Source organism: Calypte anna, chromosome 5 (assembly GCF_003957555.1).
Source record: "Calypte anna isolate BGI_N300 chromosome 5, bCalAnn1_v1.p, whole genome shotgun sequence".
Taxonomy (NCBI): Eukaryota; Metazoa; Chordata; class Aves; order Apodiformes; family Trochilidae; genus Calypte; species Calypte anna.
In genome coordinates, this window is record NC_044250.1 from 12,190,809 (window position 1) to 12,262,897 (window position 72,089).

The following is a 72,089-nucleotide window of genomic DNA, read 5'->3' on the forward strand; positions in this document are numbered from 1 at the left end:
CTTTCAAGCTTAGTCAACATACGGCACGTTTCAGCATGACAATTCAAAAAGTTTAACACTGTATTTGGATATATTAGCAATGATTTTTTAAAAATAGCAAACTGAAGACTGGATTTTTTTTCAGATTTTTTTCCCTGCTTTTGTAACAAATGAAGCTACTATCCTTATTTACAGTATAAATAAGCCTTTTTTGGTGAAGATAATGTCCTGTCACATATGTTTAAGACAAGGCATACCTCAGCTCTTAAATGTCAATGCAAACAAGAGCATAAAAGCAATATCAAAGGAAAGTAATAGATCTTTTTTTTCCAGCTAGAACAGCCAGGTTACCACGTGTGTCATCAGATCTGAAATATATCTGAATGCAGTCAGAAAGTTCACTTGGTTTTAGCCTTGAGGAATATCATGAATACTTATTCTTCTGCTGCTCTAGAAAGCTGTTTTCCGTACAAGCTCATGACATGATGAACAAATTGATACTGTTCACAGGTCTGGATCATTCCTCCCCTGAAAAAGGAAAGAAATAAAGAGGAGGGAAAGAGCAGCCTTATTATATGCAAATAACATATGAGGAAATGAGATAGATAACATAAAGCTGGTGTTGCACAGAGAAAGTCAAGTGAAGTGCCTATTGATTGCAACCAACTTGCAGTCTGACCTCGAGCTCCATTTTGAAAGTCTCTCCTTACCAAGGATCAGAAGGGAGTCAGAAAACCTTCATTTTTCTTGGCAGAGGCCCTCATCCAGTAAGGCAACACTGTCACATTTACATTCATAGTACCACAGCACCAGTTTAAACACTCTGAAAAGCAACCCTCACCCCAAAAGCTCCAGGTGGGAACCAGGTGAATAAGGAGGGGTAGCACTTTATCCAAGACTTCACAGCTGCACTAGGGACTGATTTTAGGATTATTAAAGGCTATGCCAGGTCATGCCACCCAGAACAACTGATGCAGTACATAAGTTTTCTTTTCCTCCATGCCAGCCCACCCTCTACTTTAACAAAAGACAACTCAGATTTGTAACACCTAGACCAGTAAGACTCCCAACATAGAAATCTGGTTTGGTTCAGCTTTTATTTAAGCTTTTACTGTTCTCTTTAACACTGAAAGGAAGTGCAAGCAGGAGCAGAAACAGATTGCTTTTCCATGTATCTTTAGGCTGTGTATTTCTGAAGTAGAATATTAACATGAGTACCAGTATGGGACACAGCAATGAACAAAACCAAGGAGAAAGTTTTTGAGTTTAAGGAGGTTTTACTAACATTTAAAATTCTGCTAAGTGTACCTGAACAACAGTAATATGATCTCTTGATAATCCATTTTGAAAACAATTAAACTCTATGGCTCAAATTCACAGAAAGGGTATGCAGAACTGTGCCAGCACTGGGAATGCAGTGCCCAAAGGAAGCTGGAGAGGAGAAGTGGGTGTGAACCCATGGGTGGCCAGCAGTAACTAGGTTCTGTCACTCCAAGAAGAGCATGTGTCTGGTGCATTCCCTCAGAAATCTCCACCAAAGGAAATTAAATTTGGTTGCTTCCTGTCAGCCAAATAGGCAGCAGACTGCTAGTACTCTCCCTGGTGACTGCCTACATCTATAGGGTCCAGTTTAACAACTGTGGGTCACACAGTAACCATACCAGTAAGGAGTAGATGAGTGGGCAAGACAACTTCCTCCTTCAGCCTCTTGCAGTTATTTTGTTAAGCAGCTGTTTGAAATAACACTTATATATGTTATATACAATAAGCAGGGATGGGTAAGGATCCATGCTTCAACCTCTCATCAACAAGAAAAAGTGGGAAACAAACTGCATTTCTGAAGAAACTTTTTCCTACCTGAGAATCTCCTCCCCTTCTGCTCTACTTAATATAGGTGCACAGTTGATCTGTTTCTGAGTCCTCCTGTGCTGCACACAGCACTGCAATATATTTATGTCAGTTCATGACACACAAGGAACATTACTCATATCTGGCAATTACTGCCCATGCAGTTCCATTAATAGTGAGACTGCACCCTGAAGTTGTAGCAACAGAAGCATCAGGGTGGCCATAAAGTTTCAGACCACAGGAAACAATTTTCTGTTTTATCTGGTTCCCTCCTACGTGGTGGCTTCCTCCCTTTCCCTGGGAGGAAGCACCATGACCTGTAATTGCTCTCCAGACTTTGGCACAAAATAGATAAATTATGTTTTCACCCATATTTGCCACAGAAACCCTTCAAATCTGAGTTGCATTGTGGGGAAGGACAGAAATGTCTCTCAGCACTGTGGGAAGGGTGTAGGAATGATGACTTCCTCTCCTTAGTCATACTGGTTTATTTTAGGATCAACTCTTGGTCACTGGGGCAAAGCTCCATGCGCAGGAATTTTTCCAAAGGATCAGTAAAGGGAGTGAAGGGAAAGAAAGCTCTGACCCTTCACCCCCACAGCAACCTTAAAGATGGTTCTCAGGCTTATGTCAACCCCTCTAGTGGCTGTGAATCAGTGAAGGACATTTATGTTCCTTCTCTGACCTGCATTCTACCCTCCTACCTAAGTCCCTGGTGACTCCTTCTCAATCACCTTGTTTTCTCTAGCCAGTAACCACCAGACAGGGCAAGGTTAAAAAGCCTCTTCCTTCCTATAGCTGCTAGGACACTCTCATCCTCTTATGCTGCTTTTGTGGGGGTTTAGTGACAATAACCACAGAGAGAATGATTTCCAAGAGACTACGAGCTCCATTTTTCATTCTTCCATTTTTCACTCCTTGAAGAACCCATGTTCTTCTGCAGCAAGAATGGAAATGTCACTGCTTTCTATCTTGAGTATTCTCTCCCATAGCATCTAAACAGCCCTTTCCTATTCCATCCCACCCCTCAGAGGTACACAGCAGCTTCAGAAGTCCCTGCAGGATTCCTTTTCCTCCACGGTACCCTGGAAGTCTCTGCAAATGACTGCAAGTTCCCCTCTCCCTGCAAAGTTAGTATTTTTAATTGGCCTGTACCAAGCACATTCCTGAGAAGGTGTCTTCAACCTTCATTTGCATGGTTATTTTCCTGCATAACACTAGTTACTAAGACAAGATACTTCAGATCCAGCCAGGTATTTCGCTGGTCCGTGGATAATCAGCACTTACTACTCATATTATGGTTTTCTTTTTCTCAAGAAGCCTTCCCTTGTCTAGCTTGAAATACACTGAAATAGCCAAACCTCAGCAGGTCCCTGTCTATCAGAGCCTCAGCAGGGCAGCAAGGATTTAATTTTCTGCCTCCCACTGAGCATAATTTCTCTTCTGAAATAAAGTTCAGCGTGGGGTTGAGGTTCTTTTTTTTCCTCAGAAAAATCTTTGGTATGTTTTTCGTGACATCCCTTCCCCCGACTACATTTATCATTATCATTAGAGAGAGCACTGAGACATGTTTTGATGGCACTTGAAACCAGTGGGAGAGGAAAAATAACATCTCTGGTGCAAAATTCAAATCTGTTTACTTCATAATCAAACTCAAGGTGGTGTGGTAAGAAATGCTTAACTGGAAACTATTGAATTTATGGAGAATTTCACAGCTCCTGTCATCTGTCTGCAAACACTCCAGACTGTGCATACTCTCCCTCTCCCCACAAAGTCCCAAGCAGCCAGGCCCTTCCAACAGTGTGCAAGGCCAGTTTTCTGCCTCCTGGCACCAAAGTGCTGACCTGGAGCTCTGGAGACCTGGAGCAGACCTTTGAACCTCTGCTTCTGTATTAACATGGGGCCAACTCTTCAGCTGGTGGAAGCATATTTCTTGCTGCATTGCTCTGTGCACAGCTATGAAAATTCTGATGCCAGCTGCAAACCTAACTCAGTTCTAGAGCTGTTCACTAAGGTTTACTGCTCATAAAATAGGCAAAGATTACAAGTTAGACCTGCTTAGAACAGGGTAATTCCTTCCAGAAAATGTCTCTGTCTTCATTTGCCTTTGTTCCTGCCTTGTTTCCTTTGCTTTTCCTTAAGTAAAGGGAAAGGTGTGTGTCATCCTCCCCCATCCCTTTTTTTTTTCTGGAAAGGAAAGAGGATTTCTTACCTGTCTAATCGTAACTGGCAGGCTGTTCGTAGTATGTCAACTATACCCTCACTCTTCAGCTGTTTACAACAGACACTTGTTGCAATAAAGCAGCCAGTCCTCCCAATGCCTGCACTGAGGGGTGGAAAAGCAGAGAGAGGCAGTGGAGATGTTAAAATGGCTTTGGAACTTTCTGGTTAAATAAGCCCCATTAAACCAGCAATCAAACCTCACTACTCATTTCCTTGCTCCAACCTTTGCCAGGGAGGTGCATGTGAATATCCAGTCATACCCAGGGATAAATGCTGACTTCAATGAGACAACACAATCAGGTGTGAGCCATTCACAGCAAAAGGGTGGGCATTGCACTTAAAGAGATGAAAATGGACAGTTTGGGTCCTATTTGATTCTATATCTAACTGAACCATTGAAAATAAGCAGTGAAACAGGATTTCCTTAATTAGATTTGCTTTGAAGGCAACTTTTGCTTTGAGATTCTTAATCCTAAGAGCTTCTTTGAAAGCTATTTTCATTCACAGGTACAGTAAAAAAAAGCAAACCAACCCCTTGCTTAAATAATTAGAGCTAACAGCACTATGGTGTGGTGTCATTTGCTGATAAAATCTGCAATCTAGTAATTCTCTGAATTAGTGTAGGATACAAGAAGTTTGCTATTAAGCATTTGTCTTTCCTGAATACCTTTGTATTGAGTCCTTGCTTAATGATCAGAAATTATTTTATTCTCAAAGGCACAGTGCTATCAAAGCTGTGAATTCTTCTTATCACCTAATAAAAACCTAGCAGCAAGAGCTGACAGCCCTTCTTAAGCATTAAATAATTAAAGTGAGCATCCTCAGGAACAACTATTTGAAACAACTGCAAGAAATCCTGCTCCCATTGAAATTGCACTGAAGTCATAATACAAAAATACTGGCAAGTGAAGTACAAGCAACAGTGGAGTTTGCAGTTAGCTGCTGCTTGCAAAACCATAATATATTTCTTTGACTATTTAGACAGGTTACATTACAGTTACATTAGAATTGTTTTCTATTATAGAATAATCAAGGTGATTCAGTGGAAGTTTGGGGGATGATACAACTCACTAAGAACTCAACTTGGTTTTCAAATAATTGTGATGAGGGCAGCAACCCTACTCACTATGAATAATGTGAAAGGGACCACGTGTCTTAAATATTTCAAATAAAATTACCCAATTTTCCCCAAAATTGTCATATTATGGGGATGACACTACACAAGAGGACCAAACAAGTATGCAAAGTAAGAGTGACATGGTGACTAGAATCTTCACCTACAGTAATTATCATACTACTTCAAAGAGCTCTTAAAGAGTTATAGATTTCCAAGGGCACAGGGGACTATCTTACAAGCCATACTGTTCATCTCTGAACTTTCCTCAATTTGTCAAAGATCTGTTTTAAAACACCGGCAGAAAAACTGGACATGTGGCACCATATGAACATTTTACTAGTGATTATTCTATATTAGCTTACAGGTGGAGCTTTGATGACATTGGGCTATCAACTACTTACACCAGGAATCTCTCTAAAAACATGTCCATTGTATGATAATATCCCATTTACTGTGGCTTTTGGATAGCAACCATTTGCCTAGATGCAAAACTTAGCAAAATTCCTTACAAAAATATCAAAGATTAATTTGGCAAAAACTATTTTATTGAAATTATGAAAGACTATCTTAGCAAGATTACTGCATTGCTAATTAAGTTTTCCACTATTTACCAGGAACAACTGGTTTGAGACCTGACTTGTAATTTTCAAGTAAGCACATTTAATTTTTCTAAACACTAGCAAAACAGGACTTGCTGTTAAACCTTCAGAACTCTCAGTTGTTTCAGGAACTAAACTTTAATGCTTTACAGCCCATAGAGCAATTTTTAAAAACACATGGGTGAAAATCATCCAGTATAACTGATGTAATAACCATTAGTATTTGCTGCTTAACACATTCCCTAGTTAGCAGTGCAAAAGAATGTACTTCATGATGTCTGCAAGTGTTATGTGCATCATCCTACTTCTTTCTGAAGACAGAAGTATCTGTCTTCACCTATTTTTTTCTGTGCTGTGATTGATAATTATAATTTTCTCATCAGGCTTTAAACCACTGTAAAGATTTTGTGTCTTCCGTAGAAGTAGTTTTCATCTCTGTTAGTGGCTGTTCACAGATATTTCAGTTTTAATATTGCTGGCATACATTTCCTGGCTGTTGATTAATACTTGCTGCAATCAGCTCTGCTGCTGTTTAATCTGTTTTATGTATTAGACTTAAATTAATTAATTAATCTTGTCTTTGGTCTAATAAGGATTTTTTAAGACAAAAAAAAAGGAAAAAAAAGAAAAAAGAAATCTATAAAACAGGGGGGGTTGAAGCTTAAAGTTGAATGTTCTCATTTTTCTGCATGCATGTGTCTTCCTGCTTGGTTTCACTCACTATGTTCATCTTCAGTAACCTGGTCCTTTTAGGATCATTAAAGGTACATATTACTGGTAAGGCAAGTAAAAGAAGACTGTTCTTCCTTGTAAATGAGCCACCACAGGCTTCTGTGTTCAGCTCAGTTTTTACCTGAATGCAACACTTTGTAATAGAAAATTACTGTCATTAAATTTTAGAAGTTCCAAGCACATTTCAGGAGCAGTTGTGCACAATCTCCCTCATGTCCAACTGATGGCCAGTATGACAGCATCTGCACTACATCATACATGAAGGAGCTCTTAGGAGTCAGGTAAAACATTTATTTACCTGCAGTGAACAATCACTGGGGCATTTTTCTTTTCTGCACTTTGCATTGCCTCTTCCACTTCCAGTACTAGCTGTAGCAGTGGCGGGGCTTGATCTGGTGTCTTCTGGTCTGGCCAAGATGTGTACCAGTAATGTTTCAGGTTTCTGATTTCTTCACCTTTCTGCAATCCAGTTAAAGACAAACACCACCAAATTTTAAAAGAACCTCTGGTTGAAAATGGATATTGAAATCTGGCCTTCCCTTTAAGAATGAGTAAATCAATGCTAAATGGAACAGGAGATCCAAATGACAAGGCACACAACACAGAAATCTGGATTTCAAATATCATGTCTGCACTTCAGTAAACTGCCTTAAAAAAAAAATAAAAATCCACCCCAAGTATGCTGCTCTTTTAGTGCCAAGAGCTGTGTGCTAAACACTCCAGGCTGTCTGTTCCCTCTTCACAGATTCATTCAGCAAAGCCAGAGCTGTGTTTGTGACATAATTGCTCTCATAATGTATTTGACAGACAGAGAGCCAGGAGCCACATCTCTGCCTCTGATAGCTGGATGAGGGAGAAAGTGGGAGCTGATTTTTCTCTATCTTCTGACAGAAAGATTCATATCAGTTTCCTGTCAATTCTACTCTTCTCTTAGATATGGTGAGAAATTCAGAGACACTACAGAAGGTGAGAATTGTATCTAGCTGCAGTCCAGGACGTTTTGAGAATTCCAATTCTCAAACACAAATTCCAATTCTCTCTATGCCTCAGCATGGCTATGAATATAGCAAATGTGTTGGTACCTTTTCTGGCTGCCAAACAGCACTGCATGCTTCTGGTTTTGTGTGCTCAAACTGACATCCTTCTGCCTGATTTCTAATGGTGCCAAAGAGTAACATGGAGCTCAGGGAACCTTCCAGCCATTACACAAGCCAGCTGGCACAGGGGTAAGACTGTCTTCAAAAGGTCCAGGAAGAGAACTCTTAGATTCCACAGCCTTCCCTGACTGAATTTAAGAGGGGAGGAAACATAGAACAAATTTGTCTTTTTCTAAAAAACCAGGCACAAAAAACTGGAAATAGTTTCTGTCATCTACACTCCCAACTCCCTATAACTGTCAGTCACTGGATCTCTGTGCTTGTGCCACTTTCTATCCTTTTCTTTGGTTGACAAAGCTTTTGCTTAGCTTCACAGTGAACTAGATTGGGGAAGTGATCAAATTAAATCTTTTTTCTTTCTCATGCTGGATTAGTTTTCAGATGGATCACTCAGTTTCCCCCCTTGGTTTACCATACAGTCACATAAATGCTTGTGTGGGCTTGTGGGAGATGGCATGAGGGTAGGAACCAGACAACTGGACAAATGGCTGGGATTCATTTAGTTCCTGTTCCAGCTTACACTGAGCTCACAGTGCTCACTGAAGCTCAGCCAGAGGAACCTTAGGGCATGTTTAGCTCAGTTTAGGAAAGGAGAGTCTTACTATCATAGCACAAGGACTGGCTTTAGGTTATTTATCCTAGTGAGGAGATATTCTGGTTAAGAAAGTGTAACCAGTGTTCATGAATAGCACTTGAGCTCACTAAAGTAAATCCAATCAAATTTGAACACTGCTGTGAAACATGAAAATACACAGTTCCTTTTGAATGCTTGACTATGTGCAGAAGTCAGGAACACTGGATTCTTAAGTGGGTTGTGAAAAAATACAATAATTGTCAATAATGCTGAGGAAAAAAAAAGGTGAAAGCCATCTGAAAGAAAACATGAATCACTACATAAAACCACTCATTTGAAAAAAATAGAAAAGAGCCAAAATTCTAATGATGAACTCCAGAAGTCTTTAGTTTTGTCAATTCTGTTGCCAGTTTTACACTTCTGCTTAGAGAACCCTGCCTTCTGTGGTTCTGTACACTCCTGCTTTGACTTTAATAAAAAGTTATTCTCCATTGGTACTTCTGTGGGATTGAGAATACTTTGGGAACACTGAGGAGGAAGGAAGATTTAATTAATGGTTTCAAGTCTATCATCATGCATGCTGCAGATGAGGCTGAGCTTATGAATCAGTGGATAGACACTGGCAGCTTTTTTTGAGAAATGGAAAGAAACCTGAACATTTTCTAAATTCCTGAAGCTTGCCAAAGCTTGCTCATTATTCTGAGAGAAGTATCACAGTCCACCCTGTAACACATGCAGTACTCATGTGCTGGTGGTAGTATCATGTGTTTCTGACCACCCCTATTTAAGGGAAAACAGGAGTCAATTTATGGCATCTCTAGTTTTACCAAGTCATTTAACATTTGCATGGTCCAGAGATGCTACTTCACTGCTGCTATTAAATGACAAATGGTAACCTAACAAATGGAGTCTTTATTTCATCTCTAAAATTCAGCAGCTCATCTCCTAGCATTTGGGGTGCAGGGAAAGAGATTCTGCCCCACTAGTACTGAAAAAAACACTGTTCAGCTGAAAAACAAACCGGGATGAGCTTAAAGAAAATACTCAGAATTATTGAGTCACTTGAGTAGGGAAGGAACTACACATCCTTGGAGATGTGTATCTCCAATAAAGACTTTCACATAATTTGTGATAAGAAAACACATCACAGAATCATAGAATGGTTTGGGTTGGAAGGGATCTTAAAGATGATCCAGTTCCAAACCCCCTGCATGGCAGGGACACCTCCCCCAGCCCAGGTTGCTCAAGGTCCCATCCAACCTGGCCCTGAACACCTCCAGAGAAGGGGCAGCCACAGCATCCCTGGGCACCCTGTGCCCGTGTCTCACCACCCTCACAGGAAAGAATTTCCTACTTTAGAGCCTCCTCTTCTCCAGGCTGAATAGCCCCAACTTCCTCAGCCTGGATTCACAGGGAAGTGCTCCAGCCTTCTGATCATTTCTTGTCTTTCTTGCCTATAACTGGGAAAAATGTGTGGGATCTTCTTATAACCTTGCTGTACTCTGCTGCCCTAGCTATTCTTTCTGTTAGTGCCTGAATGTGCTGGATATGCCAGCTCTGACTAATAATCTGGCTTTCACTTTGCTGGTTCCTGGAGTTTTTTTTTCTCCTGTGGGATTCACAATTATATAGATAAAAATATGTCACCATAACAAGGAAGTTACCTGTCCTGTCAGATTTCAGCATTCCAACAGAATTAATCTGTGTATAATTCTTACAAGTGAATTGTACTCTTTGGGATAAGTTGTATTTAAGACCCCTGCAAGCCTGCAACATACTTGTAAATATTCTTTACTTCCCACTTGCCAGGGAGAGTGATATTCTCCTTGCTGCCATTGCCAAAAGCATGAGTGACAGACTTGAGATTTCATATGCTGGCTTTCTGCCTATTAGCATATGGCTGAAGCATCTCAAAACTGGGTAGACAAAAGGAGAGTTTTTTCAGATTGAAAAGGAATTGCTGTGTTATACTGAGGTCAGGGGTAGGTCTGGTAGATGAAAGATATGTGAAATTTATGTGAATAGATTGTGATACGTATTAAAAGGGGTTCAGCCATGGGGAACAGAAGTGGTGCTACCATACCACTGACAAGTGACAAGCAGATCAGTAGTCCCACTGCTGAGAGGAACTAAAAACAGGTATGCAAACCTAAAACACTTTTTGCTCTGTTCTCAACTCTCTCACTTCTTCTTAGTAGCACAAGTGATCTCAGGTATAAAAAGCTGGTGAGTATCCAGCAGTCTGACAGCATCCTAATAATGATCATAAAAAGACAAGAAGCATAACCTAAACATTTCCTGGGGATCTCCCCAAACTACAAAATATGTAAGATGCCATGCAGGTATAAGTTCCCTCTTGGTAACCCTTCACTAAAGCAAAGGGCCTAAAGAATGAACATGCTTTTGAATTCTACAGAATATAACCACAGACTTTAGCAGGTTGCTCCACCAGTTCTGTCTGCAGTAAGACTTGCAAAGGCTGGTAAAAAGCTATCCATGAGCTAACACAGCACTCTACATGACCAGTGAACACAGAGGACAGAGACACAGAATGAGTCACTGGTTTCTTCCACCAAGTGAACTCCATACAACTACAACTGGCATGGTAGCTTTCAGACTGTACATATGCAGTCTACATCTCTGTTTATTTTACTGTAATCTTTGTATGTTGGTGAACTGGGAAAAGCTATAGTGACTTCAGTAATGAGAAGTGGTATTTGTACATCAGTCCAGTGTGGAGATTTCTACACAGCTCTTGATGACCATCTCCATTTAAGGGTTTAGGCAGCTAAACTGCTGTAACTAGGTTGGAATGATTTACCTTGAGGGTGATGAGCCTTAAACGGTAATCGTCTGCTTGTATGACTTGGTTAACTCTGATTTCTATCCCTTCGTAGATGACCTGTTCCTCTGGCCAATATTCTGTGCATTTCTGTGTGCAATATAAAATAAATCTAGTTAAGCAGATATCAAGAGAGGCTCATTTTTGCTCCTCTGAAATTAGATACAGCACATGCATAGATGAATATGAATAAATTTTGTTTCTATAATAAGTACAAGTTCCCACTTTCTAAACAGGGTCTAAATCTCAGGTGATTTATGCTGCATTCATGATAGCTTGATTGCATGATTAGAATGCACAGATAAAGTAATGAATAACTAATGCCTTTAAACACACATACCCATTATTTATCTTCATGCAATTGATGTGCATTTTGAAGGTTCATTAGGAAAGCCAGTGGCAAATTGCTTGTGTTTTTAGATTAATCCTTTTCTTAAGATAATAATGATTAGTATAATACACACCAGCTACCAATATTTCTGTGATGTGCATACACTGCTACAGCAACACAAAATACATATTTCTATTTTACATGAAGGGTCAATGCGATCTGAATATCAGATGATCATTTGCATATATATTTGTAGAAAAGAACATGACTGGCAATGTTTCAGGCATTAGATTATGTACCAAAATCCACTCTAAAGGGACACTGAGAATCTTTCAAAGCTAAGGAACAAAAAGGAAGCAAAGAGCTGTGAGACTACTACATCTGATTTTTAAAAAAATCTGAGATGCAGTCAGCACAACCTGACAATTAGAGAAGCAGAAACTATAGTCCACTTGCAAATCTACATTGTGGTACTGGTACACTAGAGATGAGCTGGTGAAAATGTGTACACACTCCTATCCTAGAAGGAGGACTGAGAAAGACAGGTATATTTTGTTTGTGATTTCTCTTTAAACTAACAAATATGAAAAGGAAGAGACAGGCACTTCAAGATGGTGCATGAAATAGTTCATAGACAAGGAATGACATGAACAAGGCAGGATCTGGGAAAGCCTCTTTTGTGATAAAGGTAAAAGTAATGTTATCAGAGCAGAGCAAGAAGCTGCTATTGGGTAAACCCAGTTAAAGATTTTAATAAGCTGTTTATTTTCCATACCTATATACAAGCTTGAAGGAACCAAGCTAAATCATTTTGCTATCTCTGACCAAAACCAATTCAACTTCAAGAGGAAGACTAACTACAGGAGTAACTTGCAAAGTTACTGAATCAAAATTCCTGTGTGGGAGAATCAGTGTTGTTCCTTCAGCACAGCTCATGAGTTAATAACCCACTGGGAGCGTGGCCCACTGCGTCTCCGGGAAATTATTTACGCAGATTGCATTTTTGCTTCCTCTACTCTTAAACTGCAGATTCTATTGTAAAAATTGTCAAGAGTGGTAGCAGCTATCAATAGCACAGACACTGCTCTGCTTAAAGGAGTGGAGTAAGATTGCCCACTCATTTTCGTGGGCTGTCTGTCAGTTCAGATTAGATGTGACAGAAGGCTGAGATACAGAGCTTTTAATATTCACATTAGCAAAATCACTGCACTGAGGAAGAGCACAAAGCCTTAGTTACATCTCTGCTGAACAAAGGTTTTGGATTTGAATCTATGTGCTTCTGAGTCCTGTTATTCATACATTAATACATGTGTTATGGAAGAAAAGGAATTAATATAGAATACATTTACATGAAAGGACTTACCCTGTATTTATGGTTGAGATTCCCGACACTTTAATTTTTGACACAAAAGGTATCAGAAAAGACTCAGCAGCTCTTTTAAGACATGGAGGCTGTAGCAAGCTCCCGCTATGCAGTGCACATGCACTGCAGTGCACTGCTACCCAAGAGTGATATGATGGGTGAAATACTTGGTCAGTGTGGGTAGGATAAAATGAAGATTTAAAGGCTATTTTCACATACAGTCTTGCAATGAGAACTATAGTGGATGAACTTATCACCAGAGATGTCATTCAGGACCAATGAATCTGCATCTTCCTCTTTAAACTTAGGTGTCCTTAGATGATTCTGGTACACTATGTCATGACATTTTAACATCTTACTTCAGTGCTGCCTCTCAGATAGAGGCAAATGTGAGTTTAAAATGTTAGTGCAAACAAAACATTAAATCACCAACTTACTGTATTGCATCAGGAATGCCTTGACAGTGTGACTGTAAAATCTGATCATTCTTAACTTGCAAAACATGATAATTCTGTCTGGTTTGTTCATCTCTTTTTTCACTAAAGTTTAAGGTTAAATTTATTTACTTCACAATTGGGGAAAGCTAAAGATTTGTACACATGGTTAATTATGGGCATTAAGCTTCCAGCTAGCATTTAAGCCATTAAAATTCTGTATGAAGGAGCTATGCCCATATTCTTGGGCTTCTAATTGTCTAAAGCTTCTTCTCCAATGGAAACTCTCTCACCTAAATTACTACTAGGGGACAAGCTTTGGCAAATACTGCTCCTGCATCTTAAGAACACCATTTGGTTCTTTCAGTTACACCTTTCTGCTACTGATGAGGGGGTTGAAGATCCCAACATGTGCCCAGACCACCTTCTCACACCTTAATCTGCTAATAAAGCTACCTGCCTATGAACTGAAGCCCAGGCACATGATTCTTGCAACTCTGCTATGGGGCAAATATTTGAGCAGGTAATTGATGAACAGTTGGAGGGCAGCAGTGCTTTAAACTGTAACCAAAAATCACTTTAGATGGAATAACAGAAGCACCACAATAGTTTAATTTCTGGAAGTTGGTGGTGAATAGAAAATTTCAGCATCTTAATTTCAGTATTAAAACAATTACCTCATTCATCTCTTCTATATTGGTAATCATGACAATGATGGGAGAACGCTCCTGCCACACCATTCTCCAGAAATCACTGACAGTGTTAACTATCGGTCCCTGAGTAGCAATATACACCTTTTCCTCTCCTCCATAGCCCTGCCAACAAAACAACAAGAGATCAGTTTAGCAGGGACGTCTGCCACAACCTTGAAGGTTCAGTCTTTAAAACAGAGAGCTTCCACTGGTTGAAATGGTGACTCCAAGGCATCTGCTCTCTCTCTTCTCCTGCACATGTAAACATGGAACACAATATGGACTCAAGTAATTCCACCAATGAGTGTCTGAGAGTCTTGAGGTTGGATTCTGGCTATGTCAAGAGCCTTATTCAGGCTTATTATCGAGTGCCTTGGTCAGGGCAGCTGACAACCATTCTGCATCAAGAAGTGCAGAAATGGGTTTGTCTGGTCTCAACTTGTACAGTTGCACTTTAAGCTTTGGTTTTCAGTTAATGCAAGGAGGAGAGAAGAGAAATTATTTCAGCTAGGATGCCTTTAAATGCCAGTGGATGTTGTAATTCTGTTTACATTAGCAGTGGCTGATAGGTGCTAGGCAGACACATTGGACTGCTGAGGCTCCTACCCTGATGTAGTTAGCATTGATGTAAGAGCTGAGGGGGTCGTCCTGATCAGCTGAGGTAAGGCACACTCTGCTGTGAGGATCTGAAATGTGTAAAGAGAAAAGTAATAGTTTATCAGTTTTTCAGAGGAGAGAAAGAGGCACTAGATTATTTTGTACAGCAACACTTTAGATGCATTCATAGCCATCACAAATGATGTGAGTGGTCTTGGAGAGCTCCCATGTTAAAAAATTACCATAAAAAAAGGGGAATGCATGGTTGAGGTAATAAGGTTTCTTCTGATAGTTTTACCCACTCTCTGAGGCCTGCTTAATTGTTCCTGTTGCAGGGCCAGTATCCCAGAGTGACTCTGGAAAAGCAGTTTTCTACTCCAGGAAATTATTTCTCAATCTGTTAAGTCAACAGACTCATTCTGACTTGTAAGATGTTAGAAGATGTGTGAAATTGCAGCAAAAAGCTTTTCTTCTGAACCATAAAAACAACACATTTCTTGCACACAGGCAAGCCAGATGACAAGAACTCTTTCCTTGTTTGTCTTGCAGTGAAGTAAGTTCCAAAATGTGATATTAACAGATGTAATGGTTAAAGAGAAATTAAGGAACATTAATAGTCTCTTACACTTTGCCTAAGGCTCTCCAGTACTTGAGTCTCCCTCACTGGGGCTGTTTATGAAGCATCATTCTTGTTTTAATAAGACAACAAATGACAACATTATTCCACAAGTTCAGTCCAATTCCCACTGAAGTCAATGGGAGCTGTTGCACTGACACTGATGTGAGCTGACACAGCCCCACGTTCATCCACTCTCAGCAGTTTAACATCATTGACAAGAAACATCCTCCTGACAGAGGCCTCAGCAGCCATCAACAGTGTATGCTACCAGAAGAATATTAAAAACAAACCACAGGTGACTACTTCATAAAAAATTCAGTCTGCTTAGACACCAGAACAAAATAAAAAATATGTAAAAATAGTGTGATATTGGGTAAAGCACAAAGGATTATAAAGAGAGTAATTTCTACAGTACTACAAACACAGACTCAGCATGAAAACACAGTCCTCAGACAGAACAGATTCATGTTATCTATTATGTGATAATCACAATCCACAAACCAAAGATATTAACAAAGATGTTGTTTTATAGGAAAAAACTACTGAAACCAGCGAGTTCCTCTATAATACAATTCCCTCTTGCTCAGATTTGCTTATGTCTCTGGTGCTGGGGAGATGGTGAGACAAGATAAAATCTGATTTTTAATCAGTAATTCTGATACTCTGTAACACTTCACACCATTAAGAAGGTGACACTGGTTGCCAGGTGTTTATTTAAATGTCACTGGACTGGGTAGTTGGACCCCTCACATGAAATTCTTTTCCCTGGGTATTATGCTGTCATCCATGCAGTCTGCTGAAGTTTGAGTAATGATTTTTCCCTACTAATAATAGCAATAATACTATGTTTTCCATCTCATGGTAGGTCTTCAGGGAGAAATGAAATGTCTGAAGAAGTCTATCAACAGGTGTCACAGGCTTTGAAGCACAGATTGCTCATAGTATTCTTCAACTGTTTTTGGACTTGAGTTAATTTTCACTGAAGCCATTTATATTGCTGTATCCACAGGTATTAAAACATTATTCAGATTATGCTTTTACTTTAAAACATGATATTAGGCCTGTGATTTTTCTGTTAATGTAGTATTTACATTTGCTAGGGCAGTTTCAACCTTATTCCCTGCAAGAAGCATTAATGCATTGTTGGTACAAAAACATGCACTGTTTTTTCTAAGAGCAGCCAAAGCTGAACTGCATCTCTTAGAAGTATATAAACAAAGTCCTCCTAAAAAAACAAACAAAAAATCAGAACAAAGCTTTAATATACCAGTAAGAATTCTGAATTTTCAATAGAGAAGCATTTATGCAAAACCAAATCCTACTCTTGAAAGCATTTCTGCCAGGAAAACAAAAAACAAAAAACCCAAACAGTACAGGGGCCAGGCTAAAGAAAACACCATGCCTTTAAAAAAGAAGTAGCAGCTCATATATCTAAGAAGCCAAATTACATGTCAGCTTTTTTTCCCAGACTCTTTGATGGCCATTTTGTTGTTAGTACTACATTTGACATTTTAGAAGAACTTGCTAAACTTAATTGAAAAGTTTTGTATAATTAAAATGGTGTAAAAGCAATACAGGAATTTTAAAAAGTCTGCCTAGACATTACTTTTGAGAAAAGGATTCAATGAGAATTCAGTCACATATTGCAGTAAGTTCTTGACAGCTCTAGAATTCTGTAATAAGAACATCCTTTTCTATATATTCAAAAAGAGCCTCCACACATCTTTGAGTTATCACTTTCCAGGAAATCCCATAGGACTCATCCCCTGAAAAGGACTGTCTGCAAATAAACCAATTCATAGTTACAAAATATTCAAATAAAAACTCCCAAGCTTGGCATTTTCCTAAAACTCCCCTTCTGCCATCAAAAAGCCACCTTCTAAGCCCTTTTATTATCGACAGCAACTTGGAGATTCTGCAATAAGATTTTTCTATAAAAGTAACATAAAGGAGATTAATTATGTCTCTCACTTAGTACAGTCAAATCTAGGGTTGCAAATAACTGATCATTATGTTAAGTGATTGCCTACCTTTTAATGATAACTGCCTAGATTGCTCCTGGCAATAGAGAGAAAACAGGAATTTTACTTATTAAATTCAGATTTTGGTTTTGACTCTGGTTTGGTAATCAAGCATTTGCTGCTCCCTATGATAATCAGTTTTCTGAGTTTGCTGTAGTGCAGCTTGTTCAGCAGTTCCTGTCATTACTGCTTTCTGTATCTTGAACTGGGAGGAATGTTTGGAGGTAGATACTCGAGGCAGAACAAGCTACATTTGGTCAGTTCACAAACAAAAGCCAGGGTGGTCACTGGATGGACTCTCCCTCATCCTGCTTTGTGCATGGATAATTTACTGAGTTCCTTGACTTTGAAGCATAAAGGGGATGTTCAGCTCTCCTTGATAGCCTCTTGTCTGCCAACACCCAGCCCTTTAAACTAGAGGTAGTTGGATGAAAGTGAACAGTCAGTCCTCTTCTTCCCTCAACAGCATCAGGCCATCCTTTGGTCACAGCCAGGGACAAAGTTGCACAGAGGTTTCTGGTTTTGTAATTCATTCAGAAAAAAAATATCCAGATCATAATGAACTGGGTATAAGCTTGTTAAATCTTGGAAGCATGGCAGGGTATAATCTAGCTTTTATATGGAGAGGTCCAAATGAGAACAAAGGCTGCTAGCAGATAACCACACAGCTGAGATGAAGTTTGCAGAAAATAATTAACCCATTGAATGATTATTCTGAAAAGTATATGGTAATGGGTCAATTGGCATCTGTTTAAAACCCTGGTACAGGGTGTTGAAAATGGCACCAATTCTAATGTTTCAGATTAAACATTCAATATGAGGTATTTAAAACATAACAAACCAGAAATTCAGTTCTCAATGTACATGCTAGATACCCAATCCCAAATCCCAAATATAGGTCACTTTAAAGTTGAGCAGTTTGGGAATCTGAAATCCCTATCTACTTTTGTAGTCTCCCCTTTCCAGCAAAACCTATCAGTTCACCTCCATCATTAGCACAGATACTGTGAAACCTGGCTGAATGTTTTTACACTGCTGGTCCAAGGTGGAGTACAAAGTCATCAGATGAGTTCCACAGGTGCTGGAGGTGTAACTCTAGATTAAAAAGTCTCACCTGAAACCATGTCCGATCCAGGTTCATTGACTAAAATAATAGGCATAGTTGAGGACATTTTTTACTTCCCTGCACTGAACTTTTTGGGCTTTGCAAATAAAGCTACTGTGGTGAGTTGTGGCATCTTAACTTCAAACCTAAGTGCTGCTGATTTCAGTGAATCTTAGGTTCTTCATGCTCTGCACCTCTTCTGAAATTTGGTTTATGCTTTGAAGCCATGTTACTGCTTCATAAGTCTGGCCTTTGGACAATACCCTATAGTGACAGCACATTTCATGAGTTCTGGGAAGGAAAGTGCAAAGCCCTTCAGCACACAGGATTAATGATGCTGCCTCAGTGACTTAAAAAGCAGAAACTTACTTGGGAGAATTGTTTTGTAGCGATTCTTACGCACTAAGCCTGGAATATCATATTCCTTTGGATCAACGAAGTTCATTGGAATTTCCTGTTAAAAACAAACAAACAAACCCAAACACAAAACAAAGTAGTATTATTAGACTTACAAGAGGAATAAAAAAGCCAAGCCCATTATGTCCTGCCTGTGAGGGAGACAAAGTGATGAAGTTAACTGAGACGTAAGGTAGAGCACTTCTGGTAATTTACCACCAAAATGTGATTGATGTTTCCTTTTGCTGTCACTGGCTTTTCTTTTCTGAAATCCTTAATATAAAAATGCTTAGAGTGACTAATTCACTGAGTAACACGCACGACAGCATTATGTTAGCTCTTAATATTATTAGAATTGAATTGCAAGTGTAGGCACAGAACTAAGGAAAAGGTGGTACATAAGACACTCTGCTCCAAAAGCAATGGACCTCAGACTCACCCCCTTCTTCCTCTCTGACAGTGGAAGGAAATAATTTGCCAGTGACTCTCAGCAGCACCAAATGATGACACACATTGAGAGGCTGGCATACTGACCCCACTCAGGTGGTGGCATCACTCGTTTTGCTCACCACATTTTAAAACTCCATTGGCAAGGAAAGCAAACAGGTGCTCAGACACTACCTGCTCTCTGCACTGTTGACCTAAAGCACACACAAAGAGGTTTCTTCTTCTGCTCATGTCCTGAAAGAGGCCAATGCCAGGCAAGGACAAGCAGAGACCTTTCCCCAACTGGAGTGAGCAGACATGGGATGAGATGGGATGTGTTAACCAGGCTTGGCAGAGAAAGGGCTCGTGGGAGCTTGGGAGCAGAGCTGGTCATCCCAGTTGCTGCTCACTGGATTGGAGAGGCCAGTACTGGATATACTGGTAACTAGAATCAGGGCTGAGTAAGATAAGCCTCACTCTGAGAGGAAATAAAAGATAAGAAGAGCTATGGACTATGTTAAATTCTGGAGCTTTAGAAGACTATTTGCATTCTGTCTTTTAAATGCCACTGACCATACTGTTGGGCTTAGCCAGATGCAAATAGTGGTAAAAACATTTTGTTAAAGTAGTTTCCTATCAATCTGGAAAATCGAATGAGAATGAAACCTTCAAGTTTTCCACAGTTGTTATTTGGTACTGAATGATCTAAACCTCTTCCTGATCTAAGTTCCATGTTCTGGTGTTGGGACTTGGTCATTCACTGCTCAAGCAAATTCAAGGTGAAATCAACAGGACTTCTGCCTGAGTAAAAACTCTCAATCTTTTAAGAATTTCAGGACTTAGCCATGCAAGTGATGTTCCCTCTGACTTTCTCTCCAAAATGAAACACAGCTGCTTGCCTCATTGTGGATCTGGACTTTGAAAGCCAAGTAGGTGAGACAGACTGAAAATCTGTGCTGCAGAGCTTTGCTGATAACAACTATTTCTTTTAAAAAAATAACTAATAATAAGTTTACAGTTCTTATTTACAGCAATAACAATTCCATTGCACAGCATATTTACCTATGCTTTTTGAGTTTTCATTAAAGAATGAAAATAACTTGGGATAGCTTGGTTGTCGAATGATTTTCTAAACACCAGGAAAACTAATTCAAAATCCCTCAGAGATATGAAGCATATTTTTCCTACTTCTAACATTATTTTCTTTGCTTGAAAGCTACAGTGCACCTCAGAGACTGATGAAACCATACATAGACTTGTTCAGCAGTCAATCCAGACACTCACTAAGTGAACATTTCCACTGTAGAACAGCAGTAGATGTTTTTCTTTAAAAGAACAAGGGCTTGCCTACACAAAGGCTGGTTTTCTTCAACTTATACAGCACTGAGTGAATTAAGGACCACAAATATCTGACAGTCTATTTTAATACAGAGGTCTAGACTATCTCATCTCCTCTGCTTGTAACATGAAAAAAAAAAAAACAAACACTGAAATTGCAGGAGAGAGGACAGCAAGCAACACTTGAAGTGTTAAACCCCACCCTTCCAGGCCCTTAGAGGTCATAAATAGGATAGGCTGAAAGGGCTGTTAAGTTGCAAAATATCATCATCTTTCTGCTCTCCTGAGATTCCATGCTTAAGAGAATATTTGACTTGGCAGCATTAACTTCAGGAGGTCTTCATCATGTGCTCAAAATTTTTCAGCACTCAAAGACTGTGCATGCTGGTTTCTTCCTGTTTTGTGCAGGAATTTCCAGGCTTTCTTAGTAGATGTAATACTCACAGCCACTGCAGCATTTTGCATATTTTTTGCCAGTTATAATAAGCATGACAATGTCTACCACACAAACACTCAAGCAATTAGGGAAAAGACTTGTGCAATGCAAAGATCTAAAACCCCAGTGCACTCTACACTGAAAAGTATCTGGCTATTAGCCTAAACTACTTTAAAATTAAATTTTCAGCTGCTTGCTTACTCTGTACACATATATTTTTTCCTAAAATTAGGTGAAGAATTGTTGCTCCCAAAGCAGTGAGCCAAGGAAACACCTCAGAAACTTAAATGCAACTGAGAGAACAGCCTACAAGTACTAAATAATTTTGTGCAAAAAAAAAATTAATCAGTAAGACATACTTTTATGGCTCCTGCTAAATGACAGCCATCCTGTGCTTCAGTTAGCTGGAGAACATTCAGGCTTGGAAAGTAGCTCCATGCCAAGCATTCAACAGCAAAGTGCATACACTTGGACTACTTTCATCCCTAGAGCAACCACAGGCACATTTCAAGAAGTTGTGCCTATAGCAAACTTGTCTTTTCTTCTGTACTCTAGTGAAAAAGTGATTTTTTTGTTAAAAGTAGCATGTAGACAGAAATAAAAAGCCTTGTGAAAACTGCATTTTTGTTGTCACCAGGCCAATTCTCTAGTTCCAATATCACCAAAAGGTTTCAGACACTGTCATTTTAAGGGTTGACAAATAGGGAAATTGCATTAAATGCTTCACTGATGAAAGTGGTGTTTGTGTGTTCTAATTTTACACTTGCAGAAAATAACAGCAAGGTTCATAGAGGAGAGGCAACATTCCATTTTTTGATGCTCCTAGAAGAAAGAAGTCAGATACTCACAAAGAACTCTGCTTGGAGTATGAAAGGATCCAGAGCTTTCTTGTGCAGTTCCTCTTCAGTAAGGATGTTTGATGCTGTCTGGAGGTATTCTTGGGCTGATTGTTCCCGTGGTGACATGATATAACCAAAACCTTGCTCAGAACAGCCTGGGGTACACATATCCAGTGTGAGTGAAACATTTGAACCTCTCCTGCAAAACAGGAATTTTGCTTACAACACAACAGACTGACCCATTATTGTCAGCAATGGACCAGTGTCTTCAGACACAGCAACTTCAGAAAAGCATCCAGCTGGGATTTTTTTTTTGTTACTAACTGTGTTTAGTTACTAATATTTTTGTTACTAACTGTGAAAGAGAAGTGATGCTTCTCATGTAGACAAGACCAGGGGATTATTTTGTACAGTGGAATATGAAGGACAACATGCCCAAAGGATTGTCTGTTACAAGGTATACATATACGTATATACCTTGCCACCTGCATAGAACCAACTTGCCTGTCAAAGGTGCTGAGCTGGCAACTGCAGGAAAGTTTTCATACTTGTGTAAATCATTTTGTATTTTGGAATGCCTAAATACAGACTGACATGTTAAACACCAGAGGTGAAAATCTTGATCTGTATTCTTTGCCAGGCCATATCTTACTGAATAACCATTTCATAGTAGCAGACATCAGGGGGGTAAGATCATGAGAAAAACATTATTAAAGACATGAGAAGCTAATTATTACACTGAATATTTTTTTTTGTCTGAAAAACTCTTTCCTGAAAAACAGTAACATCCTGAGAAGGGTAAAAAAAAAGTCAAAAAATTTTAAGTTACCTTAAAAACAGAGATGCTATTGAGTATAGAATTTTTTGTGGCTTTACTGTAAGGCAGCCACACAACAGAATGAAAAACTCTAAAATCTTGCACTGTTTATTGAATGCATTTTAAAGCATTTCTGAGCTTCTGTCAACCTCACGTATTACAGAAACAAAGTAAAATGTAAATGTCTTCAGTGAATCTATATTTAAGTATCTTTGACATAACAATAAAATTACACAATATGATGATTACCAGGGGTATAATGTTCTATGCATCCCCACAGTGAACCTATTTTTGGTGACTCTCAACTGGCAAAATCTAATTAGGAGGTGTTTGAAGGAGTTGTTGAAAAAACATGCAAACATGCAGGCATGACCAGCTCCCAGAGAAGACAGAAGTCATTACTTGGATGACAGCCTTTTTCTGGATTCAGGAGCTTGTCCAAAAGAATGTGCAGCCAGCATCCTGCTATGATTCACAGTCATGAGGAAGTGATTTTGGATGAAACATGACCACTAGCTGTAGACACTGAATCCTTAATGATAACTTTCAAAAGCTTTTATCCTATCCCTCCTGTGTGTTATTAAATAGCTACTACATTCCTCTCCAGAAACAGCTGCATTTGATAACAAGTGCTTTCAGTTCTTTTAAGGTAGAAGAGGGTACATACATAAAGATACCAACAATTCTCCTGCATGAGGAAATGAGATTGTTCAGCCTTAAGAGAAACATTCAGTGCTGTTTGAAACCAGCTAGTGACTACTCTTCTAGTGGTGTAGGAAGTTAAGAATAAAAAGGGAAGAAAGATGGAACAATAGAATGGATGCAAAAGAGGATTGTCTAGAAAATTCAGCACAACACCAAAAAAAAAAAAAAAAAGATGACAACTTTTGCTGTAAACAAAACCTGTAGGAGCACAGCTCAAACCTGAAATGATGTCTGGCTTCTTAAGCACACGTGTATGTGGAAAACAAGTTCATTTTACATTTTAAGTGTACACATACTACCTACTGTGAGAACTTCAAGCAATCTCTTTCTTTTTCCCACCTCTAATTCTTTCAGTTTTTAAACTGTAATTCATTACATGAAACAATTGATATTCCCAATTCTCTTGAAACAGTGGGTATCTTTCCTGCAGGCTAGTGGTCTTCTGAGAAGAAATATCAGCATCTTCAAAATAAGAGAGATGGAATGAAATCAGGGACAGTGAAAAGCACAAATGCCTGCTGTATTTAAGGCCAGATCTTGTCCATAATGAAAAGCAAACGCAAAACTCACAGCAGGTTCAGGGACAAGCCCCAGAGGTTACTGCAATCTCATATTCAAAGTAGAACGTAACAATAAAAAGTAGGACATTTTAGAATAAATGTAACCAAGAATAAAGTGAGAAAAACATTCTGAGCTTACAGAGTCCAAATTAAAAGCCTCTTCTATAACATTTCCTTTTGCTGCATCATCTAGAGCTTTGAAAACTCAGCATCACACTTCTAAAAACCTAAGTTCTGCCCTTTAAAATGTAGATATGAGAATTAACTATGGTTGGCATCCTAATTAATCTTGAAAACCTAGAAATAAAGGTGATACTTCACTATGTTGGGGTGTTCGGTAACCTCATTCTTATTCATAACATCAGCACCTATGCAGAATTTCTTCACGGGATTTCTATCATCAAGAGCTTTGTTCTATTTCACTAAAGCAACTGAAAAAACACAAAACAGAAAGAGATTGTTTTATCTTAAAACTGCCCTTTCCCAGTGGCGAATCTCTCTGAGAAACTCTTTTGCCCTGATAGTCTAACAAGTGAACACCAGATCTCCCAGAAGTTGGTTAACTTCAAGTAATTAATTTACTTTTGGACTAAATCACCTATATAAGAACTAGTATAGATTACCAATTATCCTACTGTTTGCTTTTGAAGAAAAGAATAATTTTCCAGCATAAGTGACAGAAAAAAATTAACGAGATCCAATTCCTGTAAAACTTTCACTGCCCTATAGTGGATTTCATTCTATGCAGTTACATCTTAGGGAATGGTAATAGACTGAGATCAAACAGAAATGGATATTGGAAAGGAGAAGTTATGCTTTTGAACAAGACTTGTGGGCAGCTGTCTAGGAAGGGCACGCTTGTTTTGCTAACATGTTTATACAAGACAGAAATTAAAGCAGATGCTTGGTTTTAAAAGCACATTTCCAAGTGACATTTGTGGAGGCAATAAAACTTCCTCCTAGGCACAGAGCTCTTCAGTCCACAAAACCTGGGCTGGATTTTTCCCTGTTGGTCTCATCCACCCTACCTTTCTTGCAAGCCCACGGATTTCACCGTTAGAGTAGCTGGATCTGTCTCTGCTTTAATGTCCATTACGCAGTCAAAGACCGGGGTCTCTGGCACGGGATCCAGATCTAGGAAATCATCTTCATTTTTATCCTCTGTCCACTCTGAGTAAGTGAACGAAGGCTGCCGGCTCACAGACTGCCGTCTGTCCTCTGGGAGTGGAAACGGGAGCTCTGGGCGGGCTCTGAGGAGATGCCAAAACTGAAGGAAAACAAACATTTAAAAAAGCTTTCTGCTTGGTGCCAGAGGATGGGTCTTTAGGGCAGAATCCCAGCTATACTATAAAGTATTAGAACTGGAGAGCACTGAAGGGGACAGGAATGTTCCAGGCAGGAGCAGCTTTGTGGTGCATGTTACAAGGACTCACATCCACCCATTCAAACCTGCTTTCAGCCACAGAGGTTTCCACAGGGCTGGCCAGGCTTAACTCGGGGACACCATGGAAACAGGATGTGCTTGTGACCATCATATGCAACCAATGTGATATCACTGCCCTTTTGTTCAGTTTCTTACCCTTCCTAGTCTTGTTTACAAAATAAAAATCTGTCGTATTGTTCTCCAAATCATACCTCTCCTGACTTACAGGTTTTCCATCTAAGATTTAGAAATAAGGTTAAGAAAACTAAATATAATTTTCCTGAACTGCACATCTCTTATAATCTGGAATTGTACCCTGAATTCATGTCAAAACTGGCCACTTTTTAAAGATGCCTTTATTCTCAGGTACCTGGTTTTGAGGCTCAGAATGCCACTATCAATTTTTGACTAGTGGCAAAGACTAGTTTGTATTCTAATTGTCTTATTTAAATATTGTTTTATTTAAATGGCATATGCATTAATTAATAGATCTTGTGAAGATCTAGGACATAAATATAAATTAAAGTGTATAATACAAATTATAAAAGGTTTTAAATGGCATGAATCTAAAAAATTACTGTTTTGGTTTGGCTTGCATAGCTGCTATGGCAGATTACATGATTTGGAGATTCTATCAGTAGACTGTTTAATCCTCCCTACAGGTCTCAGTTAAAAATTTTAAGTTTACTTCTGAATTCCAGGATCTGGAACCTCATCCCCACTTCATCTCTGTAGCACTGAAGCAGAAGCAGCATCAGTGAGGCTGAATGTTATACAAGCTACATTGTGCTGTCGTGCACACATCTGAGACTAAGAACACCGGGTCGTATATTCCAAAGTAAAGCCTCTTCTACACTTTTCTTACATGGCTTCTACATGGGCAGTTGAATTTAGAAAACATACCATGAAAAAGTCCAATTTCTCTTCCTAGGCTATTAAAGCACATTAGCTTGTACAGGATTTTAAACAAGAATTTTCTTGTGCCTGTACTGTCATTTCTCTGAGCCTAAAGAATGAAATGAAGTGAATCAAGTTTTAATTTCTATCCGTAGTCAGCTGTAGTCAATCTTAGACTCTCACAAAGTAGCAGTATTCATCTAACAGTTATTTCAAACCTTTTTTATGTTTCTGTTCATCAGAGTACACAGTAATTACAAAAACAAACACATGATTCCTAGACTTCAATTTTACACAAATTTAGGACCAAGTCTGAACTGAGTCTGTCCTACATGGGTGGCCTGCTGGATGACAAACAAGAAGCTTGAAGAGGTGAATCTATTTTCATTCCCAAAATGACTTCCAGAGCTTGGCAGTGCAATGTTCTAGCCATGGTTCTTTCACACACTGCAATTCTGTTCACTGTGAACTGCTCAGCTATTAAAGTATCTGCTCAATTTTGTACTGTTGTTGCTAAAATCTACACTTGTGCCAGGGGCTGAGTTCAAGGTCTAGGTATCAATTATACATTACAGATTCTAGAGCTGATGTGGTGACACAAGACTGACTTTACTTCTGATTCAAGACACTGTAAATACAAAGAAACAAAAAGTTCACCCTAAAAACAAAGCAGCTTTTCTTTAGGTTGAAAGAAGTGTGTGGCAAATAAAGAGCTGGCCAAGACACTGAAAGAAACTAAGCTATACTTGAGTGATAGGGTTAAACTAAATAATGGAAAAATAAGTCAGCTCTGAAAACCTGTTCAGGAGGATTAGACAGCTCAGTTCTGGTTCCTTGCAGCTCCCTGGGTCTTTAACACACCATTACATGAGACAGAGAACAGTATGACTAATACAAATCTCAGGCACTCTATCCAGCCTTTTATACCGTTCAGTTTCTCTCTGTTGACTGCTAACCTCCCAACACATTCTGGTACCAGGGTATTCTCAGAGGAGTGACTAAAATGTCAGTCAAAAAATCTCTGATACAGGAATGAGCTGGACTTTAGCAAGTGCACAGACCAGACAGGGTCTCTGTTCTCTGGGTATGACTTTGAGAATCCACTTGACCACCATTCCTCAGCCTTGTTATGTGGTCCAACAGTTACTACTCTGCATTAAATCCATAAAGTACCTGTATGAGCAGGCACTTTATCTCCCTTCCCCAGGGAACTACTAAAGCATTATTCAAGTTACCACCATTACCAAATGAAAAAAAAGCATAAGCTGTTTTTCATGTTATGCCATTTAGCATATACAGTGTGGCACTGATGTACCAGTTCCACATACATAAAGAGAGAGAAGGGTGCATTTAGACAAGAAAGATTTCATTATAATGCCACTCAGTAAAAAAAGTCAGTGTAATCCCCAGCTCATCAAGAAACTGAATAGGGTAAATGCAGGCACGATTCCCCTACATATAGCAAGAAGATGGTTACATAGAACTAGCCCCAGAGATGTTGCATTACATTCAATTTGAGCATAACATTAACAACATCTTATGAAAACTCACTGAAAAAAGGCATGAATTTGGTTTCCACAGTATCACAACTTACCAGAGATCCTACAAATAACAGTCCTAGGGAAGCTAAAGACAGCAGGATGTATGATACCACAATGCTCCCGATTTTAGTCAGGTCCTGTGAAACAACAGAATTGAGAATGATTCATAAAGTATTTGGGGTGACAATGTAGAGCCATATGTGCATATTCTTGGCAAACTGTGTATTTATTCCTGGATTCCCATGCAGACTTAGTAATAACATACTCCTTCTGTGGAAAAACCATTACCAACAACAGGGTGCTAGGCTTTGGAAGCTTATAAGCTTTTGGACACTTATTTAAGTCAAAATCCTATACATCAGGGATTTCCTGTAAGGAGCCATTAGTTAATGATTGACCCACTGCAAATAAGATACAGACAATGCTCTATTGAAGAGTTCTGATTATGCATAATAAATTCAGCTGAGAAAGAGCAATAGAAAAAGTTCTTCTTTCAAATAAACAAAAGACATGACATATCACCCCTAAACATTGTTAAGAGAATACAGAAAAGAGTCTCCACAGTGCTTCAGCCACAAGAGGCATGGAGGCAGATTTCCAGTTTGCACTGAATAGTCTCTGCTACAAGGCTTATGCACGATGAATCTAAGCATTCTGGTAGCAAATATATTTCAACTGGTTCTTGAAATCTGCTCACCACTTAATTAAGGTTCTGTCCACACCAGAGAAAACTGCACTGGATATAATTACTCCAGTAATTTATCAGATGAATCATCCTGGTATATGTGTCATTATGTCATGGTGAGAAACTAAGTAATTTTCCCAGAGTAGCTTTGTAGATATAATTGCATCTGTACACCTGACATGCTTTTACTGCACGTAGATATGCCCTTAACACTCAACAAAGATAGAATTTAGCGACTGATTGTCTCGTAATTTGCACCTTTTATATGGGCTGATCCATTCTTACAGAATTTAAGCTTTGATCCATCCTAAAAAGTTACATTCCAGATCTTCCTTTACTATGGACTACACATTAGGGGGCTGATTTCTTACTGCTCCATTTAATTTTGCAGTCGTTTCCACATTATGAAAAATAGGTTGTGCAGATCTAACATCATAGCCAAAAATTCAGCCCTGTATCTTGAAGATAAAATATGGATCTGTTTTCAGAAAACTCTTTTCACCATTTCAGAATGCATACACATTGCAGCAGTCACTATGATATATGAAGTGTATGTGCATTGTCAGAAGAGGTATCAGAAGCACCACCCAAGACATTGACTACATAACCACAGAGAAGTACAAGGACTTACCTCCCCTTGATCTGATAAAAATTGTTTAAATGGGGTAAGCAAGTAGGACAGCAGGTCAAAGGCATTCTGAGCTGCTGGGATGGTCCCATAAGTGCTGAACCACAGCATCATGCAGAGAAGCTGTGCAATCAATCAGAAAATGCATAATGAGCATCTCTCATTATACAAACATTCATTTTCATTTCAAGACTGCATAATTAACTAATTTAGTTCTCCTTGATTTCATGATGAACATCATGTTTGCTTTAAGAAGTCAGGTATTTTCTAAGCTGTAGCTTAACAAGAATAAAAAGACAGAAGTCTAAATGCTCAGCTGCCATTACCTAGATGCCTATCACTGAGTTAAGCAAGCTGACTGCTCCACACCAGCAGAAGGACTGCCTGGGGTAACCTGTACAGCAAGCCAGCGACAGATTCCTCTGAATTCTGAACTTTCAGCATTATTACTTTTAGATCAAAACTGGTGATTCAATGAACTTTGCCTATCTCATACTATCCAAAGTTCTCACAAATAACCACGTTCACATAAGTATCCCTCTATAAACAGATCAACACAAAATACACAGGTTAAAACATTTCATTCCACCTGCTTAAGGTGGCTGCATGCACCACAGATGACAAATGTACAAAAGCAATGATGTTATCTTGAACACCCTCACAGAGAGGTATTCTGTCATCCCCAACAATGAAGAGTATACTGCAACTTTAAAGGATACACTCTCAATCCACTGTTTATCAAGATGGAGATTTACCCCACAGGTATCAGCTACAGAGGATAGATTTGTTGGGAGATGGGTGACATTTGGCAAAGGAGGCATTTGCAAAGGGGCAGGGAGGGGGATGTTAATCTGGGACATCAAAAGGCAGAGGCTGTTTGCACAGCTTGGCTGTGAAAGGTGGCTGCAGAAATGAGGAGACTGCAGCCATGTCCATTGCTACACCTACACTGAATGAAGAGGAAACCTCCCAAGCCAACAAAGCTTAAAAGATGGGTCTCAGCATTTCAAAGTGATGACAAGCTCTCTTACCAGTATCTGTGAGAGGACAAACAGATACATGCTCTCTCCAGGCATTAACCCATTCCACCGGGCAGTCCAACCAAGCAGTGCCGTTTTCTGGGAGGTTTTCAGAGACTGCTCCTCCCTGTTCAGCTCTCCCTGGTGTCCTCCAGCTTCATCCATTGAGTCCATAACAGCCCGATCAGAAAGACCTTCACGTGAAAAGAACATGTGCAGGGACTGAGCAGCATGTAACCCTGCAGCCACTGCAGAGGCTGCAAGGGCTATTGTTTTCCTAGAGACAATGGTTACCTTTCAGCTCTGCATCAGTAAGCGCAGCTCAGGATTGTGAGCATTACACTCTTAGTGCAGCTGTGTTCACCTGCCTTCATCAGAAAAAAGTGAGTGTGGGTGGATAAATTATTTTCCCTTTCTTTCCGGAGGTGCAGCTTCTGGGCTTTGTTGTTTATAAATTCTCGTTTACATCACTGCACCTTTTCGGTTTTACTTTTTAAAAGGAACCATCTGTTCTGTTTCACACATCCATGGCAAAGAACCCATTTTGTCCTTCCCTGCCTCAATTTCTCTATTTCCCCTTATTGGTCTGCTTTGTCTGATTTCATTATGAATTTCTGAGGCAAAGACTGTTTCATGTTTTGCGTCTTAATAGTGCTCAAGGGCTCTGGGTTTTATCCGAGTGTCCTAAGGCACTAATAAAATAGTCTTTATTCTAATAACCTACTTCTTGGGTGAATTTGTATTCAAGAGCTACTTAATAATGTTGCAATGCTATTCCATTCAGTGAAAATATGCACTGCCCTGGCTAGTCCCTCAGTAACAGTATTTTGAACACTGTGTAGGTATAAATTAATTTACAAGCTAAAAGAGCTGAACACATTTGATCTAAGTACTACTGATTTACACCTTTCTACATGAGGAAAGCCCCAAGCCTGCCCTAGTTACAACACTGTAGCCTTAAGCCTAAGCCAGCCACCGGTGCCCCAGGGAAAGGCCACAGTGTTGGGTTTTCCAGTTTGTTGTGGTCAGGTTTCTACAAAATGTTACTATCATCAGACATTTCTTTAAATGCCCACAGTAAAGCTGTAGTTAGGCAAATGAAAATAGGATCTGTTTATCAGCTGAGGGCCTGGCAATTGGTACAGTAAAGATTCACCTCATTCAGTTTCTAAAACACAAAATGTTTATTCCCAGTCTTTGTTCTGCATCACTGAAACAGACCTTAGGCCATCCATGCCTGCACACAAGAACAAGGTATTTGGAAAAAGCTGACAGCTTTCTCTTCAAAGTTCTTCTTTCCCACAGCTGCCCAGTTACAAGAGAAATATCACTGTGCAACGACTGGGGTGACCCAGAGACAGAAGAAGGAGCACATGCAGGGTACTACCAAGTACATCCCCAGGAGCTCAGGTTAATGGTTTCCCACTTTCAAAACATCTCAAGTTAATTTATGTTGGGTAGTGGCCTCAGCAGGGTATGCTGAATATAGCTGGTTATATGTAGCTACTTTAATTGTCTTTACGTAGGCATTTTACAGAAAGCATAGAGAATGTGCATCTAGATAGGCACACACCCACGGGTGTCATGTAATAGGTGTATACTGAAATTAACTATTTGCCAGGATGGACTTGGTACAGAAATCTGCAGAAACACTATCACAATCTCGTATTTAATACAGGTTGATCAAAAATGGGGAAAAAATGGAACTAAAAAGGTAAAATCAGAAGTGTAAACAATCCCAGCCTATATTTCTCAGTGGTAAGACTTCCCTCCTTTCCATCTGTATGTCTTTATTGCTAGAAGACAACCACTTGAAAACAGCACTCTCCAAAGAAAAGCAGACAGAAAAAGGCAGAAAAGGCAGAAAAGCTGGAATAGAGCTTCAGAGATCATGGGAGCCCTACTTCTCTGTCCTTCAGGCCACAGCTGGCCCAGATGCAGTCAGTCCTTCATGTCCCTGGACACCATGTGGTATATCCTGATCTCTTGTGCCATGCTGCATGGAGTTGGGCTCCAGGAGGACAGCACATTAAGCAGCCACAGGTAAAGTTGGCTACTTTGAAGGCTGAACTTTGTTTTCATTTTCTACAATGTGCTAAAACTTTAACTTTTGAAAATTTCAAACTTCCAAACTGCTTCATGTCTCAGTGGATTTGGAATAAGTACCCAGGGGAAAACCCTTATGAACAATTGCCAAGGTTTTCATGTTATTATTTTGGGATGTTTATGCTCTGTGTGTTGGAATAGGAATTTGATGCTGAGCTGGGAGAGAAACTTGATATCAGAAATTATTTTTGTTATCCATGTGAAAAGACATGCACCTGTGACTTAGATACAAACAAATACCTGGATTACTGATAGTTTATTATGGCTTGTTCCTATCATGTCTAACATTCAATTTTTACTATGCATTTTTGAAAACCTACTTTCCCTTTACCTGTATTAAAAAGAGCACTTCTGTCCTAAGAATAGCTAATGAACCTATATATACTGCTTTCCCAAACCCTAGTGGCTTTCTTTCTTGGATACTCCGTCCCAGAACTCAAGATAAAATACACACAAAGCAGAACTAAAACATCTTTGGGAAGACAATCAGACAACAAGTCGGAGAATCCAGATTTTAAGCTTAGCTTTCAACTGTTTTTTTATAAGATAATCTCTCATATTTCAGAAAACATTTTTTTAACGGATCAAAAGCTCACTTATGCAGCAGGTAAACAGAAATTCTTTGGTTTTTGGGTTTTTTTGTTTTTTGTAGCAGCCTGAGATTTTACAAGGTCACTTCTGTCTAGGTTGGAAATAGAGCCCTGACTCTAATATGAAGATGTGAAGGCCACTTAACCACATGCCTTCTGGAACAAAAGACATCAAAGTTAGGGGACAACTCTGTGTTGGTAACCATGGGAATCTGTGCCTCTTCACAGCCCAGAAGCCCAATTCCTGATATTCCAGTGTTGTCTAGCAACAGCTGTACAACTGCAGAAGCCACATTCTCCTTATGACTGCCCTATATGAAGGACAAAGAGTACTTCTACTTTCAATTATTTTCACTGTATAAGGTAGTGATTGGTCTTTGGACCCAGGAGCCCACATTTCCAGCTCTGTGGAACTGATACAGTTGCCATCAGGTATTCTTATAAATACAGTAAAAGACAACAAGACAAAAACTAGAATAATGAAGAACTGCTGAATTCATACCTATAAATGTTTGGATTAAACACAAAGTGCCCTTGGTCAGCTAAAGTTGACTCAAAAACTTGCTACTCTGTATCACGAGAGATTAGATTTTAACAAACATAATGATGCCCACCAAGGGTTCTGTATTGATTTAACTATGTCAGCTTTAAACAACACTTCCATTACCATTCACACTTCATCTTGCAATCCTATATTTCAGTGCACAGAATAGATAATAAATGAGTGAGACATCAGTAAAATTTTGTTGTGTCAAGGTCACTGTGAAGGTCTTTAGATAGCTGAGAAAAGATGATTACATCCAGTAAGAACAAATTAAGTGTCTCCTCTGCTAGTGATTTGACTAACAGTGAAATCTCACATCCATGTGTTAGCCTCCTGAATTTCTCCACCATGGAGGTTGGGGTTCAAGTTTCATGAGTACTTCTGCTTTGACACAGGACTATGCTTGCTAGAAAAAAAAACAAACATTGGTGGAAGAATTAAAAGGCCTCTGATATCTGTAGCAGCCACTTGGCTTATTGAAGCAATTTGAAATTTCAAAGCAGCTCCATAAATTTAACCTCATCTTTGCTGTTCAGGGAAAGGAACTTTCTAGATCAAGCTGGAGACCCATTCATCCTGTCTGCTTTCATTGAGCACAGCCACCAGTACAAACTGCCAAAAATAAAAGGCACAACACTTTGCTATAGAGTAATCTACACAGGGAAATGTCTTTTTCCACTCAAAAGCTAACAGCTGCCTTCTGTAACTCAGACAATGCCCATTTTAAAAGCCCTGCGCCTCCACCATAAAAGACAGAAGAATGAAACAATACCTCAGAAAACCATGAGTAGTATACTTAACAGAAACACTAAAAGGCACTTTACTAATGATAAGTAAGTCAACAATGCTTTGCAGTAACCAGCAGGCCAGGAACCAATCAAATGCTGCTGTGGGTGAGGTATCAACAGCTCTGTAACACAACTGATTCATCCTTAAAGCCTTCAGAGGAAAAACAAAAAACACCCCCTCAGGACCACATTTCCTGTCTCTATTTCCCATGAAGTTGGCATTCTAAAAGGAACTTGTGTCCTCTCTTGAGCATGGGTGCTAATACTCAAGGAACTGACGCAGCTCTGCTGGAAGATTGAATTTAACAATGTATTTTAAGATTAAAAAAGAAATTCAGCTTCTCAGTGGATAATGCTTTCAGTTTGCACTAGGTACATCTACCCTGGACAGTAAGAATTAGCAGGGCCAAGATACACAGTAGTGTAGGAAACAACTGACATTCCTACCATTTAGTGATTCTATTTGGGAAAGCTGGATGCTTTTGCTAAAATGACCACACTGAAAGTAGCCAAGAATATTGGTATCTAATTGACTCAGATTCCTGGGATGATACTTCCATCAAGAAGAATTCCCCTGCTCAAGAGCTTCCACACTGTTTCAGGATCTCTGAAGATTCAAGAGACCACCAGCCCATGTTTGGTGGGTTTTTTTTTGGTGGGGAGCAGTGGGGTAGTATTTGAATGTTTTTGCATGTTAGCTACATCATGCAAAAGGGAAAAAGATCATCTGAAAGACCAAACTGGAACACAAGCCTGGAAAATTCAGTGCACTCTACAACTTTAAAATTGAGCTTTTAGTAAGTATGACCACCAATATTAAGTGTCTATGGGATGTTGCTTAGTCTGTAGAGAAAAATCTGCTTTACCACTCTCTCCTGAAAGAAACCAGAAAGATAATAAAATACTACAACTTTATACATCACTACAAAACCACTAAGAAAGGCACTGCAACAGCCACTCTAATTGGCTGAGAAATTATTTCTCTGATTGAGAAAAAAGGTTAATGCACCTTTGTGTGAGAGAGGACAACCCACAAACATCAATTTACCTTTGCTCTTGCTCATCCATGAGTGGCAGCCAGCAAAATCATTCTGCAAAAGGCAAATATTCTCTGTGGAGGTCTTGAAATAACAATGCTGAGAGGCAAACAGGCCATTTACTAGCCAGGAAAAGCATTTGAGACCTGCACTTTTCAAGCTCAGCTGGTAGAACTGGCTGCAGTTTAAGCCAAACTCTGATTTGCTAAATGGAAAGATGCAACAAGAGAAAAAACAAGCAAGGAGGAAAGTCATGGAGAAAAATCTGTGAGCAAGCCAAGCAGAGAACTGAGGTCTACGAATTCCTACGCCAATGCTTCTCCCCTTTAACCTGCAATATTTTTAATAAGCTTGGAGAACAAACTTTCCTCTCTACTTGAAATAAGTTCTGCTGAAAAGAATATGCAGACCTTTTTTCCTACTGGTGGGCTGCACAGCTCCATACTTAAATGGCCTATTCTCATCTCTGAGGGAACAGGAACCTGATGCCAGAGTGTGTGAGGAGAATAGTTGCCTTTCCACTCAGCTCCCTGCTGAACTGCTGAGTCACACATTTTCTCTGCATTCATTTTCACACTGCTCCCACTCAGTGCACCTGCCACTTCATCTGGGATGGGTGGGAGGAAAGAAAAAGAGGTGAAGTCAGAAAAAAATGTTCATGTTCACCCAGGACCTTAATTATTATACTGCAGGGTCACATATAAAAGCAAACCTACAAGCTGTTGGAGACGGATGGAGAAGGGAGGTAGCAGGGTGCAAGACAAACTGCCTCCCCGTTTCTTCAAGAGGAGCCTGACTAGCAAACAAGTTGCAAAAAGTCATCTGATTCCCAGTCAGTCACTGGTGGTGTGTGCTTGCTGATTTGTTGTGCAAATTTCAGGCTTCAGACCCGGCCTTGAGGTTTCCCCTCTTTTCTGTGATTTAAAGAGCTTTCCAACTGCTGTGATTCCTTTCAGCAGTCCAACAGGTGCTGTGTAGTAATTGACTGGCTGCCACAGGGAAGTGCCAATACTAACTGGAGAGATTCCAATTTCTAAGGGCATCTTCAGATGAGTTGCTGCAGTGGGAATGTCCCCCAGCCCCAACTTCCATCATTCAGGAAGATGAAGAGAAAAGCTCTGCCATTTTCTTTCAGCTTCCATAAAACCCAAGCACAACACAAGTCAGCATCTCCTATTACCCATTAAATTTTTATGGGATCATAGACGGGTTTGGGTTGGAAGGGACTTTAAAAACATTTAATTCCAGTCTGCCTGCCATGGGCTGGGACACCTTCCACTAGATCAGGTTGCCCAAGGCCCCATCCATCCTGGCCTTGGATACCTCCAGGAAGGGGACAGCCTCAACTTCCCTGGGCAACCTGTGCCAGCATTTCACCACCTTGGAAAGTTTTCAAGGATCTGTTGATATTTTTGAAGGTGCCTTGAGCTTTTGTACACAGACTGCAATTTGATTTGCTGTGGAGTTGGTCGTCCCAAATTCTTCCCAAAGTGCAAACTCCCTTTAAAACTGAAAATGGAAACCCACAAAGCAGCTCTGTAATACTACAGCTAAAGAGCTGTAGCTTTGCTCATGAATCAGCCTTGCACAAACAAAACAGTCAGGAAAAACTGTCAACAGTACAATGATGCAGACTGAGGTGTACAGGGTTGAATTCTCATTCTGAACTCTCCCCTCCCAAACCCAAATTATAATTGTGTACCTTTAGCCCTTAACTGCAGGATATACTTAAACGTGCCTGAATACATAATTGAAAAATAGGAGCAATAATTTAAGACCAGTCAAACAGCCTCTGCAATACAAGAGTGAATCTGACAATTAAAAGAAAATACAACAACCCCCACTTGGGTTCCACACACTTTTCAAAGTATTTACTTCTCATTCTACTATCATCTGAATTGGTGTCAACATACTTGTATTGCATAAAAAAAAGCATATTCTCATAAATGAATAGCTTCTGCAGCTGTAATGCTAATACCATTGTATGTGTCTAATTTCTCTTAAATGACTTACTAGCCTGGTGTCACATAGCTATTAAAACTGCTTTCTGCTCTGGTGAATGAGAGGGTTTGCATCTTGAAGCACATGGGCAATATACTTGCTTCCTAACAGGTTCAAATGCAAACATTTTGATGTCATTCATTAGAGGATACCCTGCTGTCCCAAGTGACTAAAATCTTATGACCTGGAGCCTTCAGCAAAAACATTTAGGAAAGCCACTATCACATACAACATTTATTTCAGACATTCTCTTTCCTGAGCAAAGTAAATTATATCAAGACCAGTCTTAAAAGCCAGCTTCAGCCACAAACCTGATATATGCCCCAAGGGTGCTATCTCAAGTATAAGCATTTCACTTTCTTTCATGCATTTAAAAAGGGTATGTTTGCACTGCTTGGCTTCCTCAGAAAGCAACAATATCATTCAGATACTATAATTTAAGCTCCAGAATATGCACTTTTATAGATAAGGAAGTGGACATCTAGAAACAGGACATCCATGCTCAATTTTATCCCTGTATTAGGGTGCTGTTTCTACCCAGGGCTACTCCATTCTGGCTCAAGTACAAAGGCTGAACTATTAATATTAAATATTGCTTCTGGTTCAAAGCTCTGCTACATCTCTAACCTCAGTACCTTTGCATTAGAAGTATGCTTAGACAATTTAATTAATCCTTTTTCCCTAGCTAAACACACAGCAGTACCAAAACTGAAAAATGCACATAGAAGGTAACAGTCCACTTTGTTTACTTGTGTCTCATCTGTCTGGGTTCCTATACTGAGCTCATCAACATGGATACACAGCCTTAAGTAGTGAACTAAAAAAATACAACAGCTTGCCTTCTCATCCTCTTCCCAGTGAGGAAACATGCACAGAGCAATGTTTCGTCTAGACAGATAAGCAGACACACACAAGTTGCTACAGATCTATGTCAGAGAAGGTGAGACCAAAAAAGCACATGCTGATGGTGAGCTTCACAATTATGCTGGGAGGATTTTGCACCACTTGCCTGCAGTCATGAGTTCCACTCTACAAAACAATCTAAAGCAACAAATCCCTCATGGACACGTGGATCCCAAGGCTCCACTTGATCCAAGGTGACTGTATTTCATGTCACACAGCCTCCTGCTGAGTTACCATGGCATGAGCTGTCATTCATCAGCACGACTGCAAGGTGGTAAGCAAAGTTCTATGGAGACAACAGTTTGGACCCCCATCAGCACAGCATTTCTGCTCCTAACTGCAGGGCCAGCTTAGTGTCAGGTAGCCTGTGGATTGTTGTTCTGTGCTGCAGCAAACACTGCAGAAATACTTTCATACCTTAGACTGAGACCATCCTGGACAGGACATGAATGATTTGATGTTACATGGAAGCAGGCAGCAGGTATGCTACATTTGTGGGAGGTATAGCCACCAAGGAGGTACACTTAAAACTTCCTATTGCTACAGGTATAGAAAGTCTCATAGTATGTCCTGTTCTGAAGATTAAAAGACAGCAAGTTGTTTTATCACCTCATCTACAGAACACGACGTGGGACTATTCAAAAAGACTGTTTTCTCAGGCCCTGATTAAAGCATTTCTTCCTTTTCAGAAGCTCCTGCTTTTTTTAGTTTTACATTTTGGGTCATCACAAAGTCACCAAACATATTCTGGCTCCTAGTTGCCCAGCTGTTCTGTCTCCATATTAAAACACTGCTGTATATGAATTTTGAAATATGTGTTGTCAATCACTTTCTATAGCATGTTCCTTATGAAGTGTGGATGTCAATGTATGTGTCAAGGGGAAGTAAGATTTCATCCACACATCTTCACTCTTCCTGTGCTTCATCTGCATAAAGAGGAGATGCCAAATGCCTCACACCAAGTCTTTTCCCACACTTAACTTCAACATGGAAACCCTAAGCCTGCATTGAGTAATCTTGTAAATTTCATTCTTAGCTTCTACGGACCAGTGCAATGGATTCAAACCCACCCCATCTCTCTCTTCCTCCACAGGGGCAAAATTCTGCTAGATTTTTTTTCCCCTACACACCTCAATGCCCAGTGACAAACATGTGCAAATACTCTTTCTTGGTCCTTTTGTCTCAGCATAGCATTAATTATGCTGGGAAGAGCATAAGCAGAATGGGCAAGGAAAGGCTAAGTTTTATGCATGGTCCAGGTTGAAACACTATGATCTATTTCAGATATGCTGAACTGAGACACCAAAGACAAAGATGAAACAAGGGAATATCAAGTCCTACTTTTAGGGGATGATGATAATACTGCAGTCCATCCTGTCACCTCTACAGATCTTGTAATGGTCTTACCAACTGAAAAGGCATAGCATCACTGAATCCAGATGTGAATCCAATAGGAATAGCACTTCATCAGCATGCAGAAAAACCTCCAGAACAAAAGAAGTTTCATTTAAGAGCTGTTGCACAAGTGTATTACCCAATGGAAAATAGCACAGGCTCTTCAATGTCCCAGCAAAGACCATTTCAGAACCTGCCAGTACCAGTGAGCACACAGACTGCTAAAAGGGGCCATTTTGAGAACCCTTGCACCAACATGACAGAAAGAAAAATTACCTATTCTTAAAAAAGCTTTCTGTATTTATCTTAGTCTCCCACAGAAGGCACACAAAATGGAAGGCATTTAGTGTCTTTCAAGAGTGCCATCTCTCTTCCTGAAAGCCTGCAAAATTGGTCAGATGAAACTTTTACCTATTTGAGCAGGAATGTTGAATGTTGCAAGGAAGCCAAGACCCAGCTTTGCAGCCTAACCATCTCCTCCTATTTCTGGGCTTAGAATTAAGAGACCTTTTTAATATGCATACAAGGAAGACAAAAGCATTCAGACTGCTAAGGACTTTGCAAAGCAGCAACTTTGGACATTCATTTGAAGGTCAGTCTCCAATATACAGTATTTATCTCTCTATTGTCAAACAACTGCTGGACCAGAAAGGAGTTTTAATAGAATGTTAGTTAATTAAATCTGGAACATTAATGGTTTTTCATAACACTGTGGCATTGTATCTATGAAAAGCAATGAAAAAATGTGTCTATTTAAAAATGGTAATAGCTGTAGTCTTTGAACATATGCTTAATGAATAAATCTGTTAGGAAAAAAAGCCTGTGTGTGTTGGAGGGGGGTTGTATGTTTGTTCTCACTTAAAGTGTGCCATGATGGCAATCATCAACAGCAAATGGCCTCTATTGTGAGGTCTAAATAAAATTCCACTTGGCCATATACTTTCAGGTGAAACTGCTTTTTCCATTTAAATAACATTCCTTTAGCTAAAGAGCTGAGTTAAGAATAAAGCAATGCCAGATTCATGTTATTAAAGTCACCCATTAAGCATTCATTCTCCTTGGTTGGTATAAAGAACCCCAATATTCTAATACCCAGGCAGCTTGCTACCACAGCATGGGGTGCAGCACACAAGAAGCCAAATAGACTGCAGCAAAGAGGCATTCAGATCCCTCCAGGAGAACAGTCCAACCAGTGCCAGCACATGTCCTAGTGGTGGCAGCAATTCCAGAGACTAAATTACATGGGATACAGTGCAACAAAAACCTGAACAGAATAGACTCTGTAAAGCTTAGGTAACAACCAGAAAGCTATGATGGCAAAGTGCATGAGAAGAAACTTCATCTACTGGCTTTCTGTTTCCAGGAGCAGGTGGATGCATGTAATAAGCTAGTAGATTTGTGAAGTTAAAATGCCAACTCTTTGAGATAGGAAGTAAGTATGGAAAACATCCACAGTCAAGCCACATCTGACTGGATATTTTTAAAGGAAGCTTGACAGATGCGGCTAAAATGTACCCCAAAAAAGTGTCAACATTTAATCATCTCCTCTTCTGTCCTCCCAAAAGCTCTTCTGAGTGCCAGAATCTTCTTTCTTTCTAAATCCAAGAGCCTAAACTCTGAATGCTCCTAAGAAAGGTTGGCCCAGACAAATTCCCTCTTCTTTCTTTCCATAACATGCCTAGATACAGCTTTTGTCAGCTTTTGGTTGTTGAGGGTTTTTTTCTCTTCAACATAGCCAGATCTCAATTTGAAGGCACGTTTTGTGGTGAAAGAGCCATGGGGAATTCACAGGCTGCATTCAGCCAGATTTCTGCAGGTAAGAAATCTAACAACCAGGTCAGAGCATACTGTGATCACCTCTGCATAGACAACTCTTCTCAGCCAGCAGTATTTAGAGACTGCTCCTCATTGCTTTTGGACAACTGAGTGTGACTCAACACCTCCTATCCATCAGCTTTCCTAATTTCTCAGTCCTTGCAGTTCCTCTTTCCTTTAGGAACTTTTCCCTGAGAATGTGCAGAGCAGTTCCAGATTAACAAAGATCCAGAGTAGGTGGAAACAGATAAGATGCTAAAAAATAAAGCAAGTTTCAGCATCCCAAGGCTTCTTTTCTAAGTGAGAACTGTGATAAAATGAGGAAAACATGACATCAATAAAACCTCCAAGACTTAGGCATCTTTCCATGGTGACAGAGATGTCACCAGCAGGCATAAGAAAAGCATGAAATCTTGATTTTCAAACTGGTAAAGCAGAGGTCAAGAAGAATGCTGCATATACATGTTAGAAAGTTTCTGTTCTTAGAAATTATTGTCATTTTTACTGGACTAATTTTCAGCTTATTTCAGCATGTAGTTCTGTGATTAGTTTAACTGTTAATTAGTCCACTGACTGATGGTACAAAGAGTGACCATGAGACAAGCATAAAATCTAGCAAGTACAGATCAAAACAGAGCACTGCTTTGAGTCCCACAACCCCAAAACAGGGCTTGTGGTATTTTTGACCTCTAAAATGCCTGTTCTGTGCCATTCAGTCAGGTCGTACAAAAACACTCATTAGGTAACACGAAAGATGAAAGTTAAGCTAGACAACAAGCAGAGAAAGGAGAAGATAAAATAAAGATGACGAAAGTGACAGAAGAAGGTGAGAGCGTAAGAATAATGGAGATGAGATTATTTGATGAGAGAAAAGATGAAAGAAGGAAAATAAATACAAGGCCACAGAAGAGAAGCCCACAGGAGGAGAAGGAGGAGTGTGAAAACCTGGCAGAAGGACTCAGTGGAGACTAAAAACAGCAACTGGCAGTAGCTCAAATCAAACAAAGGCAGCATATGCAAGAAGTGGCAGTAGACTGAAAACTTCCTTCCTCTTGGGGATTAAGTAACCACATAGTTAAAGCAGAGTCTTACTTCTCTCTTCACTGGCACACCTTACTTTAAGCTTTGAAGCAGGAAAAAATCCAATTGTATCCAGGAATGGTGACTCAACCACTTCCCTGGGCAGCCTGTTGCAGTGCTTGACAAACATTGCATAAAGAAGTGTCTTGTACTAAGGTCTAAGGACTGAAACCAAAACAAATAAACAACACGGACAAATTAATATATGAACCCAAAGTCAGGTGCATTCCACTAAATTTGGCAATTTTCTTCATTGACAGAACAGTATAGCATTATCAAACAGCATGGTTGTTACCACAAGACAGCTTCATCTTACCAATTTGGGAGAAACTCCCAACCCATTCTGTCACTACAACAGGAAATGCAGTGTTTATCTGGGAAAGAAAGAGGCAGGGTGGAATTTATGCAGAGGAAAAAAAGATGTAGATCCTTGTGGTTAGAATACCTTGCTGTGGAAACCCAGATCACAAGGCAGAGTTTTACACCCAAACCATTGTGCTGTATCACCCTGCCTGTATCTTTAACTTGGGCTGCTAAGTTCAAGATGACAACACACATACCACAACACATCACTACAAACTGCTGCTTGCAGAAACCTGCATGCTCAGGTCTAGTTGATGGGGCTCACAAGGCCTTTTAAATGTCAAGATAAAACTTTGTAGCAGTTCATAATTTGCAAATGCACACTCCACCAATATCAAACTGTCAGCATTGCCAGAGACCAGCCAGCTTCACAGTTTTCTAGTTACAGTGACATGATGAATGGCAATCTCAGTGACTCAGAAATTCCCTTAGTGACACAGAGACCCAGGGACATATCAGCTAATGGATTCTGTTGTGCAGAATTCCAGTAAGCTGACCAAAGGATTCCAGATTCCACTGAAACTTTAGCAGAAGACAATCAGGTTCTTTCAGCGCCTCAAAATCCCAGTCTGAATAGCATAGAATTATTCTTAGTATTAAATGTTTTTCCTTTAAGATCTCAACAAAGACAAAATTTTACTGTGTTTACCCAGGTTACCCACATAGCATATAACACATAATAAATACATATTGGCCATATATTTAATATATTGGTAAAGGCTAAACTTTCCAACCGTGGTCATATTTCTTTTTATTCTCCTTGCTGTTGCAATTGACATTTTCACCACTTTTCTGGACTGTGCCTTGAATGTCACCTCCTCAAGATTTGTAATGGAACAGGAAGAAAAACAACCTGACAAGAAAATGGGTGGGATTTTTCACATACAAGCATATGTTTAGCCAAACTCTGCCCATGTTACTATACAAACATCTCATAAGCACAAACCTCTTTCTGAATCAAACATTTGTTAGAAATGCTGAATACTGTTTATACATACTACAGTGAAAACATGGAATGTCCACATAAAGAAAGCTCAGTGTTAAATAAGCAATCTCTCCATTTGTATTTATCAAATCATTATGAAAATCTCTTCTTCCTTCCACTGTGTTCCCAAAGCAGCATTCTTTCCACTGAGAGAGTATTGCTATATTTTATTTCTCTAACAGAAGCAATATAAACAGCACAGATCCAGACTTAAGCTTCCTTATTCACTTCTTCACTTTTCCTTTTGCAAGAAATCTCCCTGAAGTCATCAGGATTACTTGTGCAACACAACCAAATGAAATAGGAATTACAGTCTGTCACACAAGAAAAACATGTACTCTCTCATGTATTGCAGATAGTCAATGCCTTTCTTAGAGTTCCTTGAAGGCAAGATGCTGTATATAATCCTGAGACAATCTGCACTAAAATAACAACAACCATTGAACTAAAACTGACACATGGTAACTTACAAAATAGGTACTTGTCAGAAAGAAGAGATTGATTTTTCATTTAACTCTTTATTGAAATGAGTCCATATATAGCTCCATAGCTAAATGCAAACCTTTACATACAGTGCACCTTGGCACTGCAAACTCCTTCATTTTCATCATCTCTCTGATTCTTAGGTGCTGTCAGAGGTGGACTGAGATTTTTATCAGTTCCATTTTCTGCCGTGTTATCTCTACTTTCTGTAGAAGAAACTTGCTTTAGCAAAGCTTTGACTGAAAGACTTCAACTTCAAAATGTCAACCCAAGTATATACTCCTTCAAAAATAGCATGCTAATTTTGCCCATCCCCACAGACTCATGTGACCCCTTTTATCTGTATTCTCTTTTCCATCTGCAACACAGCAGCTCATAGCTATGTCACACAGCTACAGAAAAAACTTTTCAAGCCTCCAGGAACACCATCCAGTTTTATTTCAATCTGCACTTCATCTGCTATGCTGGATGTGAGCATGTGCAAAACCTAACATGAAATAAATAGCCTCCTACTTACTTAAAATTACCTTTTTTCAGTCTAGTCCATCATTTTATCATTTGACCATCTGTTTTCATTTGCTGCTACAAATACATCCTAACCATTTCCCCAGGCAATTTTCAGAATTTGAGTGTGAACACTGATTTAACACTTGCCCTCTGACCTACCCTAATCAAGCAATGCATTAAGAACTTTCTCATCAGCTCACACGCCCTGCAAAGAAGACAACAATATTGTATTTGTGTTTTACTGATTGCTCAACTTAAGCACTAAAACACTGGAAACCTTTGGTGACATTCTACATAGCATCTTCTGCAATACTGAAGTTTATGGCAGCTGAACAGAATGGTATCATTTTCTCAGCCAAATTTGAAACAAGAACCAATCTACAGGCCACCACAGACTGAGGCCTTTTCAGGGTACCTTTTCATCAAGAACACATGCCAGAGGCAGATACACAAACAGATTTCCTTCCATGGTACTTTCCCAATGTTTCCATGCTGACACTATGATGCTAACATGAAGGCAAGTGCTTGACCTTCAGCTCACATTCACCTGGAAAGCTTTGCCACAAGCTTTTTTCCTTGGAACTATTCCACTTTGATGACACATAAGTGACTGTCGATCTTTTCTTTCTCCCCTCCCACAGCAGGTTTTCCCAGGCTAGGCTTTTCTGCAAGGCAGAACTACCCACTCCTTATTCTACAATAAAAACAAAACTGTTCAAAAAAATTCCCTTTGTATTGCTCAAATATAAAAAGCAAGCCAGTATCACTGCTGAATTGAAGATCTTTTTGATAAACAGCCTGCAGGCTATGTGCATGCATACATGATGCTTTGACCAAGCAGAACTCAATGGAGATGAGGAGAAGCATATAAAGGGCAATGCAGAAGTCTAAGTGAAAACACACAGGGAAGAAACAAAGGTTCATATAAAACAAGAGGGAAAAAAAAATAAATAGGGGACAAAAAAAAACCCTGATCATTACTCTACCTACTCACACATTTCCTCCCAAACTAACCGTATTGGTAGACAGGAAGCAGGAAATTAAGTGTGAATATACTCAATATCCAAAAGAATAAAATACTGGATTTACAGCACACAGGTATGATTCTTTTGCTTTGCAAGACATTTACAACCTGCAATGAATTTTTTTTCCCTTTTTGTTGTTCCTTTTTCCTTTTATTCTCCACAAAGATAAGATCTGACATGCACTCAGTCCTTCCAGTCACATCATAGCTCAGTTTCAATGTCTGTTACAGCACAGATGGTCCTCTGGGGTTATCATTTATGTCCTTTATGCACTAGAATCCTAAAAAAATAAGTGAAAAATTTAAGATTTAACAGTATCAGGTAACAGGGAATCCTTCAAGGCTTTTACACATATTTTTTCTTGAAAATAAATTCTAAAAGACTCTAATGAGATAATCATCCATAAAGGAAGTATCAAGCCACTGATTTGTGGGGTTAAGCATAGAAAGGAGATAAACCATATTCCTGTGTTATTGATCCACTTGCTTTTGCTTATTGCTTGCATACATATTGCCCCATCAAGAAGTTTGAAGAACAAGAGTATAAAGACCTAAAGCCTGAAAATACCCTCTCCTAGGCAAAGGTCCTGTTGAAAGCACAGAGAATTCATTTCACTAGAAACAGATCTTTCTAGTTTTGAACAAACTTATAAACCAAAGACCACCTAGTATGCACACTTCTTCATTTTATTTTCTGATGTGTTTTCTTAAGTTCAAACACCAAAAAGATTTCTAGCAGACAAGTTCCAAAGAGACTCAACCTTCTTTTACAAAGCAGGTGTCATTTAAAACACCTGAGCACCATAGGAAGACTGTGTGGACACTTTTGAGTCCACCACCATCATCCCCAATGCTCCTCTGAAGATTCTGCCTATGACATAACAACCGTCTCTGTGCAACAGCTCCCAGGAAAAAGGCTTCACAATGCACTCCAGCAGCATGTCCATGTATTGCAGAACCAAAAATGAAGTGGATTTCCTAAGTGGCTGCCTCTACAAAAGAAAAAAATATTCATGCCTCTTGACTCATTATGGAGGGCCAGATTATATCCTCGAGCTATACCAAGTGATGTAATAAAAGATGCTGTGCCTCTATATACAGCTCTCTTTATGCTACCCTGCCTCAAGATAAAGGGGTCCAATATCTGAACAGATTGTCCCAGTATATGAAGTTATTGCTGCTGTTAAATGGAAGTGTAATTGATTCTCTGTGCTCTCAGTCCATTGCAAATAGGAAACAAGATTGCTGAAATTCAAGCACGAAGAGCTTAGTGCTTTTACAAAAGCAGGCTAAGAGATACAGCTATTGTGGTTCAGCTGACACAAGGTAACATGATCACATGTCACTTAGCTTTTAAGTGAAGCTGTTTGCAATGACAGCAGCCCCAAATGCTGCTCTTTGACCTTCCTCAGTGCTTGCAGTCCAACACAATACTCCAGTGCTGGTCTAAGAGTGTTCCCTTTACACAGCCTCCTGTGCAAGGTATCATGACAAGATGTGGGCAAAAGTCTTGTAAGTCTGGGTCCTTGCAGTACCTGGAGTCACCCCTCAAGCTGCATGCAAGTGTGTAGTCTGTCTTTAGCACAGATGCCTTGCCAGAATCCATACTTAATCCCTTTCCTTTCTCTTCACTGCCTCCAAACTCATGCACTCATTCCCTGCTTTCCCTTCCTCTCCCTCCCCCCCCATAACTTAGGGAAAACTGTAGTTTTAAAGTGTTGAAGAAAATAAGACCTAACATGTATTGCCTAACATGTCCCATCTTTGTCCCCCCTAACATGTCCCATCTTTGTCTCCCCAAGAGCAGTTAAAGCAAGGAGAATTCAGAAGCACTGCTGTCTCTGAAAACACCTACAGCCTTATTTGCAATTACCTTACATCTTGCACTTATTATCAATGCCAAACTTATGTGAAAACAATCTTCAGATTTGGTAGCATTTCACACCTACTTTACACTAATCTAGAAGAACTATACTGCAATGTGCCCATGATTATGAGGAAAACCTTGAAGGCAGAGAAGTTCTAGAGAAAGCCAGTTACCATAAACAATAAAAGCAGTACAAGTGTGTGACCTTGCTTTTAAAACTCTCCTGCATCCTTCATTATTACATTGGCATGAGCAGCTAAACCTGGTCACAGGAGCACTTACTCATGTGCATAAGTGCCAGCAAAATGAGGCTCCAAGCTAAGAGAAGATTTCAGCACTTCATTTTACTCTGTGTGAAACCTCTACAGGATGTGTCAGAGGACTGATAAGCAATTGCAAAACTTCTTGTAGCAAGTACTCAGCAGCATGTTCATACTACTTCATGGAAGTAAAAGTGACTTTATTTTGTACTTTGTATGAGCAAAATCTACCATCTTAATTTTTGCTGAAAGCACTGGCACAGTCTTTCCAGACACAAGCCAAAATTGTACACACAATTATCTATATGTATACCCTGACAGAGCAGCAAATCAGATTAATGTGCAGGAGCATCATCACATAACAGTAACAGAAACCCAGAGAACAGAAAACAAAATTATAAAATGGTTTATAGCTACTGTTAATTTTCCCCTATTCTGGGAAAGATGAAAAATCTATTCCAAAGAACACATAATTCAATCAGTAGAGATGTGTTGTAAGATGTTCCCTCACTCCATTTACAGCCCCAAATCAGACAAGGGTATTTGCCTGCAAAGGGACTACACACTTTCCTTTTGTCCTTATACCCCCTTTTCTCCATCTTAGGAATGGTCAAATCTGCAGACAGAGCCAATTCAGCTGGGGCAGAGGAAGAGAAACATGTTATTAAAATAAAGTGTACTCGTAAGTTTTCTTTGGGTATGAAAACCAAGTGTAATGAACTAGCTGAGTGGAAAGCACAGTTTATATAACACAGCCCATCTGTGGACTTTCACCCCCATCATTCCACACAACCCTTGTAACTGCTTGTCCACATAATAGCAGTGTTTGTTGATAAAAATAACAGGGATGAGAGATCTAGATACCAGCTTTCACAGCTATCAAGAAATAAGATAAATGGGTGTTTAAAATAGAGGAAATAGAGAGCAACCCATATTATACAAGCTGTGAAATAGTTCTGCAAGGAAAATATGGTTTTGCTTCTTCTTGAACTCCTAGAAATTAGTTTGTCATCAGATAGAAAGCTATTCAGTGCTGAAAGAATGCTGATAGAGTCTGGCAATAAAAAAAAAAAGAGTCTTGGAAAAAGTCTGAAAACTTCTTCCTTTCTCTACCTAAACTCTGGAAGTCTGCTTTCTGAAATACTGTATGCTCAAGAGATTAAGCCAGTGAAACATGTGATAAACTTGGAAAAAATTTAGCTTGGGATCAGCTGAAGCCTGTCCACTAAATACTTGATCATCTGGTTCTCAGGCTACAAAGCTCTGAATTGGCAGTTTGGGATTCTGTCTTTGGTTTCTAGGGTCTCCATTTTTTAAGATTCAGCTCAAGACTGTTTCCCATTCCGTGCTTGCAGGGGTCCTTAGCTCAGCGGGTCCAAAATAATTCCTGGGGAACCTAAATGAGACTACCATCCAAACAACAAACACTTAGAGCTTTGTGTTACATTTAAGATGATCTAACCTTACATTGCTGCAGAAAGAGAGGGGTTTGTTTCATCCTCTTAGCTCAGCAGAGAACTATTGCATTGTATCCATCCCTCATCTTCTATGCAGCAACAAGGATGCAGCTTCAGCTAAACTGATGGAAAACTAATTCATTTGGGGCATGGATTAGTCAGCATTGGGGGAGTGAGAAGGGGACCCATCTTCAGTGGAAGCTCACTGCTACATTAAATACTAAGTCAAACTACACTCAACTTACAGGAATTTACAGAACTTCCCTGGGTGTTCAGCTCAGTAGTATCTGCATGTGTGTTTTAAAACCATAGCTAAGCATGCATCAGCTGGAATTCAACTCCTTTATTACAGCATATTAATTTCTGTGAAAACTGCACACCAATTTTATCAAAGAGAGAGAGTTCAAACCTCAATCAGGAAAGATAAAGACAAGTTCTCCAACAACATTCTCACTAAAAAAAAAAACAAAACAAAAGGTTTTTTCCAGCCATTTAAGCTCAGATAATTCATACAATATGTATAGTTATTCTAGTGAATGTTTATAGCAATTACTTAAACTTCTGATGTCACTGGTAGTAGATATATCAGCTGGTAGTTTTAAAAACTTGATCATATACTAAAAACTATGACAAATATTGTTTTCTGTGCATAGAGATAAACATCCTGCTCAAGGATCTGAACTCCTATCTAAAAACAAAACCAAACATTAAGAATAACAAGGACTCAGTATGGTTCTGAGACACATATGTGGTAGCATTGCATATTCCCTGCCTACACTGACAGTGTGGGAGCTCTTGTTAGTCATCTAATGCGCATATTTGCTTGGCAAAATGCCTTCGCTTTCTTATGCAGGCAAGAAAAATGATCACCAGTTTATTGTATTCTTACATCTTCATTCCATGTTTGTCAGTCAGTATGACCAGGACTTCCCAATTCATACTGGAAGCTGTTAGCAGACAAACCAATTCAAAGTGAAGCCTAAGAACTGGAAGGTAGAGACAAAGGTGACTGTCAGATTGATGCTGCTTGGACACATTTCTGGGGGGACCTCACAAAAGGTCGTCTTCTATTGAATAGAAACCTAATTTAGTTTTGCTTTCAACCCCAGCACAAACTGGGGGGGGTGGGTGGGTGGACAATCTCCAAGGGCATTGTAGGCCCTCAGTTGTCTTGCTTTAACTATCCTTCTCTGCTTCCATTCTAAAGAAAGCTGGAGCAGAACCTAAATTTAGTTTTCAACTAAGGGTATCATAAAACCTCCTTGTCTAAACTACAGCAGGATCACACAGATACACAGCCTTCTGGCATCCTAATTTCATTTTAGCCATACAAAACACATCCAAGAAATTTGTGGCTTTTTAAGTGTAATGTTGACAAAATCTGAAGAAGGGAGGGAGGCAGAATTTTCAGTTGCCTCAGTGTTGTCAGACCTCGAAGGAGTGACTCTGGCCATCTGCCCTCCCAATGGCCCTGGATGCTGCAGGTCATTGACACAATTCATGTTACATCCTGCCTTGTATAGAATTATCAAAACACCAATTAAATTGCCTTCTGACACCCAAAGGAAGAAATGCCATGAGGGGAGGTAGCTCATGCTGTTTCTCAGATGGTCAACACACTTAACACTGACTGCTGTATTTATGTCAAGAAGTCACACACTGCCCCTGCTTCACTGTGGAAACTGGCTTCAAGAGCAGTCTGAGATTGCCTTGCAGGGCCTCTTCTAACCCCTACCTTATTTTAAATGCCTTTGGCAACATGGGCTGCCCTGCCTCTGCTGTTTATGCCCCAGCACTGCAGTGTGTTGGGGTAACATCTGCTGGCTGTGCCCGGTGTGTTACTATCTAGCTGAAGGCAACACCTTTTGATAAGCAGGAGTAGGTAAGATCTGGTCTGGTATAATAGAGTCTTTAAATTCTATGATGATAAGGCGGAAGAAATATGTAGGAAGCAGCCACAATAATCAGCCACCTCAAGTTAATTAGCAATTAATTTTGTGAGTTACTAAAGTCTAGCAAAGATAAATCCTGAGAGATTCTGGTCACAGTTACCCTGATGTAAATCAAGATTAACTCCTATAAAGAACATCAGTCTCCATGACAGTTACTTCAGATTTACACCCAACTACTCTGGATTTGTGCACTTGTTTTCACAGCCGTGTGGGAGATCTGTCTCAACACAAATCAGCTCTGCTCTCCTGCAGATTCTGCAAGGTACACAGAGTTACATTTCTGTAAAAATCCCATCTTGTGAAACAGGAAAATTCAATTCTCTGCTCTGATGAAACCTCCCACATAACAGACAAAAAGCCTGACACAGAGCCAGCCACTACAAGTGGTCACAATATCCTCTTCAGCTCCCAGTCTTCAGACATTAAGGATAATTCCCTCTCACTGGATTTCATGAAGCACAACAAGAAGCACTAAAATTACTTCATTCTTCTGCCTAGGACTCTTAAGAGTATTAAGAATACCAGACCCATAGAGTGCACAATTTTAAATCCAGCCTTACAACGCTACCAAAATGAACATAAGTCTTTCAAAATCATCTTTTTAAGAGGGTGTAAACACCTTCTGGCCATTAGCATTGCCCCATGTAATATGCATTGCAGATGCATGAAAGAAATATGATATGAAAAAGGAGTTACTGTCCTACTACACAACCCTTTACCCTTCCACCAGCACTGCTCAGCTCTGCATCCTCATCTCTTGCAGAGCTATCACTTCCCCCCCTTCCTTTATCCATTAACCAAACCACTGGATTAAAATAACACTTCCTGCTATGCACATGAATCTCAAACCAAGTAGTGAAATTAAAGTTTTTATGTTTCTTGGTGAACCAGAGTACAGGTCCTAAGTAGCAACGAGTAGAAACAGATCACAGGCTGTGATCATCCTGCAGATCATACAAATGCTGTAATTTTGATTTCCAACACACATTGGAGACCTTGTCAGATCGTTTGTGGGAACATTATGAACAGATACTTGAAGCCACCTTTGCTAGATGGTTTAAGTTCACGTTAAGAACTTGCATTAAACACATTCACGGGGGACTTTTTAAAGCAAACTACTAATCATCCCATACAGCCTGTCTGAAAGAATGACACATTCCTACCCCTATTCCAATGATGAACATGGAATCATACTGCAGATCCTAACTACTTCATTTAGCTTTATCCTTTGCAGTAACTGGCTGTCTGAAAGAGCAGAGAATCTACTTGCTATTCCTTTGTTTCATGCCAGGAGTGGGGTTGATAGGTTGATACAATGATCCAGCAAGCTCACAGCACAGTCTTCACACATGCATAAGGATGTTTAAGAGCTGTATTTCATTTTGGAACATTTTCTTCTGCTCTCATGTGCAACATCACTCCGAAAACTGTTTTGCCATTAAGTATTAGTGTGGATTCATGATCTCTCAGCACTGAGTCTCCATCAAATCAGCCCAATCAGCTTATGAGCAAGCATCATACTAGCAAGCATATGGCATGAATAAAGGTAGCCAGATTTTCTTAAGAGAAAAGTTTACTTCTTAAGAGATCTTAAGAAGGACTTGATAAAAGAGCAGACAATATTATAGAAAGACAATAGTATTATTGTTCCCACTATTGTACCTGTTTGCTAAATAGATGCCTTCTCAGGTTACGCTGCCCCACTGATCTTAGGATACCAAGCATCATTGAAGGGAGCAGATCTGGTTACCCCAAAAAGCATAAATGCAGCACCTCAAACCATCAGCAGATCACTACTGTATACATTTAGCCTATTGCTGCCACAGTTTTAAAAATTAATGAGTTCTCCAGGGAGTATACAGACATAATGCTTAAAGCTGCTGCCAATACCATTTTCCTCTCCCTAGACACCACTTCAAATCAAAACAGAAGAGATCAGTAGCTTTTGCCCCCTAGCAGAATATCTGGAGCCTTTCAGACAGAAAAAGTACCTATGCTTGTGTGGACAGGCCTTGAAATTTCACAACTTCACAATTTCACAACCTTCAAGCCCTCACCATGTACTATGATCATCTTCTCTCAGCCATCTGGAAGATTCTTTCCAGCCAGTTCAATACAAAGAGAAATTCAGATTAATTTTGGGGTAACTTCTAAAGTTATCTTTGTGCAAACTTTGGGGAAATGACAAACCTTGCTTTCAAATAATGACCTGCTTAGGGGATGCTTAATTTCTCCAGCACTGTCTTGATTTCTTGCTTTTCCTTTTCTCTGCAGCAGTTAACACACCCACCAATATGATATGGCACATACATAAAACTACAGGTCAGCAAACTCATTTATGCAAGGTCCCTTTTTAAGGAACTGCCTCACATAAAGAGGAACATCAGCAGCCAGAGCTCTGCTAATGCATCATGCTCTTCAAATGTGAACAGCTGGTGGGTGCAGAGGAATTAGGGACAATCACTCTCTAACACTCCCTTTTCCAGCCCTTGCCTTTCATGCCATTGCTGCACACAGAAGAAAAAAAAGAGAGTTGCTTTCACCTTCCAATCTTTTTTCTTACCCAAAGCCACTCCCAGCATCAACCACTCTCACTCAGAAATATTCTGCCAGAAAAAGGTTAAGAAACCCTCACATAAAATGAGTTCAGCATTCAGAATTATCCTAAATTAACAGCTCAAAAATTACACAACGAGACATGAGCCCAACAGAGAAACTTAAAAATTTACACTGATTTAAGGTCTGAGACTAGTTCTTGAACAACAGTAAAAAAAAAAAAAAAAAAAAAAAGAAGCTTCTCTGGGATAAAGAACCAGTGTCATGTAAATCACTGAATAATAAGCAAGGCTTTATCTATCCTGACATGTTAGCAAGATCTCAGATTTCTGCTCATCTCTGGCTCTGCTAATTTATGAAGCATCAGCTCCTAAAATCACACAGCAACTGAAGAAAGTTAGCAATCAATCACAAGCAAGTAGATGCAATTCTTAAGTTCAGTACTTCAGGAAATGACCTTGAAATGGCTGGGTGGACTAATTAGGGATTTTTCCAGGACCAACAGTAGTTTCAAGATGTTATTTGCAAATACCCACTGTGTTCTCAGAATCAGAGAGCACCATGTCCATGGTAACCAGTTGCCAAAGAGGGGAAAAAAAACCCCAAACCAGAAGCAAATGATTATGTATCCTGTAGTGGACATTTATATATATAGTGGCCACCAACTTTCAGTCCATTATAAAGTCCTGTAAAAACAAGAAATTCTGTAGCTTCCAGGGAAAAGCTGCTCCTTTCATACTCTGATAAGAAACAGAAGCTGCTAGTCTGAGAGGATATAGTTGACAGAGGGGCATCTTGCACTTCCTTGGTTTGAAGCCTTTGTGGCAGAAGGTTACTCAGCTCTTTGGGAGAGAAAGCAGAGATGACACTTGGGCTGGAGAACTGACAGACACATATGGAAATCATGGCATCCAGAGGCACCTTGACACACTTGAGAGGTGGACAAATTCAAAACACATGAAGTTTAACAGGGCCAAGTGCAAGGTCCTGCATGTGGGTCTGGGCAGTCACAAGCACAATTACAGGTTGAACAAAGAATGGATTGAGAGCAGCCGTGAGGAGAACTTGGGGGTGGTGGTCAATGAAGACCTCAATATGAGATGGCAATGAGTGCATTTTGGGCCTTATCAAAAGAAGCTGAAAGGACATTCTTCCCCTCTCCTCTGCTCTCATGAGACCCCAGCTGAAGTACTGTGTCCAGTTCTGGGGCCCTGACCTCAGGAAGGACATGGAGCTATTAGAACAACTTTAGAGGAGGATCACAAAGATGATCAGAGGGCTGGAGCACCTCTCCTCTGAAGAAAAACAGAGAATTGAGGTTGTTCAGCCTGGAGAGGCTCAGGGGAGACCTTATGGTGGCCTTGCAGTACCTGAAGGGGCTACAGGAAAGCTGGGGAGGAACATTTTACAAGGGCATGTAGAGATAAGACGAGAGGTAACAGCTTTAAACTGGAAGAGAGTAAATTTAGGTTAGACATTAGGACAAGAAATTATTATAAGGGTGGTGAGACACTGGCACAGGTTGCCCAGAGAAGCTGTGGATGCCCCCTCCCTGGAAGTGTTCAAGGCCAGGCTAGATGGAGCTTTGAGTAACCTGGTCTACTGGAAGATGCCACTGCTCATGTCAGAGAGGTTGAAACTACATGATCTTTAAGGTCCCATCTATCTAACCCATTCTATAATTCTCTGAGAGCCATGCACAGAGCAGCAGTTTGGTGTCAGCTGAAAAGAAATTGACAGAAGAAAAATTTGTAGTCACAGATAGGAAACTACATTCCGAACTGGAATAAAAATCCAGTTTCAAGGACAATGAAACAACTTAGAGATCTGCTCTCAATTTCTACTTCTGTTCAACATCAACAACTAAGAGAGTAAGTGGGATGCCTTAATAAGGCAAATTCCCAGATGACAGCAGACACTATTCCAAGTAGCTGTGGACTGCTTTTTCTTTCCAGTGTAATCAGTACTATCATAGGCACAGCTTTACAAATCCCAGGTCATCAGATAAATGTTAATAGGCTGTGACAGAATGCAGGAAAGTCAGAGAGTATAAGCAGCACCTGACTTCTAGGTACACAAGCAGTCCCTGGTTCACACCACACCTGAATCCGTATCTTATTGTTAGTGCCTTTTTTGGGGTTAAAAGCCCCTTTATGTAACATTAAAGTCATATCCAGGACTAACACAAAGTAACACTTCTCATTTTAGGCTAATACAAGACAATATAATATAATTTAATCTAACCTGCTCAAGGAAAACAGGCTGAGAACTGATGTTCTGAGCGGCATATAACACACTGTTGCTTAATTACTGATTATCATTATCTAGCAACATAACAATACTTTAGAGCACTGAACCTCCATTTGTGATCTGCTGCACATTTAGCATCACAGGGAAATTTGGCAACACTGTATTCAGTAGCAAGATCTACAGTGTTTCCAGTCAGGAGTTTGAGGGGTCAGGGTGCCAGAGCTCACACACAAAATTCGAAGAGATGAAGCGTAATTTTTTCCCTAAAATATTCAGGACATTCACTGTTGCACATGGTCCTTAAAACTCAATAGACAGAAGTTAAGAATAAATGGCAGTGCATACTACAAGAGAAATATATGTATGTATAAAAAGGAGATGAGAGATGATATAAAATGTATACAGTGGAGAACATTACTCCTGCTTGCAGTAATCTGCCACAAAGAACGGAGCACTAAGGATCTGAAAGTATGGTTGAAGAAAATAATGGGCTAAAATAAACACAGTATTTTGGGACTCAACTCCTTATGTATGTCAGCACAAGTTAGACATGTAAGCATGTGAGAACTCCCACTCTAATTTAAAAGAATTTTAATTACATGGCCATTCTAAATGGGCTCTGTAGTGCAGAAACAAACATTCAGCAGAATAACATAACCATTACGTGCCTTTTAGTCACAGGATTTGTTACAATAATTCATGAAGCTCCCAGCAGTTTCATAACAAAGTTGTCATATCTGCATTTTCACAGAAATTATCATATGGGTGCCAATGCTGCATCTTACAAACGTTTGCAGGCTCTGATTTCCATGTTTAGAAGAAGACTGAAACAAGCCAACTAGTTAAATTATTCCACCTCTCTGGTTTGCTGTTCTCAAATTTAAGGACCAAATGCTTGGGTCATTGCAATGGAGTGGTGGCAGGGAGGATCTGCTCCTCAAGGAGGCAGGAACAGAATGCTGTGGTACCAAATTGAAGATCTGGAAAAGAAAAACCAAGCAGCAAGTCTCTCTTCCTAAATGAAAAAAGGGCTCTGCAGAACCATCAGGAAAAAATGTACTACCTGATAAATAAAATAGTTTCCCAGAATCTCTGGATAATGCTACAACAAATATTAACCATATTTATTTACCTCTATTAAAAACAAACAAACCATTACCTCCCCCCCCCCCAAAAAAAAAAATCTAAAACAAACAAACAAAAAATTTAAAAATTCTTTAGTTCAGTGAATTCAGAGTTAATTCAAAAGTGGTATCACATATCCAAGGGAACTCTTCAAATAACATCTCTGGAAAAACAAGTATTCTCTTTGACAGGCTGAATCAAGGTGCCAAGATTGCTTCTAAGTGTTCTGACCTACAAAGTATGACTTAAATCTTGCAAGAGTGGAGAAAAATGAAACCTCAAGCCCATAAGGATTCTCAGAGCCATTAGCAGGCCTGTTATAGTCTGCAGTCACTATTTTATGGAAGCATATGCCTGTATTTTAAATAGTCCAAATTTTGGTCAAGTCCAAAAAACCACTCTGAGTTGCAAAATTTTATTGAGAAAAAAAAAATAAAAACATTTTATTTAAAAAAAAATTTATTGAGAAACACGTGGAATGCATCCAGGGAGATTCAGCTGCCTGCCTTTTGTGTAGGTAGCTACTCAGTAGTGGAATTGTAAGAATAAGTCTCCAGCTTGGCTGTGTGGAAAAGACACTGGTGTTTGTGTGTTGTCACCACAGCTGCACGTGACAACTCTCAGCCTACAAGTCATGGACTGCTTGTGACAACCCAGTTTTTGAAGACCAGCTGGGATCAGTGAGCAGGTTCAATGGACTGTACTGCTCCCCCGTACTTTTCTCAACCAAATAGGAAACCTTTCAATTCCTCCTCTCCCTGTCCCCACACAATTCACTTTCAACTGTCATTCTACACTTGTGAAGTAAAAGAGCTGTCATCCTGGCAAGCTGGTGGGAGGCAGGAATTGGGCTACAAAAGTCAACTTTTCTTTAAAACTGAAATTAGGTAAGTATCTGCCTGCCACAAAAAAAAAAAAAAAAAAAAAAAAAAAAAAAAAAAAAGAGAGAGTTTAGCTACCGAGTTACTGACAGTTTAAGCAAACCTCAGCTTTTGAATCCTGACTTCCAACAAGATCCAGAGATAGTTATACACCAATGGAGCCTTCACCTTATCGCACATTCATGAAGTAGCAAAGTCTGCAATGTTGTTGGTTGCTAAAAATTTCCCACCAGTGAAGCAGCAGGGAGAGACAGAAGGTTGTAATTGGAATGACCTGATTTACAGACTGCAAGTCATCTATTATGAAAATAGTTATTATTAATAGCACCTGAAAGATACAGTTCAGAACAAATACTGTCACAGAGCAAAATTCTGAGTACTTTGCAGTAGTTTCAGCTATTCAATTATACCTGAAAAAGCTCTCTGCATCTTTACAAAATGCCATCATTTGTATTTCCTTGCAAACTCTAAGACACCATAAGAGGCTCAGATCACTGGTGTTACACACAGTGTGTGTTCTCCCAGTGAAGAGGAGTAGCAAGTATCCACAGTGAAATGGAATGGTTTGTCTCTCAGGGTAGAAACCACAAGGATCACAACTTTCTGGAGTGTATAATTAGGGAACAAATACAATATACAAATACAATATAAATTTTAAACTGAGGCATAGATTCATCTAAATGAATTAATCATCTAAACTCATCTAAGCTTTCCCTGCTAAGAGGTGAAATCAACCATGAAATATACGTTAATCAGTAACATTATTGTGCTGTACTTACAATAATGAAATAAGGTATGCACAAACTTACTGAGTAAATACAAATAGTCGTGTGAGCTTTGAGAGTGTCTTAAGGGTGTGAAAGTTTCAAATTTCTGATTCTAGGAATTTCAGAAAAAATATAGGTACACTACAAAAAAATTCACATGGAAGTGTAGATGAAAAAGTGAAGGTAATAAAACCATCATAAATCATCTCAATAAAAATATTATTTTAAAAAATATGTTCAATTTAAGAGCAAATGACATTTTTATAGAGTATATTTTAGCTCACAAGCCAATGGTGAATTTGTTGTAACACTTGACTCTCACGTGCAAAGACTTCACTTACAACTCATATATTACAAAGAATATACGAGTTGCTGATCTTTGCCACTACAAAGTTTACTACATTTTATTTTTTTTTTGAAAGGACAATTTCCTTCAAATATCTTGTCTATTGTTTTGCCTTTGTCAGCAGCTCCCATTGTCCCATATCTGCTCCTTTACCATTTATTTCAAACCATTTTATACTTTACTCACTGCTGCTATTCTTACACCAATTTTCGACATCTAACACTTGTAGATGTCACTTAACACAAATTATCTTCACCTGTACCCTTTGCATTTGACTAAAAGCTATTCAGCTGCTGACACACACAACGTGCAGGATCTAAGGAGACTGATTTCTAAGTATAATTCTGATTTCCCTAAACATGCATTTCAAGAAGTTACAAATGTCACAGTCACTTCTTTTTTGCACTAGTAATGCACGATGCATAATTACCTGAACAGCTACAACTGCAAATAGAGTATTCCTATAAATAAAGTATACCACTTGCTATAGAGATGCAGAACAAACAAAGGAGTGGGTATCTAGGAGGACATTTAACCTTAACTTCCCCTTTTGGGTTTACAAATGCAAGCATGTATCTTTACCAAGCACTTGGGCTTTTATTAACACTTCAGCTTGCACTGTTACAGTGCTCCTTCTGTTGTTTTATTCTCTTTTAGGTTTAGATGCAATTTCACCGACTTCTAAAATAGTAAAAATTAGACCTAAGAGTCTGTCTGTACAGCTCTCTCTACCAGAACATTCATTCTGAATATCCAGGCATATGCATTTCCATGTTCACAGTGAGTTTCTGTAAAAGGTATGCATGTGTGGAAAATAAAGTTGGGATGGTAATTTGAGCAGATATCCATATTCAAATTAGCCTTCCATTTCCCAATAAAACACATTCACCTCCTGCAGCTCTCAGGGTCGCACAGGAATGAAAGACAGGATTTGAACATTGCCTATTTACAAGTAAAGACAGACTTTTTTCAAGAGTGCTTTCTGCCTTTAATGATTTTTACAAGAACTGTCATATTAAGGTGAAAAGAAACAGAAACGACTTTTTGAAATGGAAAAAACTAAAGTCTACTGGACTTCTTCACTAAAATATCCATTAATATTGATTTTTTTTTCTCCAGGAGCAGTTATCAATCTTATATCTGCCAAGTGTAGTGTTATTTTGGTATTTAATATTGGAGTTACAACTGTGTAATGTATTCCCAGGCATAATAAGCAGTGTTAGTGCCCTGGCCTTCTGACAGGACCCTATATTTCAAAAAGCCTTGAGAAGACTTTGCAAGGGTATGAACATCATTCATAGGAAATACACTGCATATTTCATGACATCAGTGATTTAATAACCTATGTTAACTGCAGGTCTCAAGCAGCCTTCAGCATATAAACTAACATCTTTGGAACAATACACAGCTTTGAAAATGGAGAATCCTTTGGAGCCAGTACTTTTTATTTAAAAACAAACAAACCTAAACCTTCCACCATCCATTTCCCAGATTACTTAGCAGTTCTAGGAACAAAGTCATTCAGAAATTATGGATGCAGATCTCAGGGACACCAGAGTAAATAAAATTACTTTCTGTAATGCAGAGAGATTCAATTCACATCCACATGTAGAAAAAACATAGTTGCTTCACAGTCACATTAGTGTAACTGAACAGAAATAAATACATTTCCACAAGTCCTAAAAGCAGACTCTAGCTCACTATGAAGTTTCTTCAGTGAAATAGCTTTGTGTTAAGTCAAGGACATCTAGTCCTCCTTAAGACTTACAATTTCAGACTAGACTACGGTGCCATCTTATGCTGTCAGTGTCTACCAGGATCTCTGGAACTCTATCCTCCATCAGCTTCTTTAAGTAGCATTCTTATCTTGCACAAAACTGCTGTCTTCAGAATCCTGGGTACTCATCAGCACTTCTAATGAAACATGATCTGTGGACAAATGAGTGGTAGAACAATTCTAGTGATACATGAATTACAACATTTAAATTTTTAAAAGTAGTGTGATTAAAACTAGCAGAGTCTCAGCTGATGCAGTTTGGTAAAGTGGTGTATGCACACAGACATCAGTTTGGACAGTGACATGTTAGCTGTGTGTGTGACAGTGGGTGAAACTAGTGAGCAGGCTCTGCACACTGCAGCTATTAGTGGCTTTTCCACTTCAGCTCTCAATCTGTCTGAACCTCTGCCACATCCAGGAGTATCAAGTTTGCACATACAGGATTAGGAAGATAGAATCATCCTAAACAAAGTCATGCACACAAAAGATATTACATACAGTTGTCACTCCTTCTAGCACTCACTGCTATTTGAACCCAGCATCTTGTATTAAATTCTTTTAGAAAAGATGGCTTTACTGTGCTGAAGTGATTTACAAAGCTAAAGTCTGAAGGGTTTTATCTGATGACAGAAAAGCAAGATCACAATCTCCATGTAACTTGAGCAAATTGTTTATATCTGAAGGATGAATTAACATGCAGTTGTGTCCACAGGTCAGCATTGCTATAAAAATGCAGAAGGTCACACTATGTAGTTGCTATACCCATGAGCACAGAAGTAAAACACAGAATGAAACTACTTATGACACAGAAAACAAGAATTTCATTTTTTTATATGATAGAGGTCTGCCTCTTAAAAATACTAAATATTTTGGGCAGCTACCATTGACCTTAAACCACAGTCAGACTGTTGCTTTCTATTACACTTATCTCTTAGAACTACAAAGAGGGATTTGAGCCCCACTGAAACAAGTTCTGAAAGGCTCCTTCTGCCCCAGACAAGTTAGGAGACAGGTTACATGCAGTAGATCACTAGGTAAGAAAAAGCTCTCCGAGAGTAAAAAAGACAAAAACCAAAATTATACAGAATCACTTACTGTAATTCTAGCTGGTCACGAATCAGGAGCCTGACAATGCAGGAGCTTGAATCCGATTTCTAACGTAGAAATTATTACCATACTATCTCTGTAAACCGTTGCTTAAAAATCACGGGTCAAGTTGGTTCTGTACCATCAAGGGTGGAGTCTGAAAAGAGAAAAAAAAAGAAATACTGTGCCTGATCTCCATAACAAAATAAAAAATCCTGTCACCTCCCAAGACACTCAAGACCTTTGCCTTTCTTGAGTATCATGACTCACTCATTGTGTGGTAGCATGCATACATACAACATACACACACTCTATATCTCTTCTGGCCTTATTCTGTAGAAGATGCTTCAGTACAAACCAGCTCTTCATTTCATATCTCTCACTGCCTTGTTTTCTTTGCAGGAAGTCTCAAATATCCTCTAAAGGAGAAACATGATGCCTGAAAACTAAAACCCTTTTGAAGGTCAGCATAAACCAAGAACTCCTGCCCTATAATAGGTCAAATCTCGGGTTCCATCAGACACATTTTGCTCTGATCTATACAGGATATGAAGTGAACCAAAAGAGAACTATGATAGCAAAATTCCCAGTGATTTTAGTAAGGATGGGATTCTCTCATGCACCTTTTATAAAGCTGCAATTCAGAAAGCCTCTTTTACAAAAGCCTACAGAGCTCCCCTGTCTCTTCTGCCTTTTGATTCAACATCTCACAAGACAGAGCAAGCAACTAACAAACAAAACCTAGGAAAACTCCCTGACTTTTGGTGAGGGTTTCTTGGTAGACAATTGGGAGGTAAAGCCAAAGAAGAGGAATTATTTAATGTAATCTGTGAAGCAAATTTACTCATTTTATTCTGGAAAAAAATTTCCTAATTTGTTCGTAAACTTTACACCCTTTGTTGAACAAACTTAACTTTCCTACCTCATATCTACTCTTGACAACCCAAAACAGAGCTAAATAGCTGATCTTTTTAGGCAGAGGCAGAAAGTAGGAATAGAATTTTGGTTTTTTCTCCTGTGCTGCAAATCACTGTAATTGCTCCTGCAGCAGCAACATCAGCTTTTCCAGATACTGAGAAAGCAGATACTGAAAAACATCCTGCTACATAATGGAATTTTGAGATCCAGAAAACAAAATAAATGCTTGTAAATAACCTCTTCCTTCATCACCATTACCACCCTCTGCCTCCCCCCTCCCCCCCTTTTTTTAAAGCATAAAGTACATAACAAAAACAGCTCTTCCACTTCAAATCATTTTAGGTAGTTAAATCTGAATGTGTTTATTTGCTTTTCTGCTTTGTATTTTATCAATATTAGAATCAAAAGATGGATGTGATAATTCAGATTTTCATTCTTGTGTATATTACCATTTTTCACACTAACTTGTTACTAAACTGATGATCTTACTATTTAAAGCCTCTTTGTTTAGTTTGACACGCATGACATCCAATTGGCAACTCTCTGCAGAAGAGTGGCAAACATTTTAAAGCTTAGCCCTTAAACTGCAATCATAATGGTAAATGAGAAATAAAAAATCCACAAGCCAACAAAATACTACAAAGAATAATGCCTAGTCAATTATAATGACATGAGTTTAACAAACGACTGTGATATGCTTACCTTTCTGCACATTACTGAAAACTTTGGAACTAATGATATGCAAATGTAAAATAAGATTTCTGGTGTCCATTTTATTCACATTCAAGTCAACAGGTTAACTTTTCACTCTCTCAATGGGCACATCTTGAGCTCCTGAACAACCCTTGCCTTCAGATATACAGCCCTAATCTGAATTTATCAATGAAAACATTGGCAAAAGCACTACATTCTGCTGCTCCAAAGGCACAAGTAGGAAAACAAGCATAGAGTAAGAGGAAAGAAATGTTTTACTTTAGATATTCCACAATAAAATTCAGCACTCTTGAGATGTCCAACACAACTGCTGCTGAAATCACTGTGAGCTCTATTCAAGAAAGGTATTTGATTCATTAACTGTATCTCAAACTGCCTAACAAAACACTGTGGTCAACACTTCAGTATATACAGAACGTGTTAAACCAAGAGGGTGTAATGCAGCCACATTTCTTTTCAGTCAGTGATTTATTGCTCTGGACAAGCACAGAATGACCCTCAGCTGCAAGTCTTTGCCAATCAGGTGCCAGCCACTAGCTCCAAACCTTGGAAACTTTGTAAATACCGCTGTAAGAGCAAAGTTTAAGCTCCTGAATGTGTTTTTTCTTTCCAGTACAGTGTAAGAATCACAATTTCACTAAAGCCTAATTGCATAACAAGATAGCATTTAAAAAAAAAAAAAAAAAATCCTCGAAATTGCTAATAAGCTCACAGGACACACGTGAAGTCTCCAGTGCTTCGTCCATAACCACCAAAATCCAGCTGCACGAGCTTCCCAACACCATTACCTACAATTCCAACTATCCAGCTCTCAGCACTGCCATCTAGTAGAAAGCAGCAGCGTACCACGGGCTGCCTCTCACAGCAGCTCAAAGGCACCGATGTTCCCGGGAAGCCTCCAAAGCTGTTGCTGCTGCAGCCAGCAGTTACCTCCCGGCTATCCCAGTCTGAGAACACTCGCCCACAAATCCCCCCAAGTCCTTCCCAAGGGAGACCGCTCAGCGCACACCAGCCCCTGCTCCGCGTATCTTGGCGTGTTCTTCGCTGGGAGAAAACAAGGAAAATTCACGCTGGGAGCACCCAGCCTCGCAGACGCCACCGCCACATCCCGGACCCCGCGATGGGCTGGGGGAGGGCAGGGAGAGGAGCGGGAGCCCCGCGGGGCTCAGGGGAGCCGGAGGAGGCGGGCTGCGAGCTGCGGGCTGCCCTCAGCGCTCCCCGCGGGTTCGCGGGCAGATGCGTGAAGACCCCAGGAGCGGGTACGCACTGCCGGCTGCTCCCCCTCTCTCCAGCCCCTCGCCCGGTTGCCCCTACGCGCATCTGCCGGGCTGCTGAGGCTTTCCCACCTCCGAACACCGCCTTTCCCCCGGAGACCAGGTAGCTGCCGTTTCATCTCTCTCTCTGTGCAGCGGCTGCAGGAGAAGCCGAGCACGGGACCTGCCCTGCCCACCACCCCCGGTGTGCAGCCGCTGCAGCACAGCACAGCCCCGCACAGCCTTACCTCCTCTCCTCGGCTCCGGAGCTCTGCCACTGCCGCCGCCGCCGCCTCCCGTGCCCGCCCCCCACCTGCGCCGTCCCTCTCGGCCTCGCACTCAGGTGGCGAGGGAGCACAAAGGCAGAACAGCCGGCTGCAGCGGGGCGGGGGGCAGAGGGTCCCCCACACGCCGCGCCTCTCCTCCGCCGAGCCCCCAGTCCTGCTGCGCACTGCACCGGCGCCCCCGCTCCCGTCTCCCGCACCGCACCCCCCCCCCTCCTGGCTGCCTCAGCCCGCTGCGGGGCGCGCGCGCCGGCTGCGCACCCCCCTCCCGAGACCGTTACGACCGTTAAAACCGTTAAAACTTGCCTCGCGCCTCTCCACAAAACCCCCTTACTCGCACGCGCGCAACGCACACGCGCGCACACACGCGCCCCCACCCCTGAGGCGCGGCTGGGGCTGGAGCTCGGGTCGGTGCCGAGACTGCCGAGCGCCTCTCAGCCTCAGGCAGCTGCCCGGCTCCGGGGATCGCTGAGAGGGATTCGCCACCCACGCCCCCCCCCCCCCATTGACACACACCCCAGGCTCGCCCTGCGGCTGGGGCAGGCGCGCCGCCTCCGCAGCCCCCGGCAGACCGTACGCGCAACCCTCCGCGTCCTCTTCGCTAGAGGCGCGGACCCCTCCGCTCGGCGCTGTCGCCAGACACAGCGGCTGCTGGGTGTGTGTGTGTGTGTGTGTGTGTGTGTGTGTGTGTGTGTGTGTGTGTGTGTGTGTGTGTAGGGGGCACACACAGGTGATGAGGAGAGGAGCCGCTCCCCTTCCCCACCGAGGTCTATGGTGGAAAACCGCTCCCTCTTTTTCCCCCACTCCGTCTCTGCAGATGCCCCCGGGAAGGGCTGCGAGGCTGGCAGCGACAACAGCCGCCCCCTCCCCCGGGAAAGCTGTTCTGCCTCCTTCTCCCTCGCTCGCCTTCTTCTCAGCTCGGCCGCTTGACTGACAGGGAGCCTTCAGCGGCCGCCCACGCGCGCTCCCGTTTCCCCTCAGTCGGAGGGAGGGAGATGGCGAAGGAGAAAACATGAATGAAACATCCGAGCAGCGAGCGGGAGCGCCCGGCGGAGGGCGGAGAGAAGCTCAGCCGGGCCCCGGGAGAGCCGGAGCCGCCGCTGCCGCAGTGAGGCCCCCGGGAGGCTCCGCCGGTAGCCCCAGGTGGGTAGGACGGCGTGCCCGTGGGCAGCTCTGCGGAAGGGCGGCCGTGTCCTCAGCCTCTGCTGTGGGTTGGTGAGTCCCGAGTGGAGGGAGGCGGTGGCTGCAGAGTGCCAGCGACTCTCCCCACCCCTCCAGTCTCTTATCCAGAGGGAGCTGAGCGGCCAATTTAAGGTGCAGCTGTCCCTCCTTAGAGGGTTGTCAATACCATCCAGCCCCCAAATTCCCCAAGCTGTGTCTGAGCGGTGGCTGCAGCACACGGGTCTGGCTGTGGCTTAGTGCAACTTTGCTTGTGTGGTTGACTTCGAGCTGAAGTAGATGAAGAGCTTGCCTCCTGACAGCTCAAGTTAGGGTGAAAAAACTCGGGGCAGAAACTGGAAGGAAGGTTGATGCCTTCTCAAACCAGAGAGGCCAGGACTGTGGCCTGAAATATAGGCAGTGTGGCTGATTCCTCACCTCCTGTAAACATACTGTGCTTCACCAGAGGTAAACCATTCTGTGCTGGTAAAACCCTCCCACCTCCTATCTGAACCAGGAGTCTTACCCAGAAGTAATGAGAGAGGGAAGGATCACGAAGATTGCTTTAAGACCACTTTTTTTTTTTCTTTTTTTTTTTCCCCCCCCTGTGATTACTTGGTGTGGTAGCCTTATAATCCTTTTGTTCCTCTGCCACATTGTCCCTAAAAAAACCATAACTTGTTAAACACATGCTTCACTATCTGGAGGTTGCTGGAGACCAGAGGTTTTCCCAGTGCTTTGTCATGACTGTCACTGAGTTTGATTTGGGATGTTAGTTCTCCTGTCCTGACTTCCTGGAGAGTTAAAAGATTAAATGTTCAAGTAATGGGCAGCTACGAAGTCAATGAAATGACCTCAATATCCATTCACTGGATGTGCTGGTAATTCCTGTAAGTTATTTGGTATTTTATTTCTTGGAATCTTAGACTGGAAAACCTGGTAGTATTTATCTACCTACCTACAGTTTAAATCAAACAGGGTATTTTCCACTTCTGAATATGTATGGAATATTTCATTGTGCTGTTAGATACATTGCATGCTGCTTGAGACAATCTGCATTTGCAATTGCATTGTCAATAAACATGGCTTTTCATCCCATTAATCTAGAATAAGATTCTGAGCTGGTTTACATCAGTATGCATTCACAAATTTATATCAGTCAGAGTTTTAGTCTCTGAATTGAAAAAAAAAGAAACTGCTTGGGATTTGTATGATGAGAAGTGTCTTGTTAAGTTTGTTTTTCTAAATTTTGCATTCCTGGAAACTGACCACACAATAAAACATCGTGAAGTCTTTTGCTATAGAATAACAAACATACTATAATTTAGATGGGTCAGTGCAATTCTTTATTTATTTGTTTTATAAGCTTCTTATATTTGTGCTAATAGTTCACTATGACTCACCTACAGTACATATCACTGCCACAGCTGTTGTAAACCTTCTTCTGAGTCAGAGTATGACTTTATGACCCAGAAATCTGGCACTGAGTGCTATCCTAGTGATTTTCCCAATTAAGAGAGCATTGAGAGTTGGTATCAGTGCAGGGTGAGTCAGATTTTGATGTAACAGGATGGACCCATCAGTTACTACTGGACTAGCTCAGTGTCCTCTTCTCTTCCAAGAGTCAGTGGCCCGAAAATCTGGAATGAGCCTGTGATGGGAACTCCTCTTAGAGTTTAGAAAGACTGCAGTGGACCAGGGAAATAGCTCTCCTTGATCCCAGATATTCCCAGCTCCTGCTGCTTGTTGTTATGGGGTGCACTGTAGCTTTGCAGAGGGATGGAGCCAGCAGCAGTAAATAGCTAGGAAGAAGCAGGGCTTCACTCTGAGGAGCAGTTTACTTCCTGGGCTTGACAACATGCAGGAGGTATGAAATTAAATCCACATGTTTCTCCATCTTTTTCTAAATTTGGTTATTTAAAAATTTATTTATTTCTGAAAAACAGCCCACATTGCCCTCAGCTGGTTTTGAATAGCAAAATTCAGGTACCCTTTACTTGGCCACTTGCTAACCACAGAGAACACACTGGAAACAGTCAGCCAGCCACTCTGGGTTAAAATTGTGTCAGAAGAGAAAGGGACCAACATGTAGGGCTGTGTATATGGCTGAGCCATGAGGGCATGATGAGCTGGTTACAATCTGGCATTAGGGTTTGTTCTGATGTTTGTCACCCTACCAGTCAGGGTCTAGCAGGATTAGGGCCTGGCTTGAGTTTCTAGAGAGTAGCAAGAGGGAGGGAGCAAGGCAGAAATCACCAGCCTGCCACAATTGGGAAGGGTTTAAGTGTGAGATTGGGATGAGGTTGACATCAGATATGAGGCTGAAGGTGAAGGTCAGAGTCAGTGAGGACTCAGCTGAGTCTATTGCCAACTTCAGTGCCACTTCAGTGTTGATTCTGGCAGCAGCTTTCAGTTGGGTGGGCAGAGACTTAGGGTTACAGCTGAGCTCAGGGCTGAACTTTGGGTAAAGCACAGCTGATAAGCCAGGTTTGCAGTAGTGTTCAGAAGGTGATACCTAAAAAATTTTGGGGCATCCACAGATATGGTTGTGGAGCAGAGGCTACAGCTGAAATTTAGATTAAAGTTTGAGCTTGCTGAGAGTGAAGCACTTACACTAAGCTGGGTCTGAGGCAGCTGCTGGAGCAGGTAAGGGGTCCTGGGTAAAAGTGGGAATGGCTGGGAAGTTGGTAGCTTGCTGTATTTGTGTCCTTTTTAATTCTATATGTCTGTTTGGTTTTGTGACTCAGGAAGTCATTAAAAAAAATCTAGTCCAGCTGGTTTCTAAATGACTTTGTTATTTCCCTTTTGACTTTTCAACTGCTTGTAGCAAAGAGCCACCAGGCCCTTACAACATGCTGCTTCCAGTGCAATGGCTGGTAGTGAGTGAGGGATGTGGGTTGAGTCTGCTCTCTGGGACTGTCTTTGCTACAGGTATCTGTATTTGTATGTATAACATTTGTATGTATGTATACAGTATTTGTATGTATAACATATACACATCCATGTGTTTTTAAACCTCGAGTTCATAAGCACTTATCAGCTATCTGGAGGTAAAATGTCAGGTTTTAGTTTTATGACAAGACATCCACACTGAGGTCAAAGTGTCACCTCGGGTGCACTGATGAGGTTACTTCCTTTCCCTGCATCTCACCTGCAGCAGAGCAGCTGACCTGTGCTAGCAGCCATGGCTTCACAGCAGCATCTTAGACGTAAGGGCAATTGTGGAATCACAGGCACAATTATGAGTAATCTTTGTTGGTTTTTTGAGAATCTGTGGTTGAGAGAGTAGGAGCAGCTTTCTGCATCCAAAGTCCTCTCTGAATGCTTAGGTGATGCCCCCAGAAGAATGATGAACTGTTCAGCTGTAGCTCTCATGCTTCTTGCTGCTAAAAGTTGTTCCTTTTTAGAAGAGGAGGGTCCCATTGACTACAAATAACACAATCTTTAGTGAACTTGTGCTGTTTTAGAGGAAAGTAGCAACTAGCAGTTAATAAATAATGCAACAGCCTTGGGCCTTGTTCCCAAATGGCTCAATTCTTTCAAATTACCCAGACCTGCTGCTTTTATCTTATGGGTCACATCCTTTTTTCCTTTATCTTTTTCTTTTTACTTTTTTTTCCTTTGGAGTGTAAGGAAAGGAAGCAAAGGATTAATCCTGCTTGCAGTGGGAAGAGCCCAGTGGAACTTGAAGGCTTTTGTATTTCTTTTCCTTCTCTTGATTTGAGAAGAATTGGCTTACTAAAGGCAAATCATACCTGACCAGTATTTTTGTCCTGTGTGATGAAAAGTTTAGTTCAAGCCTATGTTTTCTTTTAATCAGGACAGATCTCATGCAGAGATGGTGGAATAAAAGGGCCAGAAAGCTAACCAGAGGTGGCAGAAAGAACTGATTAAGTCCATCAGCTGGGAGACAGAGGAACTGAATCCCACACAGATGGGAGAAACATTTCCAGCACAGCTCAATAGTTCTGCACCAGGTATGTGAAGTCATACTAAAATGAACATATCCACATTTCCTTAAGTCTTCTCCAAAAAATATTAGGGCCAGCTGGAATTTGGGCTCAAAGTAAGTCATATCTCCCCATCTCTTTCCTGTCCTGAGGTAAGGCAAGGAAGAATTGATGGGAGATGGACTTATTCTGTCCAAGTCTCCTCAAACTACCCAGAGCAGGTCCTTCAGTAATGGAGGATTAGTTGGGCCCTTTTCTCTCTAACAGCTTATTCCAAAAATCCAGAACTGTTGCATATATAGTTATGTTTATTTTTACTTCCAGCTATGCCTGGCTGTTGTGTTTTTCACATATTTCTCTTTCATACAATTTTTACATGTTTACCTTTTATAGTCACATTATCCTGTGCATGGGAACAAAAGATGCATCTAAAGGAATTGGTTTAAGTTCGTATAAATTAGTACAAAACTGCTTTATCCTGTTTCTGAAAGGTTATGGCAACTGGGGGAGGTCCCTGGTGAATGGAGAAAGGCAAATGTGATTCCCATCTTCTGAAAAGGCAAGGAGGAAGTTTGTGTTACTGCAGGCTAATCTATCCCACCTCAGTTCCTGGGGCGTTTATGACTGATGTTTGCCTGGAAGCAATTTCTAGGCACATGAAAGAGATGATGTTGATAAAGTGGAATATTAAGAATTGGCTTATTGGCTTACCAAAGGCAAACCATACCTGACCAGTCTTTTTGTCCTCTGTAATGAAAACTTTAGTTCAAGGAACAAGTGGAAAGCAGTAGACCTTGATATTAGCAAGACTTTCGATATAGTCCTGTAGACAACTGGCAAGTTATGGAATGATTGGTGACCTGCAATGGAATGATTGGTGAAAAATTGGTTTAGTACCAGGTCTTGATGGGTGATGGTCAACAATTCAAAGTTTATCTGGTGACTGCTTATCAGGAAGAAATGTTGTATGAACCATCTACAGGAACTGACTTAGATTGGTGTGAAATATTTTGTTAAGCAGGCAGAACACAGGGAGCTTTGTATTAAAATGCTGCCTGCTTCACTGTCCCCTTTGTTCTGCAGTACTTTCCATGTCTTCCCTTTTGAACATTTTGTTGTATCTGTATGCATGGAACAACTCAAGGTAGCTTTCCTGAAGTTAACAGAGCCACACTACATTTGTTTTTTTTTAAAAATGAAATTGAAATAAGAGGGTTGTTTTCACACAGTTAACTTGGTAAGAGCATAAGGGAGAAATGCAACTTAAAATAGCATTTGGGAAATATATATAGCAAAATGAACAAACAATATGCAGTGACTCACGTCCAGTGGTTGGAATAAAAACAAAGAGGAGCTTTTCTGAGGAAACTAGCTGGGAAAAGCTTTTGCCTATCTGAAACTGGAGCTACTCTCTGGGTACAGCATTTTGGTGGTGCCTGTTTGCCCTGTAGCCATGGGGTGTGTTGGCCCCAGAGAAGGGTGGCACTTAGTGTTCAGTCAGAACTGATGCTAACAGAGAATCTGAACTAATTTCTGAATTGCCCACACTCAAGAGCACACATAAAGACAAATCATGTGCATCTTGAGTCACAGTGTTCTCTTGAGACTTGGTGCCTGCTTCAGCACTCTTGTCCTATAATAGGCCAGATGTGATGCATCTCTGCACTTAGCTAATACCCCCTCTAACTCCATGGCCCCTTTGGGAGTACAAAAAACTCTCTGGGCAGAGGCTTTTGCAGGACTGAAACACAGACAGTGTTCTGGACGTTGAAAGAGCCTCCATAGGTTAGCAAAGAAATCATCTAGCAGAGTTAAGTATCCATGATTTAAACCTGATTTCTGTGGCACACGAAGACCAAGAACTGCTCGTTTACACATGGCCAAAGGCTATACTGGAGTATGTCCTAGGGACATGACAAATATC

At 40.4% G+C, this 72,089-nt stretch overlaps 1 protein-coding gene across 1 annotated transcript; it reads right to left on the minus strand.

Moving 5' to 3' along the window:
• Positions 1–413: 413 nt before the first annotated feature.
• PTPN5 (protein tyrosine phosphatase non-receptor type 5) lies at positions 414–45,839 on the minus strand. The gene is made up of 13 exons (XM_030451166.1): positions 45,736–45,839; positions 29,956–30,138; positions 28,928–29,047; positions 27,665–27,748; positions 24,779–25,017; positions 21,678–21,867; positions 18,603–18,687; positions 14,498–14,577; positions 13,877–14,014; positions 11,051–11,161; positions 6,797–6,957; positions 4,040–4,153; positions 414–507 (listed from the first exon to the last, which is right to left on the minus strand). Exons 1-13 carry the CDS (start codon positions 45,742–45,744, stop codon positions 414–416), a joined length of 1,608 nt encoding a protein of 535 aa, XP_030307026.1. The 5' UTR covers positions 45,745–45,839.
• Positions 45,840–72,089: the final 26,250 nt, after the last annotated feature.

What these genes read in the sequence shown, in the direction of transcription:
- PTPN5 (XM_030451166.1), bottom strand. An exon ending in TCAATGCTAACTACATCAGG is followed by an intron (nt 14,015 to 14,497) that starts GTAGGAGCCTCA and finishes TTTTGTTGGCAG; the next exon opens with GGCTATGGAGGAGAGGAAAA. An exon ending in TGCCAGTTACGATTAGACAG is followed by an intron (nt 508 to 4,039) that starts GTAAGAAATCCT and finishes TTCCTTTTTCAG; the next exon opens with GGGAGGAATGATCCAGACCT.